The 72,089-nt window shown below is 33.4% G+C and overlaps 2 protein-coding genes, 4 non-coding genes and 1 pseudogene across 6 annotated transcripts; 5 read left to right on the top strand and 2 right to left on the bottom strand.

Annotated features, from left to right (window-relative positions):
- The first annotated feature begins 8,130 nt into the window (after nucleotides 1-8,130).
- Nucleotides 8,131-11,492, top strand: LOC105801443 (amino acid transporter AVT6A). Its single transcript, XM_012632750.2, has 6 exons — nucleotides 8,131-8,517; nucleotides 8,609-9,112; nucleotides 9,283-9,435; nucleotides 9,825-10,028; nucleotides 10,140-10,605; nucleotides 11,030-11,492. Exons 2-6 carry the CDS (start codon nucleotides 8,686-8,688, stop codon nucleotides 11,172-11,174), a joined length of 1,395 nt encoding a protein of 464 aa, XP_012488204.1. The 5' UTR covers nucleotides 8,131-8,517; nucleotides 8,609-8,685; the 3' UTR covers nucleotides 11,175-11,492.
- A 14,822-nt stretch (nucleotides 11,493-26,314) lies between these two features.
- Nucleotides 26,315-39,931, bottom strand: LOC105764012 (transcriptional repressor ILP1-like; annotated as a pseudogene).
- Nucleotides 39,932-43,631: 3,700 nt separating this feature from the next.
- TRNAV-AAC (transfer RNA valine (anticodon AAC)) lies at nucleotides 43,632-43,705 on the top strand. Its single transcript has one exon. It is a non-coding gene; the product is annotated as a tRNA-Val (tRNA).
- Nucleotides 43,706-43,789: 84 nt separating this feature from the next.
- TRNAV-AAC (transfer RNA valine (anticodon AAC)) lies at nucleotides 43,790-43,863 on the top strand. Its single transcript has one exon. It is a non-coding gene; the product is annotated as a tRNA-Val (tRNA).
- An 84-nt stretch (nucleotides 43,864-43,947) lies between these two features.
- Nucleotides 43,948-44,021, top strand: TRNAV-AAC (transfer RNA valine (anticodon AAC)). The gene has a single exon. It is a non-coding gene; the product is annotated as a tRNA-Val (tRNA).
- Nucleotides 44,022-44,262: 241 nt separating this feature from the next.
- Nucleotides 44,263-44,336, top strand: TRNAV-AAC (transfer RNA valine (anticodon AAC)). The gene has a single exon. It is a non-coding gene; the product is annotated as a tRNA-Val (tRNA).
- Nucleotides 44,337-66,855: 22,519 nt separating this feature from the next.
- On the bottom strand, nucleotides 66,856-69,003 carry LOC105764016 (polygalacturonase). The gene is made up of 9 exons (XM_012582462.2): nucleotides 68,680-69,003; nucleotides 68,471-68,599; nucleotides 68,228-68,395; nucleotides 68,104-68,124; nucleotides 67,801-68,008; nucleotides 67,614-67,695; nucleotides 67,421-67,529; nucleotides 67,175-67,291; nucleotides 66,856-67,090 (listed from the first exon to the last, which is right to left on the bottom strand). Exons 1-9 carry the CDS (start codon nucleotides 68,947-68,949, stop codon nucleotides 66,860-66,862), a joined length of 1,335 nt encoding a protein of 444 aa, XP_012437916.2. The 5' UTR covers nucleotides 68,950-69,003; the 3' UTR covers nucleotides 66,856-66,859.
- Nucleotides 69,004-72,089: the final 3,086 nt, after the last annotated feature.

The following is a 72,089-nucleotide window of genomic DNA, read 5'->3' as shown; positions in this document are numbered from 1 at the left end:
ATAGAAAATCCTGTCAGAGCCAACCATTACTTTCTTTTTACGTTTCAAATGAATAGTCACATTTAATTGAACTCGAATACGCATAAAAGAATAGGAATTTACCAACCGAACAGACGTATCATATTCCAAAAACTAACCCAAAAACTTCCCAAACTGTTTAGCCAGCGACTCCAACATCAACCCTGGAGGGAGATCATGGACTTGGGCCCAAAACTCAGTGAAAGTTAAAGGAACAAGTGGAGGATTTTCACTGGACTGGATCTTGTGAAGTAATAACAGGTGATTGTTAAAAAACCATGGCGTTCCCGCAAGAACTCTTTGGATATCCACCTCATGAAAAAATTGAAAAAGAAAACATCTTTCACCCAGATCTGAAATGCAGATGCCTCTAATCAGATGCCATAAATCAGCCATAGTATTATGAAGCGAAGGAAAATGAACAATACTATTCGTCAAACAGCGTCCTACCAGACAGAGTTGTAGATTCTGATGAATCATTGTCGCATCCTCCTGGAAAGCCTCTTCTTCCTCATCTGCCAAAGTTAGATTCACTAAATCGTCCTCCATAAAACCAGAAAACAAAACAAAGCAGACCCCCTAACAGCCCCATGAAAAGAAAACACTGTAAAACCCCTCAAAACCAAAAGAAGATAAACATGCCAAATGGCAGACGAAGACCGTGTCAAACGACATACTCCTACTTCTCTATTCTTTTTCTAATCTGAGAATTTTAAATTTTTTAACCATTGACAATATATTTTTTAACCATTTTAAATTTAAAATGCACACCACTTTTACTTAAATTAAATTTTAACTTGTATTACAGTTTGGAATTTTAACTCAATTGCTAAATTCCTAAAAATTATATTTTATTATTTAATTGAATAAATTAATTTAATTATAATTAGAAAATTATTGATAAAAATTATTTATAATATGGTGATAATACCAATAAAGGTCCATTTTCAACTTTATTTACGGAAATGGGTCACTTTTTTCATTATTTACCGGAAAGGGCCAAAAATTAGAAAACGCGTCCACATAGGAGCATTTTAAGGGGAAATTTCAACAAATCGTGTCCCTGAGGGAGCGATTTTGCCATGTCAGCACAAACGCGCTGACGTGGACGCACTTTGCTGAAGTGACAAAATCGCTCCCTCAGGGACGTGTTTTAGCTTGTGTTTTTTTCCCAATGGTAAAAAAAACTATAAAACCCCCTCCTATTTTTTTCACACATTTCTTTCAAATTTCTCAAAAAATCTCTCAAATTTCTCCCTAAATTTCTCAAAGCTCTCTTTAATTAAATTATTTTCTTTAATTTTTTTCTAAATTAGTATTATTTTTTTATAATTTCAAAAATATTTGATCGTATTAGCAGTGGCCGGAGAATTAATTTGTCTCGATCATAAACATATCTCCGTTGAACAAGTGAAAATGGTAAGGGTTAATTTTAATATTTGAATATTATTTAATATTTTTTATTTATGTAATTTTAATTAATTTTTATTTTATAATTTTTTATAACAGTTTATAGATCGGGTGTTACAATGTTATATTCATAATATGTCTGGTCCTTCATCACTGTTGATAGAAAATTACTTGAGGGAAGTGAGTTTTTGGCATGTGGTCAATATAGGCCGAGGTTGCAAGTTGCACCCGAAACTTATTAGTGCGTTAATAGAGAGGTGGAGACCCGATACGCACACATTTCATCTTTTATGCTGAGAGTGTACCATCACTTTAGAGGATGTGCAGTTACAATTGGGATTACTGGTGGATGGGTCCATACTCATCAGGTCTGTTCAATCTGCTGATTGGGGAGCCATATGCTACGATCTTTTAGGTGCGATTCCAGATAATATTTACGGAGGTCGGATCGAGATGGGCTGGTTACGAGACACATTCTCGGAGCTGAGGAATGATTCAATTGAAGTAGAAAGAATATGATATGCTCGGGCATATATATTTGAGATGATTGGAGGTTATCTGACGCCGGACTTGTCACGAAACCTCGTACATCTGAGGTGGCTGCTGAAACTCGTTGATTTTAGAGCAGTTGGCGAACTTAGTTAGGGCTCTGCCGTGTTGGCAACATTGTATCGGGAGATGTGCGGGGTGAGGCCACCAAATAAAGCCAAAATCGAAGGTTGCCTATCACTACTGCAATCATGGGCTCAGTTTCGCTTTCTATTTTTTCGTCCTCGAGTGAACCACCCATATACATTCCCACTTATAATGAGGTAAAATTTATATTAGATTTTACAATTATTACATAGATTTAAAATATAATTTTATGCTAAAAATTTATTTAATTAGGTGGAACCATTTGGCGAGTTATGTTAGAATGCCTACCGCTTTTGAAGATATACAGCTTCTATTAGACCAAAGGTCGGAAGCGCATGTAAGTATTAAATAATATATATACATAACATAGTCGTTTAATATTTAGTATTTAGTATTATGTATATAACTAATATTTTTATCACGTTCATATAGTCTCAATGGACACCATACGAGGATCCGGCAATTTGGGCAGTAATTTTGGATGAATTCTTTCAAAATCCGAACATTTGGCATGTTAAGGTCCTATTAGTCAATTATGCTACTGTCAAGATACACCAGACATATAGAGTGTTACAGCAATTTGGATTCTGACAACCGATTTTCGTAACACCTGAAGTGCTCGATGATGAGCACAAAATCAACTTACGATAATTAAATACGAATTGGCCAGTATTCTTCTCGAAATATATCGAAATTTGGGAAAATTGGTATGATCATATACCTACTTACGAACCAATTATCATTCTAGAGTTAGCGTGCGCGCTAGATTACATGCCATGGTTTAGGATCTATGACAAGCCATATTTACTGTCGGAAGAGCAGAGGCGTCGGCAAATCCGTGTCGAAAGGGAATGATGGGGCCTTTTAAATCTAATGAGAAGGGATAACGGCATGGGCCTATCAACAGCGCCTACACAATCACCAGGCTCAACGCCTCAAGCGACGACACCCACACCACAGCCCCTTCAGATTATGCCAGGTGCATATCCTAGCCCTTATATGTATCCTAACCCTTATATGTTTTCTTTTCTCAGCTCTATGCCAGGTTAGAATGCATGGCCAGGTGTATCTCATTTCCTGATGACTCAGACTCAATCAACGATATATAGGGCATCGTCACAGGAAGGATCGCACGAGGCACCGTTGGGGAACTCATCTCATTACCAATCCCTATCGCCTTATAGGATTCAAACACCTCCGCTGTGGGTGATGCAAACACCTCCGCATTCTTTATTTTATCAAGGTGGGTCATCCTCCCAACAACCATAACCAGAACAACCACAACCCCCTCCGGAGTAACCACAACTCCTGCCGAAAGCTGAACCAAGGAGGAATCTAGCGCATAACCGTTAACCACCCGATGTGGCACTGATTTCGATCGGCACATACATTGATTTTTTTAATATATTTATACAAACTATTTTTATATTGTTTCATTGAATAAAATAAAATTTGTTTTGAATATTTTAATAGTAAATTATTTTTATATTTTTTCCTATTTAATAAAATAGAAGTTCTTTTGAATAAGGTAATAGAATAATGCAACATAGTTTCATTTAAGCAATTATCAACTATTTCGATTTGGACATGCTCAAATTGTATGACCTGGGTTCCTACACCATCCGCATAACTTCTGTTGGTTCGTTTTTCTCAAATATCCATATTATTACGTATTCTACTCGAGCAAGGTCGACATTTTGATTTGCGATGCAATTCTCTATCTGGTAACAACTTAAACGAAGAAAGTGATACAGACGAATACTTACGTTCATCTCAGACCGGTGAGAATACATGTCTCCACACATTGTACATGTATTCTATTTTGTACACTTTGTCGACATAGCTTATGGGCTCCAAACAGAGATCCTAACAAGCTGTATTTGTATGAGTGCATGGATAACAAAGTGCATCAAACGTTCTCCAATCGCAAGTCCTATTTTTCAGGTGTACACGATATTGCCCACCGGTAATACCTTGGTTCAGTCTACCGAACTCCGTCACACGAAACCATTGGTTGTCGCGATCGTGACACACTGTGTGCATGGTGTTGCCCCGCGGCTTCGCCTTGTTAATTTCTTGCAATACCTTCCGGTACCATACATGGCCTCTCTATATTTGGCCTTTATAACTCGCTGCTCGCTTTTGAAATAGTGCCACCAAACGAAAATATGTCTCTCACACAATTGAGGTTATCGGCAAATGGCGTGTTTCTTTTAGAACAGAATTTATCATTCAGTCATGTTTGAGGTCATATGACCATATCGTAGGCCGTCGTCGTATGCTTGTGTCCACTGATCGAAAGGTATGTTACAGAGGTAGTCTGTGCCTTATTCGTTAACTGACCGCAAAATCGCCAACATTTCATAAAAACGGTCCTTATTGATATTGTACCCTGCCAATATAAGTTGATAGCGAAAATTACATACCATTCTTCCATTCAAAATAAATTGAATATTACAAATGAAATTATATTAATAGAGATTAAATACCCATGTTGGTCACTTACCGTCGTTCAGTGGTAGATCGATATTGCCTGTAATAGTTGGACGCAACTAGTCTTAGACAATACCGATGGTGTGTGCGATCCCATAGGCTTCCTTGTCGCTCAATTACGGCTAGTATTCCAGTACCCCAATTTGATATAATGCATATATTAGGTTAAGGCAGGCATGCCTCCTTAACCTAGAAAGAAAAAAATCTCAATCATCACCTGACTCCCCTGGTGTTCTTACAAACGCAATTGGAAGGATTCTCCCACCACCATCCTATGCCACAGCTAGCAATAGCTGATGGGTATATCTACCATACATAAAGGTACCGTAAATTTGTACCAATGGCTTCCAGTACACAAATACGTCCCGGCATTACTTAAAGCTCCAGAACAGACGCTTGAACACTTGGCATCCACGAAACAAATGGTCGTTGTAGTACGCAGGGCCCGTTTTAAGGTCTGTTATGCAACCTGAGACGTACCTCTCTAGCTTTTGACACCACTACCACACCTCATTATATGAAGCGTCCCACTTACTATGCATCTTTTCTAACGCCTTCTGCTTAGCTATCAAAGCCTTGCGATAAGAGGGCGTGTACCTCAATTGGTTACGAATATTAACAATTAAGACCGACACAGAAGTCCTGGGATCCGCCTTCACCATTAGTAGTATTAAGCTCGCTATCATATCTGAATTCATCTTGGGATGATCTTGTAAAACACTTGTCAACGAAGTACGTTAAATAATGCAACATTAAGTAATAACATTATTATTTAAAAACCCTAAACACCTAGTGATACTGTACCGGCAATACATGTATGTGGACCTTTGTACTTTTTTATCTCCCATAAGCCTGTCTTTTTCCTAACCGAAACCATGATTTTCCATGAACATCTATCATTACACTGTATACTTAGCCTCAAACTTCTCTAATTTAGATTTAACCACGTGGTAGTTAACCCCGTTCATGATGCTATGTTGTTTCAATGCACCAAGAAAGCTATCTTTACTGGAAAACTCCTTACCAACTTCCAATTCACCCAAATCTAGTGACAAACTTGTACGATCACACCTTCTGTGTGGTAGATCTGGAAACTCCAATGCATCATCTGCTGATAAATCGACATTATGCATGTGGACTGGAGGCAAGTACGCCCTGAATCGTGGATCTTTTTCTTCTTCATTTGAACCCCTTTCAACGTCTTCAGATTCGGTTGGAATAGGCTCTGGTTCAGAAAATAATGTAACTTCTGTACCATCGAGGCCGGGCTCTCGAGATGGATCCACATCGAACTCATCATCCAACCCACCATCATCTACAATATACGAGGTCCCTTCGCCGGTGGACGTCGTAGGGAATACATCATCCTTTCTTGTGGATGTTTCGTAATGTCCCCAATCAAATGTGGATTGTCAACTACTAGAAGTTGATGTCATTTTCTAGTACGTATTTCTTGCATCGAATATTGACCCATCGGGGTGCATGTCCTATCCACTAACCAAGTGTCGTGCAGGAGTTGTGTATTCCATATTGCCACTAAACACGGGTGCTTCCGTGTTCTATCTCCCACTAACGGAGTGTTAGGTAGGGGTCGTGTATTCTTCTCGAACAGCAGTATATGTTGAATTCATAAATGTTTCATTTTGGCGATAAAATTATACATATAACTCAAGATAGGGTGATCCACTAGCGAGATGAGTTTGCACCATTGCCTTCAAGATACGACCACTTTTGATATCAAATGAGTCATATGTCACAAGATCAACTGAAGCATAAAATCAATATTTAATAGACGAAACTCTCATTGGCGTCGTTCCAGGGATTTTGTGCCTAACTCTTTTACAAAGTTCTGTCAAATCTATGTTCTGATTAAAAACCAGTCGTGTTGTGTTCTCCGATAAAAAACAACACCATTCTCGGTGTCACGGACCTCACCATCATAGTAAAAAAACAACACTAATACGATCACTCATCTTCAATTTCTATTTTGCTTAGCCTCTCTAATTTTTCTTGCTGTAACTTATGCAATCTGAGAATGAAATTTGGCTCATTTATAGCCTAAGGCCAAACATGAACTACTGTAGAAAAAGAGCATCCACGTGGGAGCTTTTTTAAGTAATTTTCCTGACAGTGCATCCTGCTTGAAGCGTTTTTGACACTATTTTTTTCAGAATCGTCTTCTCAAAATTATTTTTTCTGAAACTATTGTAGAAAAAGAGCGTCCACATGGGAGCTTTTTTCAGTAATTTTGCTGATAGTGCATCCTGTTTGAAGTGTTTTTGACACTATTTTTTCAGAACTGTCTTCTCAAAATTATTTTTCAGGAACTATTGTAGAAAAAGAGTGTCTACGTGGGAGCTTTTTTCAGTAATTTTGCTGATAGTGCATCCTGCTTGAAGTGTTTTTGAAACTATTTTTTCAGAACCGTCTTCTCAAAATTATTTTTTCAAGAACTACTGTAGAAAAGGAACGTCCACTTGGGAGCTTTTTTCAGTAATTTTGCTAACAGTGCATCCTGGTTGAAGCGTTTTTGGCATTATCTTTTCAGAACCGTCTTCTCAAAATTAATTTTTCTAAAACTACTGTAGAAAAAAATAAAATCCTTTTTGTCAGTATAATTTTTTCTAAACCCTTAACCTAAACACAAAATTATTTTAAAAAACTAAACCCTAATTTAATTAATTTTCTTAAACACTCTAAACCCTAATTTAATTAATTTATTTAAAACTCTAAAATCTAATTTAATTTATTTAAAACCCTAAAACCTAATTTAATTATTTTTTAAAAAACTCTAAACCTTGATTTATTTTTTAAAATTCTTAAACCCTAAATAAATAAAACCCTAAATTATTTTAACAAAACACTAACACTACAACCTTAAAACCCTAAACCCACAGACCCTAGGGACTAAACATGTAAATAGCCCTAACCTTAGAAAAACACGGGCTAAATCGCGTCCCTGAGGGATCGATTTTGCCACATCAGCAAAGTGCATCCACGTCAGCGCGTTTTGCGCTGACATGGCAAAATCGCTCCCTCAGGGACGCGATTTGCTAAAATTTCCCCCTAAAAGGCTCCTACGTGGACGCATTTTGTAGTTTTCGACCCTTTCCGATAAATAATAAAAAAAGTGGCCCATTTCTATAAATAAAGTTAGAAATGAACTTTTATTGGTAAAATGGTCTAAATTTTGAAATTCTCCAATATATTTATTCTAACAAGTAAGTTCATTTTTAGAATTTTAAAAATCTTTATACAAATAAAATCTCAACTATAAATCTCTCACCCAACCACATTCTTTGAATTTTAAAAATTTTCTTTTAAATGTAGATATAATATCTGATTAAACAAAATAATATCTTGTTTTATTTTTTTTAATAATTTACAATAGAAGAGCAAAATCCTAATAAAATGGTGGCTGATTTTTTAGACGGTTGGTAATTTTTATTTAAATTATTTACTGTTGATTTTAATTATTTATTTGTCATCATAACATACAGCTTTTTTGCCGTGAAGTTTTTCGCTTCTTTGCCTGCCTTGTCACTATAAATCAAAGCAACACGCACCCCCAGTAAGAACTGAGAGGATTGGTACAAAGAGCCATCACTTCTGTTTTTAACTTTTATTTCTCTTTATTGGGTCTTCCTCATTTCTTCATTTCAAAGCTCATTTTTTTCTATCGTTTCTCTTCCTGGGCTTGGTCAAGATTTTTTCTTTTCTGGGTTTGGCTTCAAGTTTTCCTTTCCTGCTTTAAATAGAAACTGTAAATTGGGTTCCTAAGGTTTTTTTGATTGGATGTCTGGGTTGGTTTCATTTCCTGGACTTTTTATATCAAAGATTCAACCTTTTGTAATTGCAGATTGTAGAATGTCTGTTTATTAAATTAGTGGGATTTCTACCCTTTGTTTGGAGAAGATTTACAAATTTCCCAAAGGCTGCAAGGTTTAGATTTTATTACAGGTTAGGACTATTCAATTGGAGCGGTTTTATTTTTCTTGTACTTTTACTTTAATTGGTTTTGATTTCGAGGATCTTATCTATGTCTGGACAGAATTGCAGTGTGCTCTAAGGTGGTTTAGATTTTCTTAAAAAAAGTTGAATATCTGAGAGTTTTAGGTGATTTAAAAGATGACAATTGGGGATATATCACCAAAGAAGGAGAGGAAGTCAAGGAGGAGCAAACATGTTGTTGATGAGAAAGCTCCCTTGTTGCCTAAACGACAAGATGAGGCTGGTGGTTATGATGAATTCAATGGAGCTTCATTTACTGGTGCAGTGTTCAACTTGTCAACAACAATTGTTGGTGCTGGCATCATGGCCTTGCCTGCTACAATGAAAGTTCTGGGATTGATTCTTGGGATTGCCATGATAGTCTTCATGGCATTCTTAACTGATGCCTCCATTGAATTCTTGCTTAGGTTCAGTAGGGCTGGAAAATCAACTTCTTATGGAGGTCTTATGGGAGATGCATTTGGAAAGTATGGGAGAATCTTTTTGCAAGTCTGTGTTCTGGTCAACAACATTGGTGTACTCATTGTATACATGATTATTATTGGTAAAAGCTTCATTTCCTTCAACTTAAAATTTGCATATTTAGTCGCTCTGTGATATTGATTTGTGTTTTGAGAGCATGTGATCCGTTTAAATACTTGGTTCCCCTTGCCTGATCTTGTGAAAATGTGTGAATTTGCTTACCAACTTATGATGGTTTGTTGTTTTATGTAGGTGATGTGCTTTCTGGAACATCATCAAGTGGGGTGCACCATGCTGGTGTCCTTGAAGGGTGGTTGGGAGAACACTGGTGGAATGGCCGCACCTTTGTTCTTATCGTCACAACACTCGGCATCTTCTCTCCATTGGCATGTTTCAAGCGGATCGGTTAGTGTTCCACTTGTGCTAGCTTTACTGAATTTTAGTGAATTGTCTTGTTTGTTCTTGGTAGATCATTAGATAGATCTTCATATGTTGACTCCATTTATACATGATTGAAACTATTTCATTAATTTACAGTTGCTCTATTAAAACTCAATTACCTTGTTTTATATAATCAAACTTTTATTTTTTACTTTCAAGGTTTCTGAATCGGATTTTGCATATTTGTATCGGTTTTTGAAAATATCCAATAACTTTCAGATTTACACCTTGCCTTTGTTTGTTAGCTCCCAGAATCTCATACTTACCCGGAATGAATCTAAGTTGGATGGTTTGTAATTGTTTATTTGTATGTGACTAACAAGCAGTTGTGCCTTCTCATTTGCCATTTGCAGATTCCTTAAGATTTACATCCGCCTTATCCGTTGCTCTAGCAGTTGTGTTTCTTGTCATTACTGTTGGAATAGCAATTATCAAGTTGATTAGCGGAACTGTAATGATGCCTAGATTGCTTCCCGATGTCACTGATTTGACCTCATTCTGGAAACTCTTCACCACAGTCCCCGTTTTAGTCACTGCGTATATCTGCCATTACAATGGTATGCAAGCTGATTCATCAATTAGACTCTTTATTTGAGCAAAGTATATTTCATCTTTTACATTGGTGTAAGATAAGAGTTGCTGATATTCTTGTGTGTTTAAATTTGCAGTCCACAGCATAGATAACGAACTGGAAGATTCAACCCAGATAAGACCGGTTGTGCGAACAGCTCTGGCTTTATGCTCAACTGTTTACATAATGACAAGCTTTTTCGGATTCCTTCTATTTGGTGACGCCACAATGGATGATGTGCTTGCCAACTTTGATACCAACCTTGGCATCCCCTATAGCTCCCTGCTTAATGATGCTGTCCGTGTCAGCTATGCTGCTCACCTCATGCTCGTATTTCCCATTGTCTTCTATCCATTGCGACTAAACATGGATGGCCTCCTCTTCCCTTATTCAAGTCCTCTAGCTCAGTCTAATATAAGGTTTGCTTGTATTACTGCCGGACTCATAGCAGTTATCTTCTTGGGTGCGAATTTCATACCCAGCATCTGGGATGCTTTCCAGTTCACTGGAGCAACTGCTGCTGTTTGCCTTGGCTTCATTTTTCCTGCTGCGGTTACTCTTAGGTGAGCTTTTGGTCTTTTGATTCGATTAGATATCAACTCCCCTTTTTCTCTCATCAGTGATCAACTTTCTTATGTCATACATTAGAGTGGGAGAAAAAAAAAACTGAAACACGGTCGGCACTGGCTTGGAAATGTTAATAAACAAGGATGAACTGCATATGGAACTTGATTTGCATTTAAAACTGATGAGACATGTTTTTAGTATCCGATATCGTGAAAAGCTTGGCATGTTGCCAGAATCATGAGATTTCAATTCTCTTTATCGGTATTGCTAATTGCGAGTACCTTTCTGAGGTTCATCTTTGATTTTTTGTGGATGTTATTGAGACCTGTTTCTTGGGCCTCATCTGCCTAATGTTCGGTTTAAGTTGGTATTTGTGTTGATTGTATTCAGTTAACTTATGAGCTGCCTCTGGTGTTTCAGGAATCACCACTTCATAGCAACAAAGAAGGACAAGATGTTAGCTCTTTTCATGATTGTCCTTGCCGTATTCTCAAATGCTGTAGCCATATACAGCGATGCATATGCCCTATTTAAGAAGAATTCCGGAGCAGGACCCAGGGCATGATCCATCTAGCAGATCCCTTGGTTGCACAAAATGAGATTTTATGTCACCAAATCCTTGAAGACACCTGGTTTTTATAGTTATCTTTCGATATCCAATTTGAAAATCCAGGTGTTCGGAGGAGGTTTGATAAGCTATATAATAAGATGTAACTTTGCTTCCAATGTATGAAAGTTAGATTGTGTAGGGAAGTGTATGAAGTTCATACGTCATACCCCCTCCCCCCTCCTCTACTTAGGTCATGTAAGACATTAAAACAAGTTGTAAAATAGCAAATATAGCATATTTCAGATTTGTAGAAAAATAATGATTTTGCTTGCATTTTAGCCTTTTTGGATCTGTTCTAAAAATATCTGAAACTGAGCTAGCCATATCTCTTTAACATGTGTATTTATGTGGGATACGTATGCGATTCTGAGCTAAAGTTATTTTGGATTTAATTCGTTTCAAGCTTAATTGGTTTTAGATTAATTTTCATTTCAATCTATTTTAATTTAGATTGACCTGATGAAGGTTTTCTGGAACAAAAACAATGTCCGACTCAAAATATTTAGTCATTATTGGACAATCGTCCATATTTTGGTTATCCAACTATCTCAAAATTTCGATTTAGTCATTAATTGAAGGTAAACGTGATCTTTTTAATAACAAATTTAGTCCTCTCATGTTTACACACTTTAAGGAAAATTAAATTTAGCCTTCAACTTTTACATATTTTGTCATTATAGTTCGGTTATAAAAATAATAAAATAAATTATTTAAAAATTAGTTTTAATAAAAATTCTAAAGTTTTATAAAAATATCTGTAATATTAATTCTAAATATATTTAATGTTATGAAATAATAAAAGGAAAGACAAAACTAAAGAGAAAATATCAATACAATAGAAAGATAAACAAGAGAACTTTTATTTCATTCATTGTGTATATCTACAAGCCTTGAACATGCCTCTATTTATGAATCTTCTAACATAATATGTTTCAAAGAATAAATAGAGATTAAATTACAATACAAAACCCTCATAATTTTATTGGGTTTGCTACAACTTTGAGAGTTATGAACATCCATAATAAAGTAATATTTATAACATTTAATAATTATTTTAATAAAATATAAACTTTTTCTTTTTTCTTTTTAGTTTTTGGTTGATTTTGTGATTCTTTTTTTCATTTTCATTTTATTTTTAGAGAACTTAATTTTCTGATTATATTTCTAAAAAAAGGATGCGTTGAGATGAGTAAAAGAAAATAAATTTATCTTTATTTTTATCATATATAAATATCTTATTATTGATTAATTGGATTGTATTACTTTATAAAAAAATTATTGAGACTTTTAGAGTTACAAAATTGTAGAAGTAATTGAGACTTGTGGAGCCTGCCTGACTTGGCTATTTTCATTCATTCCTTGGAATGTAGTTCTAATAAGGAAATTCCAAATGATTGATTTGAGGAGCAACGAGCAGAGAAGATTAATAAGCTATAGGGCAATTTTTGTTTTCTTTGGTGAAGAGATTGTTGTGGTTCTTTTTTGCAACAATAGAACTTTCCTACTGTTAGGTTATTAAAGTAATATTTGTAATTTTGTTATTGTTCTTATCAATCAAAAATCAAAATTAGGTTAGTAAAGTAACTTTCTAAGGAGTCTTTTTGTCTTCCCCTTTTTTTCTCGTGTCATGAAGATGTGTCAATATTCTAAGACTAGCTTAGGTTTTGCGTCAACATTCTAAGGCTTCACCATTTTCTCTAGCAATTCTTGCATAAGGTAAGCTCTTTTCGAGGATAGAAGAGTGGGGAAGATATGTCACCTTTACTTTTTCAATTGTTTTCTTGCTTCCACCCAGGTGGCCTTCCTTGCATCATTACAATAGGAGATGGTAGGGTACAATGCTAGTCATACCTTCACTTAGCAATGGAACCACCTTTTCACTTAGAGGGAATCATTATTACTCTCATGTCAAATCCCATTAACGGAAGGACCTTGCCTGTAGACACCCTAGAGTTTGGCTTCGTAGTAGCCCTCTAGTTGTTAATGGCAAATGCTGTGCAATAATTTCTTCAACTACTTTGAAAGAGGGTGCACTTAGCTTCCTTTTTCTTCCTACAAAACATGCTTCTCTTACCCAGGCCAAGCTGTCGCTTAATTACTATTTGATAGTAATTGATTTTTCATGAAAGAAGATGTAATGGTTATCACGAGATAAAGTAAGATTATATTGGGAGAACAAATATTATCCCAAAGAGATTAATGATATCTTATGAGGGTAACACATTTATGACAAAGTCATTGGATTAGCACATATCGAGTTGCTTTCGTAATGGTATGCCATTGTGGAGAACTCAATCACGATACTATAGCAGAATGACTTCGTGACTAAATGAGTTTATAATTAATAGGAAAAAATCTGGAACTTAATTATAAATCATTTGAGCCCAAATTGCATATGCCCAATCGGTCCCTCTGCTAACTCGTTGAAACAAGAAATGAATTGCATGTTGAATCAAATGAATAGAAATGGTGAAAATGAAGAAATAAGAAATATTTGGAAATGATTATGGTTTTCTCCAAAATGAAAATGGAGAAATGAAACCATTTGGAAATGAATATGGTTTTCTCCAAAATGAAAATGAATATGACACGGAAATGAATTTATATTTTTTGAATTTCAAAAATGGAAGCAAATCATTTGGTCATAGTGAACTGTTGAATAAAGAAATATTAAATATTTTTTTATCATTGATTCTCTTACGATAAATTCGTCATGATTTTAACGGAATTAGAATTGGGTTGAGAAAATTATTTAATTGGAAATATATTGAAGTTTATTTTGGGAAATAGAAAAATAAACTATCGAGTTGGATCAAATTATAAGTATTGAGTTAAAAGCCTAAGAAGTATTTGTAATTGGACTCGATATGGAAGAGGCCCAAAATCCTCTTATGTAAAAGGGTGGGATGACAAACCTTACTATTATTAACTAGGGTTGTTGCCCCTTATACTCCTAATTAGACTAGGAGTTCATTTTTCTAGTTAGAATAAACTTTTACAATTCAACAAGGGTTTTACCTTCTCTTTCTATAAATAGATGACATCGGTAGAGCTATAAACAAAATTTTCAGATATCATTATTTTGCCCGAAAATAGAAAGACTTTTATTCTCTAAGAATTAAATATATTTTTCGAAATAATGGTTCTACCGGTTTCTATTTTAGAAGAGATTTTCGTTTTCACCTTATAAAAAATAAAAAAATTTCTAATTCCGTGTTTGATTCAAATCCTTCAAGACCACACTTGAAGAAGTTTGTGGTACGTGAATAGTGAAAAAGATCATTTGGTTGAAAGTCGGGAACAACAAGGATCCGTCTACTCAAAAACACATGTACGAATTTGGCATAGGGTTAGTTGCTATAAATATCACAAAATGGTAGGGGTGTGCATTCGGTTAACCGACCCGATATAGCTATAACCGAATTAACCGACCTTCAAAAATTTTTAACCGTTAACTGAACCAAATTTTAAAAAAAAAATATTAACCGAATCAAAATTTTTTCGGTTAAACCGGTCGGTTAACCGAATTAACCGAAAATCGTATGATTTTTTTGGTTAAAAATTAAACCACTTAACCGACTTAACCGATTAAACCGATTTAACTGATTTAACCGATTTAACCGACTTAACCGATTTAACCGATTTAACCGATTTAACCGAATTGAATCACTACATAATTAAAAGAATTACATAAATCTTTGAATCAATACATAATTAAAAACATTACATAAGTCTTTGAATCACTACATAATTAAAAACATTAGATAAGTCTTGAAATTAACACAATTGAAATTTAAGTCTTTAATATTCTCCATTTATATCCATTTCATCTCTCCAAAAAATCTCCATTTGCATTAAACCTACAAAAAAAACATGTGCAAAAATTTAGCATATAATAGAAATATACGCATTTTAAAAAAATTAAATAATATAAACAAACGAATAGATTATAAGTTAACAAGAATAAGATAGTAAGCATACCCTTCAACTCACGAAAGCTCATGAATTTAGGGTAGGCTCTGATGCATTCCAAGAAATGTCTAAACATTGAATCAATTAAATAAGTAGGAGTGATATGGTAAAAAAATTGAAACTATTAAAATAAAACAATAAATATACCATTTTCGATCTTGTCAAGATCTTGGATTTGTTCTTCAATCTTTTTGATATCTTCTTGTGATGATGATTTTCGAATCCAATCTTGAGTACACACAAGAGCTTGTACAATTTTAGGAGTTAAAGAACTCCTATATTGATCAAGCACACGTCCTCCGGTGCTAAATGCAGACTCTGAAGCAACCTTAGAAACCGGTATAGCTAACACATCTCTGGCCATTTTTGAAAGAGTGGGAAATCTAGGGCTGTTCACTTTCCACCACAATAAAATCACAAAATCTTAAACAAATTCCTCATTAGCCTTAACTAGATAGTTATCCAACTCAGATGTTTTATCCTCACCACAAATTTCCAACTCACGCTTTTTATACAAAGCTTGCATTCGCCTTTTCATTTTTTGTTGTGGTTCACCAAGAGAAACATGTGTTGGCACACTCAATTGGCTACAAGTACTATGAAGTGGAGGCTTATACTCATCAAACAATTCATACAAAGATTCCTTCAATTTTTGCATCATTTCACAAGCTTTTTTAGAACTAGACATTTCAGTAAGTGCAAATTCAAGATACTTTAGTTTTTGTCTAGGATCTAAAATACAAGCAACAAACATAAGCAAATTCATCTTATCAATATCACCCCAATACTTATCATACTTGTCTTTCATCTTGATGGCCATAACACTGAAATCAACATTACTTTTTAACTGAGCATCTCGTAAAAGAATATCAATTTCAGAAAGCTCATCAAAAAAATTATTGGACGTGACATATGAAGTGCCAGATATACGCAAAGTGACTTCATAAAAGTGTTCCAAGAAATCCCTCAAGTTTCTAACATTATCCCAATCATCCACACTAGGCCAACCCTCTCCCCTTTCAAGTTCAGCCCTAAAGTTTGTATCTTGCTCCTCAAATCTCTCAAAAGCTCTCTCAAAGTTCTGAGCAGTGTCTAACATTAAGTAGGTCGAGTTCCACCTAGTACAAACATCAAGACACAACATCTTCTTGCACTCTATCTTTTCCACCGCAACACACTCCTTAAACTTTTGTATTCTAGTGGAGATTGTCTCACATATCTAATGACCCCTAACACGTTCAATGATTTATTCATTTCCTTTAAGCCTTCAATAACAATCAAATTCACAATGTGTGCCATGCATCTCATATGAAGATATTTACCATTTTGAACTAAACCCCTCGAGGGTTAAATTTCTTTCTCAAATAACCAATAGCAACATCATTTGAACTTGCATTATCAACAAGAATAAAGAAACAACTTATCAATCCCCCAATTCAACAAGCATTTCTCAATCACCATCCTAATGGACTCACCCTTATGACTAGAAATTGGGCAAAAGTTTAAAATCTTTTTATTCAATCAATAAAGTGAGTAGTGATGCACAAATAATTAACTCTTTGCAAAGAAGTCCATGTGTCAGTAGTTAAGCAAACTCTAGAACAAGAACTTCTCAAAAGTTGTTTTATCTTGATCCTTTCATCTAAATACAATTGATAAACATCCTTAGTCATAGTAGTTCATGAAGGAATATGAAACCTAGGACATGCCACAAACATAAATTTCTTAAAACCTTCACTTTCAACAAAGTTGAAAGGTAATTCATCAATCACAATCATTTGTGCTAGTCCTTTCCTACATGCTTCTTGATCAAATCTCCAAGTTGAAAGATTCCCTTCCCCCCCTTCAACTCCATTTCTAGGTAAAACTAGTTGTCCTTAAGAATTGTCAACAACATTACTATGATTTTTCTTACATGAACCAATATGATATTTCAATGACCCTGTACCATTTTTTTTTCATATCACAACAAAATTCCTTTTGACAATAATTACATTTAGCCTTAATTGCACCCTCACTATTAATAATCTTAGTGAAGTGAGACCAAACTTCTGACCTTTGCATGACTTTTCTTTTCCTGGTAGTCCCCTTTGTTTGGCTTGAAGCTCTAAATTTTCAGAATCTATCGAAGTAGGAGGTGTAACACTACCCTCAATAGATGTTGGTTCAGTTGACATTCTGCAAGAAAAAAAATATAATAAATTAAAATACATTTATAATATTAAACATGTTAGTGAAGTACGCAACATCTTTTTTTATATTGTGAAATTGTTATTGATGTAAACAAGCAATTATCTATGTGCAGTGAGTCAACAGAAACTAGAAAGCCATAATTTCATAAAGTAAATTAAAGGGAATTACTACTTTTTTCCCTTCTGGTTTTAAAAAGAAGACAACTTGGTCTTTTCTACAAATTGCAGCTGTGGTATTTGTAATATTATAACTTTATATTTTATGTTTCTAATAATTCACTCTTAATACACCAATTACTCGGGTCTTCTTATTAAAGAAGTTTTTCATATGCCTTAATCTTTTCTTTTAAATGGTTATCTATGTTTTTCATTCGGATACATAGAAATAAAAGATATTTGTCGATGAGGAATTCTCATACACGGTTTCTTTGGATTTTATATTATAAGTAATACTATTCTGTAATAGTGGTGCTTTAAAAACATAGAGATATTTATAAAAATAAAGTACAAATATTGCAAATGACATGATGACAGACATGAGGTGAGAGCACGTAGGTAGGATCCATGATGAAACAAGACTTTCATTGCTATATAATGTTATTTTATTTTTATAAGTCTAACATTTGCACCCCAAACTTCATATCCTCCAAGTAGAATAGGGAATATTAACAATAGCACAAAACTTAAAAGTGTACAGGAAACAAGATTCTTTAGAGAAAACAAAAAAATCCGAAGCATGATGTTCAAAAAACATAAAAGCAGTTTCAGATTTCGAAAAAATATATATATTACAAGATGAGTGGAACCAATCAATCTTGAAAACCAAAAAAACATGTAAAGAAGTGTGTACATAATACAAGTAGAATCATAGATATGAAACAAAAAAAGACATGAAAAGGCAAAGACAGAGGAGAACTAAAGATTCATAGAGAAAATTTAAGGGATGAAAATGGAGATTTATTATCTTTTTGGAAAGTTACAAGGAGTTGAGGGTTGACAAAGTTGCAGAGAAGAACAAGAAAAATTAGAGAAAAAGAAGAACAATATGGAATGGAATGGCAGCCGAATGGCAGGTCAGCAGCAGCAGGGAGCACCGGAGCAGGCTATTAGTTCTGTTTTAGTTTTAGGGTTTTAGTAATTTTTAGCTGTTTGTTAGAGACTTAGACTTTATTTTTAGACTTTAGTTTTATTGGGTTGGTAAATGGTAGTTGGGTTTGGGTAGACTTTAGTTTATTGGGTTGGTAAATGGTAATTAAGTTTGGGTAGACAAGGGTTTTAGTTTTATTGGGTTTGGTAGCTGGGTTTATTAATTTTTTCGGTTTAACTGAAAAAAATCGATTAACTGACCGGTTTCGAACCGAATTAACTGTTAACCAAAAATATAAAAAAATTAACCGACCCCCGATCGAAAAAATTCGGTTAACCGATCGGTTAACTGAATTTGATCGGTTAACTGAATTTTTTCGGTTTTACCCGAATTATGCACACCCCTACAAAACGGGTTGGTTTTCAAAATTTTTATTTTCTACTGTGCAAGAAAAAAAATTTCAAACTGGATTTTTCCAACATGGTGCGACACCAATAGGAAAGTGTCGCAACTCTAAGAGCGATTTCCCCAAATTTTGATTGATTCATCTTTAATCTACCAAGCATCATTACCCAAATGGTCAAAGTGACCCAAAACTTATCACTTAACTATTTTAGGCATTAATTAAAATGTCAATATATCATTCACAACATATCAACATCTAACTATACGAAATAAGAAACACATATACATATTTGTTTACTTGACAAACAAGAAACAACTCAATCATTAGCATAACATGGCTTATTGGCAAATAAACATTAACTCATTAGATGTTCATACATACTTGTTATCTAACACATATGGTCAAGCTCAAAATATAAACCTTTTTATCATATATACTATTTGACAACTTGAACTTAGAATCTAACCAAAAACCTTAGGTACATGCCACCTACAATTAACATAACAAAACTGTACAAACTTGTTGAGTCAAGAGGGTTGAATCTGGATCAACCAATTAACTTTGCAACTTCAAAATCTACAATAATTGTGTATAAAAATAAACAAACCATATGTTGAGCAAGAAGGCTCAGTGGTACTTTCATGATTTAAATAAAAAATATAAATAGAATAAGATGTCAAATACAATAAAAATGTGAACTAAATATCAACTAATTCAATTTGCAACTTATGTCTCATGTATCAACCCTCATGCCATATTTCATTTGGTCTATAATATAAGAACATATAACATTATCTATCATCATATCACATTTACTTATAATTCATAACATACCATTGGCTCATTTCATTTTCTCAATTGTATCTCAAACCTATTGAATAGTTCCATATCCATATGAGCCTTCTGGGCTCGTTTTAACTACTTGACATGATCTTTCACATGCCATCTTTTGTTAATGTAACATTAATATACAAGATACACCATTCAATATTAACATATTATATAAAAATTCATATAGTATGGTATATGTTTAATAATCCCTATTCACCAAATATGAATTTAAGACGGATACATGAATCATCCATCCACCACACCAACATATTTGTCACCTAGTGCCTCATCAGAACGTCTGAAGTATAATTTGAGCTCCGTGCCTTATCGGTATAAATCAAAGTAATTTGTGCTCTGCACCTCATCAATATCACACCCCAAGTCTGGCGAATCCAAGATTTAAGCTAGAAACTATGGTAACTCTTTAATTCTTTTTCTTTAATCCAATGGTAACTCTTCCTCATTAAGCTAGAAACTATGGTTCTGGATCTAATTAGAGGTTATTTTATCTCTTAGTAAAGTATTACAACTTTGCATGTTAAGTTCTTATAGCGTGGTCATTAAGCTAGAAACTATGGTTCTGGATCTAATTAGAGGTTATTTTATCTCTTAGTAAAGTATTATAACTTTGCATGTTAAGTTCTTATAGCGTGGGTCTATATGGGCTATATGAATAGTAAGGCTGTAAGTACAAGGTTTTGCATGAGGTTGTCATCGATTGAGATAATAAGTAAATTGTATGTATAAGAGTTGTAATAGTGAATTTATGTTTTGTAAGCAGTTGTTGCTGCTGGTTTGATAAGAATGCCTAAGATGGAGTTTCAAACTATAGTAAGTGAGTACCAAGTGAGTGTTTACCTTGACTCTTAAATGTGAAATGTTTAAGTAGAAGTATATATATACTTATATAAAGGATGATGATACCTTTAGTAATCGGTAAACTTATGAGCATAGTAAAGATGAGATATGTGATATGATGATATGTATAAGATTCTGTTAAAAGAGTCATGTTGGTAAGCATGCATGTAAAGTCTGATATACGAGAGGTATGAACCAGTAAAAAGATGAATATCTGGGTAAATGAATGCTGAGCAAATGTTCCTCTGTGATGCCTATGGTAGGGCAGTTATGCTAGTCAGATTGGTAGATCACGATATAGAAACAAGTGTAAGAGCATTAGGTTGGGACCCATGACATCTTAATATGATTCAGAAAAATTCATGGTGTAGCCTCTAGTAGATGAAGACTGGATTGGCAGATCATGATACATGAATGTGTGTGTAAGTCGATGTGATTGAGACCTATGACAAGATATGTCTTTATGTATGTTCATGGTGTAGCTTTCGATAATGTGTAAATTGAATTGGTAGATCACAATACATGAAATTTTGTATATGTTCATGAGGGAGAAACCTTTGACATTTTTAATGAAAGTCCGCCGGGACAGTAAATATATGATTTTGTTTGATGCCTTTATGGCATATTCTGTTTTGCCCTTGTGGCGCACTTTGCTAAGTTTGTATGGTAAGATGTGATTGTCCGCCCTTATGATGTGGTTATCCACCCTTATGGTAAGTTTTGGTTAAATTCTAATTGTTCTGTGATAGGTATTGCTAAGATAAGGTTATGATATGTTTTAAGTTAAATTGGTTGAATTAGATCTGTGAAGTAATCGAATAATTATTTCAAGGAAGTTCTTTAAAATAAGTGTGTATTTGTATGTGTGAAAAGGGTATCTGCCATGGTAATCTGCTAAAGTTGAATATCAGCATATTTGTAAGACATAAGAAATTGTCAATTTGAATTCATCTGCATTATGTAGTGCTGAAATATAAGTATCCGGGAGCCATCAAGTTTGAATAATGTCATGTTTTCTTTGGAGATCTAATAGAATATGAGTTATCTTGAATATTTGATGTTGGAATATAGTTGTGTGGAATTCAGCTGAATGATTTGTGAAGTACATTACTATAGTGGGGTTTGTATGGTATTGAATCAAGTTATGATTAGATCTGTAATCTGATAATATTCAAATCTGCATGAGTATCTGCCAAGCGTGTATGTATCCTCCATTAATTAGTATCAGTGAAAAACTGTTTTGGAACAAGTGTATGCGTGAAGAAATGGTCCATGTGAGTTGGGCTCTGAAGGTTTAATATTTTGAGTAGTATTTTTGTGGTTAAGTGATAGAAGAGATTAATGTAATGTCTGGAAGGTTCCTAAGTTAGTTAGTTAAGAGAAAATTGACATGTTAAGAATATGATAGTTGGCGTGTAAGTATATGCCGAAATTGTAATAGAATCCGCCAAGGTAATTGGCGTATAGATGTTATTCAAATATTATGAAATATTCGCCAAGGTAATTTTTAGGTTAAAGCTCACTAAGTTCTCTTGAACTTACAATGTTTGTTGTTGTTCCAAGTGTATGGTAAGAGTATGTGTCAGGAGGGACAATGCTAGAAGTTTGCAAAGGTAGCGACAAAGTGGGTCATTATGCACACAGTAGAAAAGTGGCATATTGTAGGGTTGCACCCTATGCGTCTGCCTTAAGCCAACTTTTGTACTGTAATGAGTTATATCAAATCTGATGTAATAATCTTATTTTTATATATTTTCCTTTGTTATTAAGATATTAAGACTTTTAATAAAAATAAAAGAAAAATGTTTTTAGTAAAGAGTGTCTGTCATCTGTTGTTTTTGAAAAATTTGTTAAGTAGTATGTGTAGTAACACCCAAGATTTGGGCCCCGTGAATCAGATCTGGTTGAGGGTGTTACCAGTTGGTATCAAAGCTATCGGTTTAGTCAGTCCTTTGGCAAATAAGTGAATCAAACCTGTATGCATAATATGTCGATCCTGGCTTAGTCCCTCAGGTATGTGAAATCTATGTTTGCATGAAAAATAGTTGTTTTTGTAATATTGAGATAAGTAAGACAATGGGGGGAAAGAAAAGATATATTCATTGATGAAGTCTGCAAAAAATATTTCATTGTAACAAAAAAAAAAGTACAAGACAAAATAAAAAGAAATTTTAGTTCCCCTTCTCAGCTTGATGATCAGTGGGTTCAGCAGAGACCTCTTCTGCTTGTTCCAAGTCCTCTGGAGCCTTTTCTTAATCAATAGAATCTTTTGAGTTTTCTTCTTTACCCTCTACTTCAAGCGTATTGGGGGAGAAGAAATAAGCAGTCTGTTTCCAGTTCTCTTGAAAGTCTTCCCAATCCTTACCTTCATGATGGTAGACATTAAAGCTCATAGAATCAATTGAGATATCCTTAAAAAAAATTGAAGTCTACCTGACTTAGATTCATTGGGCCAACGACCACTTGAGTGTGAAGAACCAAGTTGGAACTTAACTCGGGCAGTACTTTAGGCAAGTTCTATGTGGTATCTTCCTGATATTTTCTAAGGGCTTCTTCACTGGATTGGCATAGACCATCCAACTCAGCCTTATGGCGTAGCTCCTGAGCCTTAAGTTGCTCCTTTAGAGAAGACTCGCTCTCCTCTAGTGATTCGAGTTTCTCTTCCAGTTGGGTGCATTTAGCTTGTGTATCCTTGAACTTAGTCTTACCAGTCGTGACATAGGAATTAAGTTGTTTGATCTTGTTCCTATAATTATGACTAGATTGGCGTAGTTCAACTATAGTCTGATCATCAGTTTTGATTGCCTCCTCTAAACTAGAAACATTAGCATTATGAAAATAATTGAATTCTTGGAAGAGACTACTCCAAAGCCCATATTCTACAGAAAGGGCTTGTGAGGACTTCACCAATAAGGAAAGAGGAGACAATCCTGGATTTGGAGAAAGATAAGAGCTGAAAGACTCTTACATCTGAAGTGGTATAATGTTATTCTATCTCGAAAAGATAAAACTAAGATAAACAAAAGATAACCTTGATGTACATAAGCCATGCCATGGAAAGAATTCATTTGTTTCTTTAGAAGATGTCTTTTGGGGCTGAGAACTGATGGGAACCACTAGCTATTCTGAAGGTAATGTTTCTGCTAAAACCTTAGCTAGAGAAGGATCAACATTCTGAACTAGGGAGTCTACAGAATGGGTTAAATCCTAAGGGTCCTAGGTTCAAGTCTCCTCACTCCCATATTTTTTATTTAAATTTTTGATCAACTAAATCATGCTACACCTTATTGCCATCCATCACCTCTTCCCATGCTTAAGGGAGATTATTTCCCATCTTTTCAAGTCAACATACCATATTTACTCCCACATGATCCCCTTTTTACTCCATTGTTTTCTCTACATGCCTTTTTTTTTCTATATCTTTGCCATATGAAGTGGTTCATTGTACCTAGACAACCTAATTCACTATTGAACCAATTTTCTCATCACACTCCCCCTCTATTGCCGTCCCTCTCTCTAGCTCCTCCCTTTCTCTCTATTTTTTTCTTTCTTTTGTTTTATCCATTAATCACCTTTGCATTTTTCATCCTCTCGTCCACCACTACCTTGTCAAGCAAACCACTACTGGACCTCCACATTGCCGCCACACATCTCATACATTTTTACCCCTCTGCACTACAGCACCACCATTCACCACATTTGCGCACCACTATATAAAATAACCACTTTTTCTTATTCTCTTTTTCTTATTCTTATTTTCGTTCACACCTTCTTTTCCTATTATCGTATCACTCCTCCTTAGTCTTTTTTGTATAACTTAAAATATCTTTTAAAGTATTAAAAGTTGCATAAGTTAATTTTAAATAAAAGCTTAACACTAAACAATACAAACTTCATTTCTATAAGACCATAAAATGCAAACATCGGGTACAACATTTAATTTCGTCCAGACCGTGAAGATTGGCCAGTATAAACGTTTCATGGGGACACTTGCTCCAATTGTGGCCGACTGTTCTACATATGGTCCAACACTTTGGACCGACCTCTTCTCGGATGTCCATGTCATTTTGAATCCTCGTCGTTGTTGGTCAAACTTTGACTTTCCTACGTAGTGACCTATTTGGCAACATCTCGAACATAGGCAGTTGCACTTCCCATGTTGATACATCCCTTAATATGGAGAACTCGTTACCTTAAATAGGCAATGTACATTCAAGCGTGTACACATCATCGATATATTGTTTGACATTCAAATTGAAAGTAGTACACACTGCAACTACATGCGCACGTGGGTACCATAGTGTTTCGGATATCAACTTCGTAGGACCATGGCGAGATCCCCGGCTAACGACTGATGTACTCTGTCACTCAAAAAATTTCCAAGTTCCAGGAATATAGTTTTGCATTCATGGACCTCACCCTCTAAGCTTTCTTTTCATGGAATTCCTAACATCTTCGACGTGCGGGTCTCCTACCTCGAACTATTTTGCTTGTCTCAACCCCATTTTTGACATCAAGGTTGCCAGCCTATAAAACGTGGCTAAAAAATCGCTAAAATTGGCAAGTGACATGTACGCCTCAAGACGAAATTAATGGCCTCAACAAAGTTGGTCGTCATATAACCATATTGGTACCCCGCATCCAAATATTGAACCTATTGCCACAGCTCCATTCTACCCAACCACTATCTAAGAGAAAGATCGGACACCGCTATATCAGTCTCCAATCTCGATAGCTTATGTCCAAATTGATGTGGTTCTAGCTCGTACCCTAAGTATGTATTCTGATAAAACACATTACCATCCCTTTTAGTAAATGGACTTGAGATATTTACAGATACAACTTTAAATATGATATTTTTACCCATGTTTACGATTCATTTGCGCCAGTCTTTGTTCTTGTACTCATTGTGGAAGTTAACAGCGATGTGGCGAATAAAGTAGACAGACCTCCACGGAACCTTGGATTGCTGAATCGCAACAACAAGACCCTTTGATCTGTCGGAGACAATGCAAATATTGTCTTGCCTAACAACATGCCTCCGCAAGTTCTACATGAAAAATGCCCACGATTCAGAGTTCTTTGACTCCACGATAGCGAAAGTGATCTATAGTACATTTCATTACCGTCTTTTGCAACTACAATAAGAAGTATATAAGTGTATTTTCCATAAAGTCACATTCCATCAACCTGCACTAGAGATTTGTAGTGGGAGAAGACCCTAAGACATGAATAAAAAATCCAGAAAAATCGAAGAAAAACTCTTTTCCCCAATTCCAACTGTCTATTTAGGTCTTTATAAGGCAACGTTTGCAAGTCCATGATAGTTCTTGGGACATACTCTACCATCGTTGAAATCCAACCCTGAAGTTTATTGCATGACTCATCCCATTCGCCGTACAATTGTTGCATGGCCATTTGTTTCGCCCACCATGCTTTCCTGTACGACACTCTGTACTGAATCGGGCTTGCATGTCCGCAATCAATGTCGACATAGGAATGGTTGGGCTATCTTTCACTAGTGGCATGATGTAGTTGCAGATACTTTGGGTATCCAATTTCTGGTTGTCTTGAGTCATATGTGCGACAATGCATGTATGACTCCCTTCTAATTTTTGTATTTGCCACTATTGAGTCCTCTGCATAAATGCAACCTGAACCCACCAGCTACACCCATCGTCGTCTCTTCAACATTCCCCAACATATAATATCGGTGTAGACTTGACAACCTTGTAATCATTCAACACCTTCATGTTGTACTGTTTGATGGAAAACACACAGTCTGCCTTGTTCTCAAATCATGGGCAACGAATAACTCTTCCAGCTGCAAATTTGACCTCAATTTGTGAGCAGGTATTATATTAGTGTACTCAGGGAACTTGGGTGTATGCATTGCATCAGATGAATGCGTTGCATTTGAAGCTATGCTCAACATGCCACCTCCAGGGTCATTTCGTAAAACAATGCCACAATTCGAGTTACTGAATGAAGGGTTGTGAGCATCTTCAACCTCCTTTAGGACTTCATCATCGATATCGTCCAGAAGCTCATCAATATCTGTGTCACTAAAATCTTCAACATCCTAATAAAAATCTTCACCATTATTGGTCCCTTCTCCAACGTCTTCCTCGGTGCCTATAACCTTCGGATGTATTTGTAGACTGGGACTCGGTGTAGGGTTGTTACACAAATTCTCAGCATAACTTGGATTTTCAAGCATATGCTGTGTCCCTCCACATTCTAACTAAATTTTCCATTCAACATTAAGATCAAAGTTAAATCCATGATGTTGACTTATTGGACTAACATTCTCAATAGGCTCTAAGTCCGCTAACTCAACAAATAACTCAACTAGTTGGGGGTTCTCATTCCCAGTCGACTACTATATTTCCATCATAGTGCCCAAGTCATCATCATCTAATAGTTGCATCTCACAAAATTTCAATGGATCTGTAGAGATTGAAAACTTGTAAAATAATCTGGACAACACCTTTCCACAATGGATAGCTATCTTTGCATTGATCTTCCTTTTCATTTCTTCCAACTTCACAGTTTTATTAAATCGCAACCCTACTCTCTGCAGACCTTGAAGTACACAACTAACAAGACCTTCTACAATTTCACCATAAAAAAAGAACATACACCTAAAACACTTCGTTATTTATCTTCAACAAATTTTTGAGCTCTCCTACTAAACACAACAATTTCTTTTTTTTTTCTTCTCTTCTAGTTCATCTATTACAAAAATGCTTCAATATATCTATATATGTAGGACAACCAAGGTGTTGGAGCCATAAAGAATTTTGAGCGTACACAACTAACAAGACCTTCTACAATTTCACCATAAAAAAAGAACGTACACCTAAAACACTACGTTATTTATCTTCAAAAATTTTTTTAGCTCTCCTACTAAACACAACAATTTCTTTTTTTTTTTCTTCTCTTCTAGTTCATCTATTACAAAAATGCTTCAATATATCTATATATGTAGGACAACCAAGGTGGTGGAGCCATAAAGAATGGCTCTACCAAAATAAAATATCATTTTTTAATAAAGTGGTGGCGCCATTTAGAATGACTCCACAAAATAAAATATTATTTTTTAAAAATTTTAAATTAAAAAAACACTGGAAATGCACTGGTGGCGTCATTTAGAATGGCTCCACCAAAAAGACACTAACAATAAAAAACAAAAAAAAGGACACTGGCATTAAAAATAGAGACGTTGGCATTGAAAACTAGTGGTGTCAAATTATTTGGCTCCACGAAAAAAGGAATATTTTTAAAGCCCCCCAATTTTTCAAAAATAACAATATTTTCCTAGTATTTATACAGGTGACGCCATTCTACATGACTCTACAAAAAAATGAATTTTTTATCCCGGTTACTGACATGGCATGTTGGTGGTGACAAACTCTTTGGCTCCACCAACTTTCATTATAGATTTTAGGTCATTTACATGTTTAATTAGAAAAATGGGTCATTTGCATAATTAATCAATTTTTTGGGTTATTTTTGTAAAAAGGCCAAATTAAATCACTTTGGTTTCTATTTCATAATCCATAAAGACAAGTAGAGAACATAGGGATACCTTAGGCCTCCTCAAATTCTTTTGCAAATCTTTTTTAGCAATCTCAGCTTGTTGAGATATCAATGCAACATCTAAACCTTGAGAAGCCCAGTTGCTCCAATAATGGTTGAAAATGGAGTAGGTGGCACACTTGGAATCAACAAACCATATTAAGCCATTTTTGAATACCCAAGCCTTTTATGGTGTTCTTGAGGCATATTAAGAACCACAACAACTCCTACAATGGTATTACTACTAATTACAACTCGACTTGAAGCGTCATCCAACTCTTCCCCAGTCCTTTCTGGAATTGCTCTTCTTCCCACAACTTCTCCTCATCATCATCATTTTCCTCATCATGAATCTTCTATTTCCTTGAAACTACACCAATTGCTCTCTCATCAACAATATTAAACACACCCTCTTTTTCCACTTTTACCGAACAACCGCCCTCAGAACTCTGGTTCCTCCTCATCATTACCACCACGATTACTCCTACTATCCAATGATATATAATCAGGAGCAAGCCTTACAAAAGACTTTCGATCCCAATCCTTCTTTACCTTGATAGAATCAATAGTTGTCTGGCTAGGAAAGACCAAAGAATCTATATCTACTTCTTTACCAATCGATATCGTTGCCAACCTAGACCATGCTTTGTCTTTATCAAGTTTATGTTGGGGGACATTCTCTTTATGGGAGTTCAAATTCTGGGATTGGGGTTTGAGAAGGTCTTTGAGAACAATTTTAGGCTCAGATGACATGAAGAAAGCCCGTGAAGAAGGGGTAGTAAGGGTGTACGTGTTTTTTTAGAGCTCAAGTAATGCTTCTTTTGCGTAAGCATCGACTTAGGATTGTACATTGGAATGTAAAGAGGAAGAGCTTTTGCGGTCTTTCATGAATGTAATCTTGTAGGCAGATGAGGGTTTGGAAAAATGAGTGATTTTTTTTTCTTTTTTTATCTCTGTTTCTATTTGAAGATAATTTGGTTATTTCTTCTTCATTTTCATCATAAGAAAAACTGAGGAGTTTTGGAGGTTTCTTCATGGTGGGTTTTGAAGATGAGGGTTTTGTGGTGGCAGTGGCAGTGGCAGTGTTAGTGGTGGGGTTGTTTTTTTATTATCATTATTGTTGTCATCGTTGTCAATGTCAAGACCACAATGATGGAAGTTTTTGGCTCTAGTACTGCTGCTAATGGTTAATGAAAATTTCTATAACACGGTATAGAAATAGAATTAAATGGTTTTTTCCCCTATGTCTAAAGCTTCAAAGGCACTATGAAAAAAATCACTTTTAAAGGGAAGAACAAAAATACATGAATAAAGGAAATAAATGACAATGCGTTGGAATTTTAGAAGTGATCATGGGCCGGACTGATGTCACTAAGTAATTGGTAACTCATGGTTGAATACATGTAATTTTATAGAGAAAATATTCAGTCACATAGACAAACAAACTGAAACTTATTGGAAAAGACCCAATTATACTCAATAAAACAACAATAGGGAACACATCAATAGTAATTCTAATGAAGTGAAAACAATTTATTCACTCGACAAACATACATTAATATTAATGCATTCATGAGTGAATCTAATATATAGATGCTAAAATTATGCTTTAATGCGATGTAATAGAGAGGAACTCAAAGCTACATGGACATCTATAGATCCTAGAAATACTCAAAGACTCCTCTTAAATTAGACTTCTAATAAACTATGGAAATAAGGAGTAAAAAAGATCAATGGAATATGGAAAAGAAAAAAGTAGATATTGAAATTAAAAACTAAGACATTGAAAAATATACTAAAAGGAAAAACATAAACATATCATCTAAAAGAATAAAATAAAATGAAATGAAATATCTTGAGTTATCTGAAATTCATATAAGCATTAATCTGACACTTAATGTGCATTACCTAAACCGAGATAACTCACGTAAAAAGAATGAGTGCCAAATAAATTGAAGAATAAAAGGAACTGAAAAAAAAGTTTTCATTAAACAAAAGAATAAAAATTAACAAATTGGAATGATATTGTAGGGAATTAACTCGTTTATACAACAAATAAGTAAATAAAGTAGAAAATTGAAAAGATCGAACATATAAATTTTACGTGAAAAAACTCCTCAAATGAGGACAAATAACCACGAGCAAAAGGAGATTTCACTAAATAGAAAAAAAGTTTACAAGAGATGGAGAGAATCAAAAGAAAAAATTGAAGCCCCAATAGAAAATCCCTTCAAACTCAAAGAAAAGAATTCTCTCAATCTTAATATTTTCTTTATGTAAAACCTGGAGTAACTAAGGTCTATTTATATGCTAAAATTAGTAGCATTTATGACTAGAATATCTTTAAGTTAATCAAACTTTAAGTGAGAAACTAAAATAGAGTTTAATCAAGAGAAGAAAATTGAGAAACTTGAGGAGTATGTCGCCACGTGGTGATGTGGTGTTTGGTCATCGGGACGAGGGATGATCACGTTGTCAAGGCAAGGGATTTCTTCTCGTCATGACATCAACTTCTCATCGGGACGAATAACTTCTTCTCGTTGTGAAGAACTTCTCATCGTGATGTCACACACTGTTTTGGTCAAAATGCGATGCATACTTCTACAAATCCTTACCTTGACTTGTATTTGACTTAACTCATTTACCAAGCCTTATTATGGGCGTAGTTTGATTTTTTTTAATACTTACCAAGTCCAAGCAATGTTTGAACTTTGAAACTGGAAGAATTTTTCTCAACATGTCGACTGGATTGTGTTCTGTACCAATTTTATGAATCCGAACATCCCCTTGAATGATCACCTCTCAAACAAAGTGATAACAATTTCATGATGTACCTGGTCTTTGGTGAGATGTATGACACTTTGACTATCACAATATACGACAATTTTCCCTTTCTCATTAACTAGTTCACTAAACAGACCTCTTAACCAAATTGCTTCTTTTACAGCTTCAGTGATTGCCATGTATTCTACTTCAGTAGTCGATAAGGCCATTGTAGCTTGAAATCTAGCTTTCCAGCTAATGGCACAATTTTCGAAAGCAAATAGATAACATGTGAGAAACCTCCTTTGATCTAAGTCTCCTACACAATTTGAATCAACATATCCAAGTAAACCCTTTTGGCTTCTTCCGAACTCTAAGCACATGTTAGAAGTACCTCGTAAATATTTGAATATCCACTTAACTGCATGCTAGTGTAACCTACCTGGTCGGGACGAGTGCATACCATTGCATACATCAAACTTTTGACTGCCTCGAGTAAGATACTTTTGACATGTACCTTTTTTCTTCTTTATTTTGGGGAGAATCAGAAACTGAAAGTTTAAAGTGTATAGCTAAGGGAGTACTTACCAATTTTGAGTCTTGCATCTCAAATAGCTCAAGGATCTTCTTGTTATACCTTTGTTGCGAAAAAAAACACTATCCTGATATGTCTATCTCTTGAGATTTCCATCCCCAAAATTTTCTTTGCTGCACCTAAATTATTCATCTCAAGCTTATAGTTAAGCATGGTTTTAAGTCGTTCAGTTTCAGATGGATCCGTAGCCACAATTAACATATCATCAACATAAAGTAAAAAATATATGAATGAACCATCACCAAAACATTGTAAATATACACAACTGTCATACTTACTTCGTGAAAAACCAATACTTAACATGAATGAGTCAAACATTTTATACCACTGCCGAGGAGACTGTTTTAGATCGTATAATAATTTTTAAAAAAGGCAAACATGATCTTTCTTACATTCAATTCTGAAGCCTTCTAGTTGTTGCATGTATATGTCCTACTCAAGATCACCATGAAGGAAATCAATCTTCACATCTAACTGCTTTAACTCAAAATTGTTTGATGCAACAAGAGCTAAAAGCTCCCGAATGGACATATATTTCATAACGGGAGAGAAAACATCATGGAAATCAACTCCCTCCACTTGACTGTAGCCCTTGGCGATCAATCTTGCCTTGTACCGAATGTCGTTTGAACCCGAACCCTTCTTCTTAAACACCCATTTGTAACCAACTATTTTCTTACCGATAGGTGGTTTAACTAACTATCAAGTCTCATTCTTTTAAAATGATTCCATCTCTTCTTCCATAGCAAAGAGCCATTTTCCAAATTCAGAGGCCTAAACTACTTTCGAATAGCATAAAAGTGTTGGATTTAGTGCCCTAAGTGTAGTATTTTCGTCAATATACATTTGTAATTTTTTCTTACAGATTGTTTAATATAAATTTTCATTGACTACGATTAATATAATTTGTATTATTTTTCTCAAATGGTTTTTGCACGCAAAATAAAATGGAAGCAAATGTTGCTCATTGGTTATCTAAATTTTTAACTAATACTAAGTTGTATTACGTGGTCAAATCGTAGTACGAAAAGATAAATTCTATTAGTAGACGAACCTAAACATGTCTTTAGTCTAATAAAAAATTAGCAAATCGATTGAAAGACTAATATGTCGTCTATCAAGTCCAATTGGGGAGATGTCTTATCTTAGGCATCGGAGCGGATGACTCTTAAAAGATAGAGACATAGATGTAACTGACTAGACTGACAAGACATCGGATAAAACTCAAACAAAATAGATCATGAATCTATTTATGGACTTATTCACTTGTGACATTCATAGTGTGGCATACCTAAATCCTAAGTGGATGACAACTATGTGTAACAACCCGTTTTCAGTGAAATCGAAACAGTAGTTTCAAGAACACAAATATGAGTCCGGAAGGAAAATTTTATTTTAATATTATTACATGGTCTGTATCATGATAGGAATCTCGTATGGAAATTTCGTTAAGAAAATTTTACTGATTACATGTTTAATTAGATGGGAAGGACTAAATTGTATAAAATGAAAAAGTTGAATTCTATTAGCTATAAGTATCAAATAACTATGGAATTCAAAATTGGAGGTCTTTATATGGTAAATAAACCATTTAGAGGAGTTAGTAGATAAGTATGCTTAGTCATCAATGAAAAATTAAATAAAGAAAATGATTAAATTGGAAAGATGAAATAATAAAAGATGATATTTTAATTAAATAAGAAATATCATCATTTTATATCATCTTTCCCCAAATTAAATACAGGTAAACCCTAGTTAGAAGAGCTTGAAGATAGCAAACTTATTTGGCTTAATTGGGTAAGTAATCTTGTCCCGTTTTTAGTAATTTTTATATTTCCGGGATCGTAATAGCTTAATCTAGCTATCTCGGGGATTAATTTGTAAAGTTACCAAAGTAATAGGGTTTTTCCATTAATGAGCATGCATGAATTATGAAGTTTTATGGTAGAAATTGAAAGGTTGTTGATAGATAAACAACTTTTGTAAAGGAAATTTTGATGAAATTATGATTCAGGGACTAAATTGAAAAGATGTAAAATTCATGAAAAAATTCTAAATTTTATGAAATACATGGGTTGCTATTGTTATACATGAAAATCGGTTAGGCTTGGAATAAGGATTAAATTGCATGAATTTCATTTTCCGAGCCTAAGGATGAAATCGAAATTAATTAAAAGTATAGAGGCAAACGGTGATTTTTCCTAAGATGTGAATTGGATTGAATTGAATTTGAATTTTATTAAATTAATTTTAAATTCATTCATATATATCTGGATAGACCAAATACGGAGTTAGATCGAGGAAAAGAAAAAGTGTCGGATTAGTAGATTTTGCATACACGAACACTTATCGAGGTAAGTTCGTGTAAATAAATTGAGAATTTATATGTGTTAATTGAATTATATGTATGTTATTGTATTATTACCATGTATATGAAATTAATCGCATATCTGACGATGACCGAAAAGTATTAAGTCCCGTTTGAATAAATAAAATTCGATGGATACAGGGTTCCCGAATTGGTTGTGATCCTGCATGTGTTGCGGACACATTGCAGCTCGCAAGAGCATCCCGATAATAGCTCTCATGAGCATCTCGATATTTGGCTCTCACGAGCTTCCCGTTATATGGTTCTTACGAGCTTCCTGTTAATAGCTCTTGAGAGCATCCCGATTGGTTATGATCCTGCATGTGTTGTGGACACACCGCAGCTCTTATGAGCATCCCAAAATATGGCTCTTCGGAGCTTCTCAATAACTAGATCTTATGAGCTTCCCGATTAATGGCTCTTAGGACTTACTAATATTGGCTCGTATGAGCTTCCCGTTAATGGCTCTCCGGAGCTTTCCGTTTCATGGCTCACATGAGCTTTCCATTTATGTACATGTATGAGCATTCCTGAATATGAATTGACGGATGTCATATTTGTGTACTTCGTGTGTACTATCCGTGTATCTATCGATATTTTAAATAATTCAACAGGCCAAATCTTGACATGAGAAAACAAGATTTGGAAATGAATCATTGCCCGTATATGTATGATATACATGGAATTGATATATGAACACAAGAAGTGGAAATTGTGAACATGGAATTTGATATTTGACGAGCTCATATATGATTCTTGGTAATCATGTAAAACACATGACTAACATATTTGGTGAGATTATGTGTTTAGGTTATTAGCCAAATTGCTTTGGTTGTACTATGTATGCTTACCTTGAATACAAATGTATGGTAAGTTAATTTCCCGTTATACGAATTTACTAAGCATTAAATGCTTACTCTGTTTTATTTTTCCCTATCTTATAGTACTCTAAAGATCGTAAAGGTTGGAAGCTAGTCAGGGCTACGCCACACTATCCATCGGCCCATTTCACTATATATAGAAAACTAATTTTCGTTATAATGGCATGTATAGGGTAATTTAGCCAATGTTGGCTTAAAAATATTTTGATGTAAATAGCCATTGGAATGGCTTGAGTTGGACATATTTTTATATGTATATGTATGTGTGGCTTAATATGTTTGTTTTGTTTAATATGGTTGAATAATGAATAATTTATGAGTATAATAATGTATGGTTTGAGATAATATATGATTAGAGAAATATGCATATAGGTTTATATGATCAATTAAGTAAGATAGAAAACTTAGACATATGGGGTGGTATGATATGTGTTAAAATTGGTTTTGACTTGATTTAAATGTCTTGTATTGGTTGGTGAAAGTGTCGAAGTGTTGATGTAGGTGGAAGACAAATTGGGTGAGAAAAGTGGTATTAGAATTGGCCTATTTTCGTCCATACGGGCAGAGACACGGGCATGTGTCTCAGCCGTGTGTGACACACGGCCTAGCACACGGGCGTGTGATCTGGCCATGTGTCCCCTGCATCTTAAAAATTGAGAAACAGAATGCTTAAAATATCCACACAGCCTAGCACACGAGCATGTGGCTTGGCCGTATGAGCCAAGTCAGTAATCACCCTAAATTGGACACAGGCTGAGACACGACCGTGTGCCCCTATTTCGAATGTCCACGTGGCATGAGACACAGGCGTGTCTCTTGATCGTGTGAGCCACATAGCCTGGCCACACGGGTGTGTGTCCCCTGCACCTAGAAAAAGAAATTTAGAAGTTATGCGAAAAATTTTCTGAGTACCCGGTTTAGTCCTGACTTGTTTTTAATGTACATTTTGGATCTCGAGAGCTCATATAAGGGACAATATGATTGGATATGATCGACTTCTGATATGAATATTAAATTATATGAATTATTTGTATTTGATTTGTAAATTTTGGTAATGCTCCGTAACCCTGTTTCGACGATGGATATGGGTTAGGGGTGTTACATTATGTATGTGTGACTTGTACACTTTGATGTAAGTAAAAGTTTGAGTTCAAATAGATAAGGAATCAAAATTTGGTGCATTAGGTGTACGAATTCTGTAGTATGTATCATCATTCACAATAGTGGAAGTCATAACCCAAAACATGGGTAAATGATATCCTTTCACTGGCATTACATAGTTGATGAAAAGTAAACATGGCCACAGGTCGTCCGTTTCTGCGATGGATGACTCTATTACTATTTGATAGTGATTGAATTTTCATGAAGAAAGATGTAATGATTACCACAAGATAAAATAGGATCATATTGAGAGAACGAATATTATCCCAAAGAGATCAAGGATATCCTATGAGGGTAACACATTTATGACAAGGTCATTGGACAAGCATTGAGTAGTTGCTTTGGTAATGGTATGTTGTTTGGGAGAACTTAATCACGATACTATAGTGGAATGAATTTGTAACTATATAAGTTTATAAATAATAGGCGAAAAGTCAGAACCTAATTATAAATCATTCGAGCCTCAACTACATATGTCTAATCGATCCCTCTACTAGCTCGTTGAAACTAGAAATGAATTGCATGTTTGAATAAAATTGAACAGAATGAATAGAAAAAGAGAAATGGAAAACATTCAAAAATGATTATGATTTTTTTCAAAATGGAGAAATTGAATTATTTGGAAATGAATGTAGGTTTTCAAAAATGAAAATGAAAATGAAAATTTGCAATCCTATATAGAATTACTTATAAAACGATGGAAGAATGAGTTTATATTTTTGGACTATTTTGAAGCTCGAAAATGAAAATAAACCATTCGGTCATAGTGAACCTGTTGAGTTGTGACATATTGAATGAATTTTCTTGAAATTTTACCAGGATTAAAATCATCAAAATTTTACCGGGGGTAAAATTGTCAAAAATTTTACTAGGGTAAAACTAGGATGAGAAAATTATTTAATATGTAAATATTAAATTTTATTTTGAAAAAAAGAAAAATTGAATCAGGTTGGATCATATTACAAATTATTGGGTCAAAAAGGCCTAGAAGTACTCGTATTGGGCTCGATGTGAGAAAGACCCAAAACCCCTCATGTAAGGAGATGGGACGGTTGTCGCCCCATATATCTTATTTAAACTAGGATTTTTTTTGTGGAAATAAACTTCTACAACTCTACAATGGTTCTACCTTCTTTTCCTATAAATAGATGGCACCGGTAGAGCTATTTACACAACTTTGAGAGATTATTATTCTGCCGAAAAATAGAAAGAATTTATTCTCAACTTATAAACATATTTTTCAAAATAACAATTTTATCTGTTTCTATTAAAGAAGATAGAATTTTTGTTTTCACCCTAAAACGAAATAACTTTTTCTAGTTCTGTGTTTCGATTCAATTGGTTCGAGCCCACACTTGAAGCAGCTCGTGGTACGAGAATAGTGACGAAAATCGTTTGGATTAAAGTCGAGAACAACAAACGTCTTCTAAGTTGAAAACACAAGTATAATTCAGTTAAGATTCATTGCTATAAAAATCACAAATCGCGTCGATTTTCAAAATTTTATTTTTTCGTTGTGCAAGTAAACCGTTTTCAAATTGGTTTTTTTTCCAACAGAAAGGTCAGTTGAATCAATGCTCTTTGCAACACTTAGAGCGTATGCTACTAGGTTTCCTTCATAGTATTTCTATGGTGGTTGAATTTCTCGCATTTTCCTGTCACTAGCCAATTTGTAATTAGTTAATTGATATGGTAAGGGTACCTAAGAGTCGGATGAAGTCCCAAACTGATCCGGAACAGCTTCAACTTCGCAATTTTTAATTAGTTGCATCTTTTGCGACGTCGTGTGTTTGTCCATCGGGACAACAACCTTGTTCGTCATGACATTGCGATGTGGCTTTTTGTGTCATTGTGACGTCACCCCTATTTCTTCTGTCGACTCCATCTTGCTTGAGACACTCTAATATGTTGTGTCTTTAATTATATGTGACCCATTTTCTAACCGAAATATAGTAGATTCATCAAACGTAACATCTTTACTAACAATAGTTTTTTTTGGTTTTGGGACACTGCAATTTGAAACTTTCGTACCAGCAGAGTAACCCAAAAAGATGCACTTTACGGCCCTTGGTTTGAGCTTTCCCTAGCTAACTTTAGCATAAGCAGGATAACCAAAAATTCTGAGGTTAGAATAATTTGGAGGATTACCTGACCATATATCATCTGGGACTTTACTGTTCAATGCTCAATAAAGAGATCGATTCATTAAATAGCTTGCCAAAATGACAGGTTTAGCCCAAAATTCCTTCTCTAACCCTGCATTTGAAAGTATACAACGAACCTTTTCGAGTAAGGTTCTGTTCATCCTTTTAGTAACTCCATTCTATTGTGGAGTACTTACAACAGTGCAATGTCTCTCTATCCATTCTCGTTTACGATAATCATTAAACTCTAATGAACAAAACTCGAGACCATTATCCGTTCTCAACCGCTTCACAGACTTTTCGGTCTATTTCTCTAGCAACATTTTTCATTTTCTTGAAGATTTTGAAAACTTTGTTTTCCTGTTTCAAAAAATAAACTCAAACTTTCCTGGAGTGGTCATCAATAAAAGTTAGGAAATATTTATTACCTCCTTTTGAGATGTCAGGAGTTGAACCCCAGAAATTATAATGAATATAGTCGAGAGTCTCTTTTGTTCTATACATTGCTAAATCAAAACTTACCCGTGTCTGCTTCTCGTAAGTACAGTGCTCGCAGAAACCTAACTTACCAACTCCAGTGTCTTAAAAAAAACCTTGTTTACACAATGTTGTCATACCTCTCTCACTTATATGATCGAGTTGCATGTGCCAATGTTTGGTTGAATCGAAATCTATGGAGGAAAAATCATGTTGCATTATCGTGACGTCATAGTGGTCTTCGTCGCGACATGGCAACATTTTCAGCTCCTCTTCAGTAATTGCAATCGCACCAGTTACCATTGACTCTTGCAGAACGTATAAGTTGCCCTTTTCTGTCCTCTCATCACAACAAGAGATCTACGAGAAATTTTTAAGTCATTTGACTCAATAACAATCCTACAACCGTTAGAGTTTAAATTTCCCAATGAGATGAGATTTTTCATAAAGTGAAGTACATACCTGACATCTAACAGGGTCTGAATAATTCTATCATGCATCCTAATTTGTACTGTTCCTATTCCGGTTATCTTACATGGAGAATTATTCCCCATTAGCACAACTCCACCTTCAACTGAACTATACGTAGAGAACCAGTCCCTATTAGGACACATGTGATGGGAGCATCCTGAGTCTAAGATCCATTCGGAAGTAAGTTTGGAGTTTTCCCTTATCAACACCAACAAGAAATCATCACCTCTGTTTTCGACTACACTAGCATTAGCAACATTCTGACTTAATGTGGCCTATCTTCTTGCAATAGCCACATTTTTGTCTCGGTTTCTGGATTTTGATCTTGCCCTAAACCCGCTTTTATCTAACTTTTTGAATTGTAGTCCACATTAAATTAGGCCACATTTGATTTCTTATTTAGGCCTAACTCATTATTGAGTTTATCCTTACTGAGTAGATTTCTCTTCATGTATTCGAACGAGAGATTATCTCTCTCATAAATTAGAGTTCCCCTGAACGTTCTATAAAAAGAAGGCAAAAAACACAACAACAACATAGTCTGATCCTCATTCTTAATATCTATTTCAAGGTTCTCTAAATCATTTAGAAGGATAACAAACTCACTAAATGAGATTTAATGGACTCACCTTCGGACATTTTGAATGTTTAGAGATGTTGTTTTAACACTAACTTGTTGGCCAGAGATTTTCTCATATATAAGGCTTCTAGTTTCCTCCACAACATAAACATTTTCTCCATCAGAATCTCCTGCAACACATTATTCGTGAGGCATAGTTGAATAGCAGATAGAGCTTTCTCATCAAGCTCTTCCCGTTCTGACTGATCCATATTTGCGAGTTTCTTTCCTGTAACGACCTTTTCCAGACCGTTCTGAACCAGTATTGTTGTTGAACTTGCCAAAGACTGAAATTTGTGATTCCATCAAACTTCTCAATATCGAACCTTGTTGCTTCCATCTTAAACGGATTGGATGCGAAAATCGAACTAGTTCTAATACTAGTTTGTAGAGAATTAACCCATTTATGCAACAAACAAGTAAATAAAGTAGAAAATCGAAAAGATTGAACACACAAATTTTACGTGAAAAAACTCCTCAAATGAGGATAAAAAACCTCGGGAAAAAGAAGATTTCACTAAATAGAAAAAGAGTACAAGAGATGGAGAGAATGAAAAGAAAAACCAGATGCCCCAAAAGTAAATCCCTTCAAACTTAAAGAATAGAATTCTCTCAATCTTAATATTTTTTGTTATGAAAAACCTAGAATAACTAAGGCCTATTTATAGGCTGAAATTCGTAACATTTATTACTAGAATATCCCTAGGTTAATTAGAGTTTAAGTTGGAAACTAAAACAGAGTTTAACTGAGAGAAGAAAAATGATAAAATTGAGGAGCACATTGCCAAGTCATGACATGGCGTTTGATCACCGTGACGTCGAGACGAAGAACTTCTTCTCGTCGTGACATCACACACTCTTTTGGTCAAAATACAAAACATACTTCTACAATATTTAACCAATTTTTTTATTATAACTTAAACTTAGTTTCAATTGTAAGATGCATCGAAAATTTAAAAAGTCAGTTATGATTTAATAAGAAGTCGGACATTTGCTCCTAGAACACAAAAAGAATAGAAAGAAGGAAATAAAAAAGAAGAAAATGAGTAGATTAATTACAATTTTAAAGTACAATTCAGAAAAGAACCCTTTCAATACTATTTACCACAAACTAAACATTGAAACAATGAAAATGTTTCTGATCATCATGTGACGTCCATTATCAAAGAATTAAAGCAATAAAGAGACATGGAGAAAGGTAAAATAAGAAGAAATTGACACTACCCATAAGAAATTATTATAAAAATAATTGAACCTAATAAAACAATTAATCAATTGTAAAAACCACAAAATAAAAACAAAATCCTAAAAAGGAAAACTGAAGAGAGGTATGGAGAAAGGTAAAATAAAAACAAATTGATATTTCACATTACATATTATCACAAAAAATAACTGAACCTAGTAAAGTAATTAATCAATTGCAAAGAAGCATACAACTTGTTAAACAAAGCAAGCTAGAACAAGGTACTACCAAGAAAGTATCTCAAAATGGGAGAAAACAGAGAAAAGGGAAATTGAACAAAATATATTAATACAAGAGATCAAACTTTGCAAGGTGTCAGTAGAGAAACCTAAAACTTCCCATGTTTGAGGGAGTTTCCACCGCCTCATGAGAAGTTCGGTATGTCTCCACCGCCTTAAGAGAAACTCTTGATGTGTATAGGAAAGCGTTTTCTAGCCCCACTTACACTTAATTTGGATGGACGGTGTGTTTATTTCCAATGAGATTAAAAATAATGGTGATGGTGAAATTAGTTACTCTAGTGATGAGATTGGATATTGTAACAGTAAGATTAGAAACAATGGTGGAGTGCGTGTTTGGATTCAAACGCAATTATAGCGGTGAGGTAAAAATAGAAAATGACTATTAAGTACATTAGATTAGAAATGATATATAATAGAAATTTTTAAATTCAATCGTAGTGATGAAAGTAAGGTGAAAGTATAAAATAATTATTAAGAAGACTAGATTAAAATAAGAATACTTTTAAAAAAATTCAAAATGATTGAAATTATATTTATATTAAATAATATATTATAAATTAAAATAATTAAAAAAATATTAAAATTGTATTTATATTAAGAAATGGTTAAAAATTATATTTATATTGATTAATAAAACATATATAATTTTTTTAAAAGGATTGTAGGGGCAAAAAGGGGATTACCCCTTCCACTGGTTGCCCAGTTCACCCACTGCTCTAGTTCACTCCAGTTGAAAATTGAGGAGACAGTGTGGTGAGATGGTGGAGATGCACCTCACCATTAATAATCCAAACAACAAAAATGGTACAGTGAAAAGGCATATGCTTTAAGATTCCATATCACTGATGGTAGTTGTAAATCCAAATGGAGCCTTAGAAGACAATAAAAAGAGTACTTGTGATGATACCAATTAATAGAGGGGAAAATAACCTATCCATGTGTCAGAGAATAAAAGCCCCTAGACACTACTTCTATATAAAGAGGTATTGACTAGAATTGTTCATATATAGGTTAAGCCAGGACGGGTTCGGGTTGGACCAAGTAAAAAAACTAGACTTGTTTTCTAGGCTCAGGCCCGCTCGAACAATGGGTCTAAAATTTTGCCCAAGCTCAGCCCGAATAAAAATACTAAAATTTGAGCTCGACCCGGTCCGGCCCACCCATATTAAAATTTTTTATATTATTATTTTTATATAAAAGTATAATACATTAAATACACTAAAAATATTAAAATAAATATTTCTCAATAAATGGAAAAAAATAAAAAATATATATACTTAAATAACACTGAGATAAGTGCAACTCAGCAAACAAATACCTCTAAAATTGTAGCAAAATTAATAATAAAACAAAAGTTATACAATATCCAAACAATAACAACAAAATAATAGCAATATAATAACGAAATATTAACAAAACAATAAAAAAAAGCAAAAAAAATAGTAAAAAAATAGCAGCAGTATTTTTTTCTACAAATTCAGGCCTAGTCAAGACCGGGCCAAAAAAGCTTATTCGAGGCCCAACCCGTTTAGAAAACGGGTCTTATTTTTTATCTAAACTCATTTTTCGGGCCTATATTTTTACCTAACCCCTTCTTTTCGAGTGGACCTTTGCGGCCCAGTCCATGAACAAGTCTAGTATTGACATGGAGTTGTTATAATATAGTCTATTAATAAAATTCCTAATATCGAAAAATTACAATAATATTTTTTTATTCAAAATTAATTATTTTAGTGTATTTTAGTTTTTTTAATTAAAACAATAATAATAAATATGCATATAGTGTGTTTTGATCTAATGTCAATTATAATAGGAAACTTTAAAATTACCATTCAACTAAAATTTTTTATGCATTTTAATTTTATTATGCGAGACTTCATTATCTACATCAATTATATATTTATATTATTATTCAAATTCTGACTAAATTGGTGCCACAAGCCAACAAAACCAACTCGATTAGAAAAATTATTGAACTATCTTTTCGTATTTAAAATAAATTATATTATTTAAGGGTATTTGAATCTTTTAATTAAAAAAATAAAACTTATGGATATAGTGGGATTTGAACCCAAGCAAATTACATTGATAAAATTTCAAATTTACCCTTAACCAAAACCTTATTTTGATTTTTAATAATTTTAATTTTATTATGCACACTTTAATAATGATGTTTATTGAGTTTGTGTTACAAATTAACTCGATACCATCTTAAAATTGATGATAACATGATAAACAATTGTATTCATTTAATATTTTTAATATGATGTGTTTAAAGTTTGATTTACTCATAATTTAATATTTTTAATTTTAAAATTGTACATAATTTATGTATTAATTATATGTTATTTTTAAATACGTAAATACGTAGTTACTTCTAATATGATTAAAATTCTTATAGAATACAAGATCCTCTCAAATTTATCCTGATAATATCTAAAATTTGGGTTTCTGCACATTTTACTTTTTAGGCTAAACAAAAATAGAGATATAAAGAAAAATTTGAGACGTTTATCGATGTGGTTTCGTGGTGTAGTTGGTTATCACGTCAGTCTAACACACTGAAGGTCTCCGGTTCGAGTCCGGGCGAAGCCATTGCTTCAAACATATTTTTAGTCTTTTTAGTTTCTGCACATTTTAGTTTTTTGACTAAAATAAATGTCAAAAGCTAGTGAGCGTGGTTTCGTGGTGTAGTTGATTATCACGTCAGTCTAACACACTGAAGGTCTCCGGTTCGAGTCCGGGCGAAGCCATTGTTTTAAACATGTTTTTAGTCTTTTAGTTTCTGCACATTTTAGTTTTTTGACTAAAATTAAATGTCAAAAGGCATCGACTCTGGTTTCGTGGTGTAGTTGGTTATCACGTCAGTCTAACACACTGAAGGTCTCCGGTTCGAGTCCGGGCGAAGCCATTGTTTTAAACATATTTTTAGTCTTTTAGTTTCTGCACATTTTAGTTTTTTGACTAAAATTAAATGTCAAAAGGCATCGACTCTGGTTTCGTGGTGTAGTTGGTTATCACGTCAATCTAACACACTGAAGGTCTCCGGTTCGAGTCCGGCGAAGCCATTTCTTTAAACATATTTTTAGTCTTTTAGTGTCTGCACATTTTATTTTTTTGATTAAAGTTAAATGTCAAAATCTATTGACTCTGGTTTCGTGGTGTAGTTGGTTATCACGTCAGTCTAACACACTGAAGGTCTCCGGTTCGAGTCCGGGCGAAGCCATTGCTTTTAAATTTATAAAAAAACCAAAAATTACCTTACGCTGCTGCTGGAGATCGAACCATTGTCGTCCGCGTGACAGGGTTCTAACCACTACACTATAATAATCTTAATTTTTAATTAATGTATTAAAAAATATTTAACTTAATAATTGGCTCACAACCGATATCAACTCCTGTTGTCAGTCCTACCTTTTGAAAGTAGGTTCTAACCATTGGTTTATCCGTGTTGTATTTGTACAATTTCTTATTTTATGACCAATTAATAATTTGTTTAGGCAATAATTATACGATATAAGAAAATTTTATAACTGATAAAATTACCGAATAAGATCAATGTAGAGAGAATTCAACAATTTTGGGATTTTTTCAAGAGATTGCTTGTGCCTGTTTCATGGCTAAGAGGAAGTTTGTTTCAAGGCACAACTGTAATAAGTAGGCATGGAGTTTATTGTTCAATGGAAAGAGGGACATTGTTTAGAGACAAAGAAGCTAGGAAAAGCCTTTGTTTTTTTAATGCCAAATTTGGTGAAGTTATATAGCAGATTATGATGCTCGACGTTTAATTTAGTATGATGCAAACAAACAAACAACAAAAAATATTTATAATCCATGTAGTATTTGAAGGTTGCTCTCAACAAGTTATTTAAACTAAAATTGTGATTTCATCATATTGTTTATGATGAATTGCATAGCTTACTCTTATTGAATAAGCCATCAAAGAGATACGATTTTGGTTAAGACGTGCTTTGAATTCTTAAAAAAAATAGTTCAAGCTCCATTTCATGTGAAATAGTTAGATTCCCATGCTTCGCAACAGGCAGTCCAACCATTTTTTATTTGCTTAAAGGTAGGTTTGGATGGGCGATAGGGGTGCAGTACGGTGCGTTTAGCTTACTTTTTGTCTCACGCTACAATATCGCTATAATATCTAATTTCACTGCTGCCGTTGTTTTCACACTGACCGCATATAAACGCACCATCCATCCACACCCACCCTAAATCTTTTTATCGGGGCATGATTTCCCATCTTTACTACAGTATCTCTATCAACACAAATTTGAAAATTGAATAGGTACTCAATCCTCACATTTTTCCTATTGAGACGATGATAACAAAAGAATATAAACAAGCAATTAAAAATGTTACCTTTAATGGTTGCTAGCAAACAAACTATCAGAGTGAAGGAGTGGCAAAAGAGTGGGCTTTCCTTCACCACTGTTATGGAAAACAGATAAACAAATAGAGCACACAAGAATTGTTTATGCAGTTCAATTTCCCTATTTCTGTGAAGCCTAACTCAGTAAGAAATATTCACTTTCTTTAACAATTGCAATAAGTGATCCTAACTTATCACACCCCGTGACAATTTTTCTCACTTTTGTACCTTGAAAACTCGATACTCTTACCACTAAGTTCATTCTTGTGAATTCAGAAAGTAAACCACAGCACAAAGGGTTTTACTCTAAAAATGCACTCATGCAATTTAGTCCCTCACAAGAACATAATAAGTGCTTAATTATTTCATACGTTAACTTATACAAGTTTCTCCATTAAATAGATTTTTTCGAGACTTGCTAACATAAGAAGATTGATCACAATCCCACTAAAACATCAATAAGATAAGTTGGATACAATATAATAACAAGTAACATAAATATGGAATTAGAGTTTCAATCCAATCCAATATCCACGATCCAAGTGATTAGATGAGATGATTTGATCCAATCCAATCTCCAAAATATATTTCCTTAAGTGACATGATCTTCATTGATGTACTAAATATTTTCCATATACTCACCACAACTTATATATCTTGCTCATTAGAATTGAGTGACTCGAATCCTTGTTAAAATAAAATATAGTGGTAAAATAAAATAAAAGTAAATTCATATAAAACTACACTTCTTTTATTTTATTTTAGAATAAGGTTTTCAAACTTATTACACTTCATCTATTTGATATTGATTAGAATAAGGTGTTTTAACCTTACTACACTCATTCTATTAGAATATGGTTTTACAAATCTATAAATAGACATAGTATACTCCTTTTGTAATCGTTCGAATTCGACATAGTGAATTATCTTTTCCTCCGCCCGTGGTTTTTTTCCCAAAAGGGTTTCCACATAAAATCTGTATGTTCTTTATTTTTCTTTCTATTTTATTTGTAATATATTGTCATTATCGACATTCTATTTTTTCACAAATTCATATCAAAGCTTCTGGGTTCATTTCAATCACGGTAATGGCGTCTTTGAAGTATGAAATTTCGCTATTGGACTGCAACACTAGATTCGCATTGTGGCAAATGAAGATGCAGACAGTTCTTGCATAGATGGACTTAGAGGATATCCTACTAGGGATAGATAAGATGCCTTCGACATTGACAGAGGAAGAAAAGAGGCGTAAAGATCGAAAGGCATTAACACAGTTACATCTGTATTTGTCTAATGAAATTTTGCAGGATGTAATGAAGAAGAAGACTGCCACTGCATTATGGAAGAGGCTGGAACAAATATGCATGTCAGAAATTCCAACCAACAAGTTGCATATGAAGCAACATCTTCATGCTCATCGTTTGGAGGAAGGTGCGTCTGTGCACGAACACTTAATAGTGTTAAAGAAATTCTCTCAAACTTGGAGGTCATGGAGGTTCAGTATGATAAGGACGCTCTAGGGTTGATTCTACTTTTTTTGTTACCCCTATCTTATTCAGCCTTTAGAGACACGATTTTATATAGCATCAAGTCTCTCACAGTTGATGAGGTTTATGATTCTTTGACCTCGTATGATAAGATGAAGCATCTTGTGGTTAAACTCGACTCTCAAGGAAAGGGTCTCATTATTCGTGAGAGATAAGATCGGAATGCTGATGATGATCGTAGAAGGACATAGGAACGAAATCCTTGTGGTAAATCTAAGGGTAGATCGAAGTCTTCAAACAGAGGTACACATTAAATCTGAGTGCTATAAACTACAAAACAAGATCAAAAGTGAGGTTGCAAATTAAAAGGGAAAACAACCAGAAAAATCTAATGAAGCTGATGTTGTAAAAAACTACAGCGATGGTGAATTTCTAGTCATTTTTGTCAACAATTCTAAAGTGAGCGAGGAGTGGATCCTTGATTTGAGTTGCACCTTCTACATGAGTCCCAATCGGGATTAGTTTATAACTTACGAAACAGTGTCTGAAGGTGTTGTTTTGATAGGAAATAATGCTTTGTGTAAAATCACATGTGTTGGAACGATTAAAGTTAAGATGTTTGACGAAGTTGTCAGAACACTTAGTGATGTGCGACATGTTCCAGAATTGAAGAGAAATTTAATTTCATTGAGTACTCTTGATTCGAAAGGGTACAAATATATAGCTGAAAGTGGGATTTTGAAGATTTCTAAAGGTTCCCTCGTAGTGATGAAAGTGCAGAGAAAGGCTGCCAAGTTATATGTTTTGCAAGGTTCTACTATTATTGGTGATGTAGTTGTCGCTTCCTCTTTCTTGTCAGATGATGATATTACTAGACTTTGGCATATGCGCCTAAGGCATATAAGTGAGAATGGCATGGCAAAATTGAGTAAAAGTGGACTTCTTGAAGGGCAAAGAATTTACAAACTGAAGTTTTCTGAGTGCTGTATTTTTGGGTAGCAAAAGAGAGTTTGATTCATCTCCGCACAGACAATGGCTTAGAGTTCTGTTCTGATGAGTTTAATGAACTATACAAGTCAAAAAGGATCGTGAGACACTTAACAGTTTGTCATATTGCACAACAAAACGGCGTTGTAGAACGAATGAACAGAACGATCATGGATAAAGTTCAATGTATGTTGTCGAATGTTAATTTACCAAAGTCCTTTTGGGTCGAAGCAGCCTCTACTGCATGTTTTCTATTATCATTAAGAAAAAATCCAAAAGAGGTATGGTCTAGTAATCGTGCTAATTATTCTGATTTAAAGATATTTGGATGTCCTACGTATGCTCATGTTGATAATGAAAAATTGGAACCGAGATCCATGAAATGTGTTTTTCTTGGTTATAAATTTGGTGTAAAAGGGTATAAGTTATGGTGTCCTAAAAATAGAAAAATTTGTGATTAGTAGAGATGTTGTTTTTTGATGGAAATGTTATGCTACCTAACTTAGCTCTTAAAGATCTTCCAATAAAGAACAGCAAAAGCAGGTGGAGCATCAGGTTAATCCAGAATCTACAACAGTCGACTTCTCAAGCCAATATAGAAATTTAGAATAGAGTTGCTTTTTCACCACAATACTCTATCGCCAAAAACATAACTAGAAGAGAGATTAAACCTCCAAAGAAGTATGTTGAGGTTGATCTAGTTGCTTATGCTTTAAATGTGGCTGAAGATATAGATGCAAACAAAGAGCCATGACTGTTAGCTATGAAGACTCTGAAAAGTGGATGTTTGCTATGCAAGAGAAGATAGAATCACTCCATAAAAACATAACATAGGATCTTGTGAAACTTCTTAAAGGCAAAAAGGATGTTCGTTGTAAATGGGTGTTTAAAAAGAAAGAAGGGACTCTAGGAGTTGAAAAACCCAGATAAAAAGTAAGGCTTGTTGCAAATGGTTATAGTCAAATTCCAAGAGTGGACTTTACAGATGTGTTCTCCCCAGTTGTGAAGTATAGTTCGATTCGAGCTTTGCTTGGTATTGTGACCATGCATGATTTGGAGCTTGAGCAATTAGATGTAAAAATTGTATTTTTGCATGGAAAACTTGAGGAAGATATTTACATGCAACAACTAGAGGGTTCTACAGTCTCAAAAAAAAGAGGACTATGTTTGCTTGCTGAAAAAGTCCCTTTACGGTTTGAAACAGTCACCAAAACAGTGGTACAAAAGGTTTGATTCCTTTATGACTTCTCATGATTTCAAAAGAAGTAGCTTTTACAGTTGTATTTACTTTAAGAAAAACAATGATGGTTCTTTTGTGTATCTACTCCTCTATGTTGATGACATATTGATAGCAGCGAAAGATAAATGAGAGATAAGAAAGTTCAAAGCCCAACTTAGTAAAGAATTTGAGATGAAAGATTTAGGACCAGTAAAGAAAATACTTGGTATGGAGATTCTCAGAGATAGAAAAACAAGTAAATTGTACCTAAGTCAGAAGGGGTACATTGAGAAAGTTCTTTGCAGGTTCAATATACAGAGTGCTAAGCCTATTAGTACTCCTTTAGCAACCCATTTCAGACTTTCATCGGCTTTGTCTTCACAATCAGATGATGAGATTGAGTACGTGTCACATGTTTCATATTCTAGTGTAGTGGGATCTCTCAAGTATGCTATGGTTTGTTCACCTCCAGATTTATCATATGCAGCTAGTGCAATTAGCAGATACATGGCGAATCCCAGTAAAAAAACTGAAAAGTAGTTCAGTGGATTTTAATAAACTTACGAGGTATTACTGATGTTTGCTTACAGTTTGGAAGAATTAGAGATGAAGTCATTGGGTATGTTGATCCTAATTTTGCTAGAGACCTTGATAGAAGAAGATCTCACAGGTTATGTCTTTACAATTAGAGGTTGTGCAATCAATTGGAAAGCCACTTTGTAAACTACAGTCGCTTTGTCTACCACTGAAGCTGAGTACATGGCGATTACTGAGGCTTGTAAAGAAGCCATTTGGTTGAAGAGACTCTTTAGTGAACTCAATGAAGACCTTCAAATCAATATAGTATTTTGTGACAGTCAAAGTGTCATCTTCCTTACAAAAGATCAAATGTTTCATGATAGAACAAAGCACATTAATGTTCAATATCATTTTGTTCTTGATATTATTGTTCGTGGTGATATTGTTGTGAGCAAAATTAGTACTCATGAAAATCCTATAGATATGATGACTAAGTCACTTCCCATAACCAAGTTTGAATGTTGCTTAGACTTGGTTAGTGTTCATTGTTGAAAAATACCTCTTAAGGGGTTTCATGGAAGAGGTGGAGAACTTGTTCGTTGAGAGTTCATAGTGAAGAACTTATTTATTGAGAATTCGTGTCAAGGTGGAGATTGTTAGAATTGAGTGACCCGAATCCTTGTTAAAATAAAATACAGTGGTAAAATAAAATAAAAGTAAAATCTATATAGAACTAAACTTCTTTTATTTTATTTTAGAATAAGATTTTTCAACCTTATTACACTTCATCTATTTGATATTGATTAGAATAAGGTGTTTCAACCTTACTAACTCATTCTATTAGAATATGGTTTTACAAGCTGATAAATAGAAATAGTCTACTCCTCTTGTAATCATTCAAATTCGACATAGTGAATTATCTTCTCCTCTGTCCGTGGTTTTTTCCTGAAAGGGTTTCCACATAAAATTTGTGTGTTTTTAATTTTTCTTTCTCTTTTATTTGCGATACATTGTTCAATATATATATATATATATAAAGAAAACCGTTTACACATATGTTGCATACTCTACCCAAATAAAGCTTGCCCAAGATTATCTTTAGAACAAAACTGATTGTCAAAAATAAAGAAATTAAAGCTAAAAAACCTTATAGAAAAACTAAAAAAGAAAATTAATATTTCTATTCGTTTCCAAGTTCCAACCAAATAAATGTTCTTCATCTCAAGAACAAAGTCCAATTTATTGAAATGAGTTGTTGCTTAAAGCTTAATTTTGCTATAAAAACTAGTGATATTTATTGAGACGGGTCCTTGCTCACTACTCAATTTTGCTTATTGTCCTAAACTCAAAATCAATTAAAGTTAGATATTTTCTAAATTTATGATATTTTTTTTTCTAATTTAGAGAAAAAAAATTCATGAATATTTTGCTTGTTAATTTTTAAAAATAATTTTATATTTTCCATATTGTAAAGTTTACTTTAGCCTTAGGAAAAAAAATAAATATTACATCCAACTTAATGAAATAAATTATGCTAACAATTTTTTTTAGGGTTCATGTCAATTATAATTAAGGCCAACAATAAGATATGTCAATAACAGCAGTCACTTGTGCCATCCTAAGAGCTTTCACTACACCAAAACAGGCTTTTCGCGGCATTTTTAGCGGCGTTTGAACAAAAAACGCCGCTAAAAATCGAGCATAAGCGGCGCATTATGTAAAACGCCGCTAAAGATCGAGCATTAGCAGCGCTTCAAAAAATCGCCACTAAAAATGTGCATTAGCGGCATTTTTGAAAAATCGCCGCAAAAATATTTTATCTGTCTATTTGCTATGTAATTTGTTTATTTATATTAATTAAAATCCAATTTATTTTAATTGAATATTTGTTAAAATGGATAAATTTGAAATAATGACACGTAGAAATAATTTGAAATAAAAAACATAGAAAAATATTTGTTAAAAATGGAGAAATAAAAATACTATTGTTTAAAATAATTTTAAAATTTTTTGGGTATATAATTGATTGATTTTTAATTTATATATTAAATAATTTTAAATATAATTGTAAAAGATACGATAGTATTAATTTTAAAATATTTCATTTAATTATCATTATAGTTTAGGGTATATATATGGTTAATTTAGGATTTAGGGCCAGTTTAAGAGTTACAATTTTAATGTTTATAGATTATGGAATTAGGGATTATGGATTAGGGATTCTGATTTAAGGGTTGTGATTTAAGGTTTACGGGTTAGTGGTTATGGGTTAGAGGTTAAAAGTTAGGAGTTTAGGATTTATGGATTTGGTGTTAGGTTAGAGTTTAGGGTTTAGATTAATTAGTGTATTTTAATTTATATATTAAATAATGTTTAGGGGTTAGGGGTTAAGGTTTAGGATTTAGATTAATTAGTGTTTTTTAATTTATATATTAAATAATGTTTAGGGGTTAGTGGTTAGGGGTTTGGGGTTAAAAGTTAGTGATTTAGGGTTTAGAGATTCGAGATCAGATTAGGGTTTAGATTAATTAGTATTTTATGATTATTAAAGTTTTAGGGAATTTTTTGGATGCATGGTATTTTAAGGAGTAGGGGGTATATATGGATTAGGGTTTGGAATTGAGGTTTAAGGGTTAAGGGTTAGGATTTAGGGGTTAGGGATTTAGGATTTAGTGTGTCAAGGGTACTCAAGTTAGGGTTTAAGCTTAGATTAATTAGTTTTATTAATTAATTTATATATTAAATATGTTCTTAATAATAAAATAAATATATTTAAATTATGAGTATATATTACGCCTTATCAGCCTTGAGTATGTGCTATACCTGTAACACTCCTTACCCGTATTCCTTAACGGAACAGAGTATGAGGTATTACTAATTTTTTATTTTAAAAAAAATTTCGACAGCATTTCTGCTTGTTTTTACATACAACCCCCTGTAAGTTTTCAATCACACTTTCAAACAGATCCAATAATCCAACCAAAAACAGTTGTATGACCAAACACAATTTATTTAATAATGAATACCAACATTTTAAACCGAAACATATATATATTAGTTTACGCCACGATACATAAAGTCGTCTATACATGCCATGTTTCCAAAATATGAGTTGCAAAATACCCAAGCGTTGATGATAGTGTGGATGATTATCTGACTTCGTCCAAATTCCGAGCTGGCTGATGTCACTATAATCAAGGGAAAATAAAAAAGAGTAAGCATATAGCTTAGTAAGTAAACATATGACAAATAAATAAATTTCCCACATGATTTCATAGCAACATAATTTTAGTCACACATAAATTTCAAGGTTCGTTTAATTTCCAGCAAACTGTCTTTCTGCATCATAGACGCTAATTTATTTTTATCTGGAGCTACAGGACTCCAAATTAAGTTCCGTAAATTTTCCCCAAAACTAGACTCATATAAATTTCCACCATAAAATTTTAATAATTTTTGATTTAGCCAATTAGTACAGTTTATTCTTTAAATATTCCCCTGTTTCACTGCCCGACGGTTCTGACCTCCCTTTACTAAAATTTACTTAACTCTCTGTACAAAATTCAAAAAATGGTATCGTTTGTTTCTATTAAAAATATACTCAATAAGGAATCCAGGAATATAAATTTCAGGCCATAATTATTTTTTCAAAATTTTTGGTGATTTTCCAAAGTTGGAACAGGGGATTTCAAAATCAATCCAGCCCTGTCTCAAATAAATTCAAATATCCCAAAATATACAACTCTTTTGCTTGCTCTGTTTCTTTCATATGAAAATAGACTCACTCAGATTTAATTTCATATATTATTCAACCTCCAATTAAATTTCCACCATTTATGGTGATTTTTCAAAGTTGCCCAACTGCTGTTGTTCAAAACAGTTTTATATTTAATTTGCTCTTTTGTAGTTTTTGATACTTCCTCTTACCTTATACATGAGTTGACTATATATCAAACCCAATATTCCTCCCATAAATTTGTCCACCATACATAAATATTCACCTTCCCAATTTCCTCGTTGAACACTCGGAATGTTAACCATTATCGGTGGATTCAGCATTTAGCAACCACCAGTGATTCGGGGAATCAGCACTTAGCAACCCCTTTCACATTCAAAGATATGGTGGAATCAGCACTTAGCAACCACCAATCATTCGGGGAATCAGCACTTAGCAACCCCTTGGGGGAATCAGTACTTAGCAACCCCCTTCACATTTAAAGATACGGTGGAATCAGCACTTAGCAACCACCAATGAATCGGGGAATCAGCACTTAGCAGCCCCTTGGGGGAATTAGCACTTAGCAACCCCTTGGGGGAATCAGCACTTAGCAACCCCCTTTATATTTAAAGATACGGTGGAATCAGCACTTAGCAACCACCAATGAGTCGGGGAATCAGCACTTAGCAACCCCTTCATATTCAATGTACTCCGGCTTATTCCGAGTGTTCAACCGAAACCCATATTTTCAACACTTTACCACATTTCCCAACTTAACCACATTTTTAGGATCTTGCCAAATATTTATTCTATATTCTATTAAATACTAACATATATTGAATAATATCAAAATAATGCATTAAATCACATGTTTACTTACCTCGGTGCAAAATATCGAAATTTTGCAATTTACTCCACTACCTTCTCTTTTCCCCGTTTGAGGTAGTCTTCTCGTCTTTCTTGATCTATAATGGCAAATTTAACTCATTTAATGTCCACATTTATTAAAATAATCCACCACCCAACTTTTTAAAAAATTACAATATTGCCCCCAAACTTTTGCGTAATTACACTTTTGTCCCCAAGCTCGAAAATTAAACTTCATCACTTATTCTTATGTTTTATGACATGCTGAACATTTTTCCCTTCTATGGCAACATCAAATTCTCACTCTAACACATACTTTTGAACATTAACTATTTTTACCGATTATGTCAATTTACCCGTTTTCGTTTAAAATCGCTTAGCAAAAGTTGTTTAACATAATTTCTAGCTTCATATTCCACCATAAAACAGAAAAATAAACACTTTTCACCTATGGGTATTTTTCCAAATATAAACCCTAACATGAATTAACATAAAATAAGCTAAACCGAAGCTACGAGGATTTCAAAATGCAAAGAACATTAAAAACGGGGCTAGGATGCACTTACTATGAGCTTGAGAAAGCAAAGAAACCCTAGCTATGGTGTCTTCCAAATTTTGCAGCAACTTAATGAAGATGGACACCATTTTTCCATCTTTTTCCCATTTTAATTCTATTTATTTACTAATGACCAAAATGCCCCCCATTTAAAAAAATCTATTTCACCCATTTCTTATGTCTATTTTTGTCCATCAATTAACTAATGGTCTAATTACCACATAAGGACCCCCAATTTATAATTTTATATCAATTAGACACTTCTAACATATAGAACTCAACTTTTGCACTTTTTACAATTTAGTCCTTTTGACTAAATTGAGTGCCCAAACGTCGAAATTTTTGAACGAAATTTTTACGAAATTTTTTTGTGAAATTGTAGACCATGAAAATATAATAATAACCGTATTTTTCCTCGTCGGATTTGTGGTCCCAAAACCTTTATTACGATTAGGCCTGAAGTCGGTATTACAATACCAAGGGTAAGTAGTGACCGCCACCAAGACTGGTTTTGTTTCCCCAATTTTTCGTTACTACCCTACAAAATCCGGTTCAGCCTTCTTTAAAGTAGAAAGGATCGTTCTAAAAATATTTATTGATGAACGACGGGATTTGGATTGTTGGAAGCTACAAGCCCCTTTCGATTTTTTGGCTATGTTCCTAGGGCACCGGAAGGTTACATGTCAAGAATCCTACAATTGGTGGAGGTTCAGTGATCATTTAATATATTTCAAAGATGTATAGTTTATATTATTTAAGAGATATATAATAGATATATATATATATATATATATATATAGATCACTTTATGCATGTATATTGAATGGTTAAATTAGGGTATTAAGGTTTATTTGAGACTTGTTAAATGATACAATTAATTAATACTAAATTGTCTAAAAAATATTTAACCTTAACAATTCGATATTTTTATATGGATATATATATATATATATAGGTAATTAATTATTTAATTTGGACAGGACCAAAATATAAGAAAAATAAAAAAATATAAAAGGAAATAAAAACTAAAATTTATAATTTTATCAAAAACTTTTAAATATTACTTAAAACTTTAATAATTATTTACTTAAAATTTTAATGAAACATACCATAAATAAATAAAATGTGAAATTTAGCGGCGTTTTTAGAAAAAAACGTCGTTACTATATATACAAATTTCCCAAAACGGCACCGTTTTGGTAGAAGAATTTAAATTTATTAGTGGCGTTTTTTGCCAAAAACGCCGCTAAAGGTAGACATTACTGGTGTTTTTTATAAAAAACGCCACAAAAGATTTCCAAGCTTTTTTGATACGACGTCGTTTCAGTTTAAGGATAAAATTTAAAATCTGGAAAAACGGCGCCGTTTTAGTGGAATAATAGAATCTTTTACTGGCGTTTTATTGAAAACGCCGCAAGGATGTATAAGTGTTTGTGAAAACGGCGCCGGTTCTATTCAGGTAATTAATTTTTGTGGCGTTTTTTGGGAAAACGCCACAACATTGCACTCTAATTTATTAAAACGACGCCGTTTCTTTACGTTCTTTGAAATATTAGTGGCTTTTTTTTTAAAACGCCGCAAGTTTGAATAAAATAGCGGAGTTTGTTTTAAAAACGCCGCAAACGTGACTTAAAATTACCTTAAACGGTGCCGTTTCCTAGGAGGACATTTTTACTTAATCCCTCCGTCTCCTTTACCAAAATTTGAAGAAACTTAAGCAGGGTAATAGCGATTCGATAGGGAAGGAAAAAAAAAGTGCAAGAAAAAAAAAAGGAGCCGACATCTCAGGAATCAACAGAAGGCATTGGAAGGTTGGAATCGATCTTTACACCATTGTTGGGCAAAGCTACGAGATTTGTATCCCAGGTAAGCCGTTTCTGTCGATGACCGATTAAAATTTTAGGGTTTTGTTTATTTGGGATTTAGGGTTTGATTAAAGCGATTACGTCATAAAATAAACCTACTCCGTTTGGAATGAATCGATTGGGAATGGACAATTTGAATGAAATTATTTTCGACAGAAGGAATAAATTATTGATGGGTTCTAATATTTGTTCATCTGAAATTTTTTGCGCATGTTAATTACAAATTTGTTGAATATTTTTTTGAGTTGAAATCATTACGGATTTCATCTATTCAAGTTTAAAGCTGAAGCTTTTGAACTTAGATAATCTTGTCATTTTGTATTGTTTGTTTGAATAATTTCAACTTCCAGTCATGTCGGAATTACTTTTTTTTTACTCCCGATAAGTATTAGGTTTAATCCATTTCAGTTGAAATGAATTGAAGTTATGCTTAAATGGATTTGAGTTGTTAACTTATCAAGTCAGATTGGTTTGGCTTTAAATTTGGGTTAATATAGGTGAGGTAAATTTGGAATATTCCTAGTAACCTAGATGCAGAAGTCCTCCATTGGGAAATATCGGTTCCAACATCTGTATGTACAATATAGAAACGTGATGATGGGTCAGCCAACCCACAAAGGCTAATTGATTCAAAGGCAAAAATAAAAAATAAAAAACAGATTGCTGCTGGATCTTTAAGTGGTGGGAAGGATAAATTGATAGTATTTGATAAATTGATATGCGAATGTCAACAATTTCTAAATCGAGACATCTATTTTAAGCATAGAGGGAGACATCTAATATCATCTAATTCACTGTCATGTACCTTTTTACAGTAGCAAGCTGATCAGTTTTGATGATAGGTTATAAGCTGATAAATAATGTAATAGTTTTGATGATAGGTTTGCACATGGATGCATTTAGGCTTATTTAAAAGAAACAATGTATATGATATGCTTTAAATCATTTATGCATTTAGGTTTTTTTTAGTTTTTTTTAGTTTAGCTAAATTCGTGAATATAAACTTTTGTTTTTTCTAGTTTTTAGTTTATTACTACATTTTTTCGGTACTAATGTATTTACGTCTTTTTTCCGAGATTTGCTTGAAATTGAGGAAATTTAAGGTATTTATTCCTATGTTTCTCTATTTAGTTTTCTTATAAAAAAGTCAAATTGTTTAAATTTTTTTGTTATATTTTAGTTGTATAGTTTAATTATTATTTTCATTTTAGAAGAGAGTTTTAATTACCATTTTAGCTAAATTTGCACTTGACTTTGCGACTTATTACATTATTTGATGTTTAAATTTAAGAATTGCTATTCGGCAAAGGCAATTGTTTTAAACTATTAAAATTGAATATAATTGTCAAATAACTTTATATATTTGAGTAATTGAATAAATTATGGGCTAATCGTTTAATCGGTTTAGCGTTTATAAATCATCGATTTTCGATATTATGTGTTGCAATTATCAATTTTACTTCAAATTTATAAAATTATCGATCTTATATTTGCAACTTGGTTTTATGTTAATGATTAATAATCTTTTACATACAAATAAATTTGTTTATTTATTGTATATATGCTATTAAAATAAAAATATACTTTTTGAAATATATTTATTTTGTAATGGCAACTCAAAGTATTATTTCTTTAATAACAAAAGTTGTTTTGATAACTATAAACAAATTAATTATATCTTGTAATGCTGAAGTCAATGTTTTTTTTCTTGACATAATTTGTTCTTTGAATTAATAAAAGCTACAAAATATATATCATATCATAACGATCTTTGAATTATCCGGAAATTAAAGCTACAAAATTATATTTTAAATGAAATGTATTCAAAGTTATATTTTAAAACATCTTTGATATATATATTTATATACAGTTTTAATATATATATTAAAATTTTATATATATTTGAAAAGTTTATCAATCATATCATAATTTACATACATAACATATATAAATTTATATATAAACTTACACAACACATAACTTACATAATAACTTACATAACTTATATATAAACTTATATATAACTTACATACATAACTTAAATAAAATTTATATATAAACTTACACAACACATAACTTACACAATAACACATAACTTATATATAAACTTATATATAACTTTCATAACTTACTTATAATAACTTACATAACACATAGCCTACATGACTTACATAATACACAACTTAAATAACTTAAACAACTTACATAATGCATAACTTACATTACACACAACTTACATTACTTACATTCATAACTTGAATAAAATTTATATATAAACTTACACAACACATAACTTACATATATAACTTACATAACTTATATATAAACTTATATATAACTTTCATAACTTACTTATTATAACTTACATAATACATAGCCTACATGACTTACATAATACACAACTTAAATAACTTACATAATACATAACTTTCATAACTTACATTATACACAACTTATATAACTTACATAACTTACATAGCTTAACTATACTTATTCCTAAATCCTAAACCCGTGCGATTTATTGTCAAGATCAGGCTTCAAGAATTAAGAAATGGACCGGTCTTGGATGAATTTGTCAAGGGTAAGCAACGGTTATCGAAATGGAGTACAGAGTTTTCTAAATTTTGCATTTCAATATACAAGCCAAGAGAACATGATACTTTTCCCGTGTAACAAGTGTGTCAACACAAACTGGCATTATCGTGAAGTTGTATACGAGTATCTAATTGTTGATGGGTTTGTTCGGGGTTATAAACAATGGTTTTTTCATGGAGAATGTCCGCCTAGTACTTCTTCTTCAACGATGGATGTATCTTATCCTGGTCATGCTTACCATCAGCCCGTTGGAGGGGATGACATTGAAGGTATGTTAGGGGATGCATTTAATATGCACAGTCATGGTTTTTAGTCGTTCCCAGCCGACTTTGTGACATCTGATGATTGTAATGTTGGTGCAAATGCTTTTACCGAACCGGGAACAAGTGTACCTCATGAAGAGCCGAATGGAGAAGCGGCGAAGTTCTACGCGCTACTTAATGAGATGAACGAAGAACTATATGAGGGATCAAAATTCTCAAAAATGTCTTTTTGTATTCGTCTTTTCCAGTTAAAATGTTTGGGAGGGTGGACCGGGAACTCTTTGACAATGCTGTTAGAGTTTTTAAGAGAGATGTTTTCATTTGCAAAAATCCCTCAATCATGCAAAGATATGAAGAAAATGATAAAAGATTTAGGTCTTGGGTACAACAAAATCCATAGTTGCCCGAATGACTGCATGTTGTATTGGGGCGATCGGAGAAACCAACAGTGCTTTCATGTATGCGACCAATCACGTTGGATAAATAAAAACACAAAAGATGATGCACAGCCAATAAACAAGCCGGTCAAGATTTTACAGTATTTTCCACTGATACCAAGGCTTCAAAGGCTTTTCATGTCGTCGAAGACAGCGGAGTCAATGACATGGCACCATGATGGACAAACCAATGATGGATTATTAAGGCATCCGGCAGATTCTTTAGCTTGGAAATCATTTGACAATAAATTTCCAAACTTTGCAAGCGATCCTAGGAGTGTGGCTTGGCCTAGCATCTGATGGATTTAATCCTTACAAGATCATGAGTACTGCGTACAGTACTTGGCCAGTAGTGTTTATTCCTTAAAATCTACCTCCGTGGATTTGCATGAAGCAATCTTCCCTTATCTTATCTATGATTATCCCTGGAGAGAAAGGGCCTAGGAATGATATCGACATTTATTTACAGCCACTTATTAAAGAGTTAAAATAATTATGGGCTGGTGTCGAGACATACGATGTGATGAAAAAGGAGAACTTTAATTTACGTGTAGCTTTGATGTGGACCATTAATGACTTTCCCGCTTATGCCAATTTATCCGGTTGGAGTACCAAGGGTCGTTATGCGTGTCCTTGTTGTGTTGCACAAACATGTTCGCAATGGTTATACAATGGGAAGAAGTTCTCTTACATGAGGCACCATCGGTGGTTACCGGAAAATCATAGATTTAGATTTCAGAGTTCAGCATTTGACGGTACTGGAGAGTTCAGAGAAGCTCCTTCGCAGACAAGTGGATCTAAAATCTTGTTAATGTTGGAAGATATGAATTTCAGTTATGGGAAGATGAACCAACCGGCAAACACGCAAAGAAATAGAAGATCAAATGATGAAGCTGATGATGACTCCGATGAAGAGGATGATCCTAATGAGGCGGACTTGTGGAAAAAAAGAAGTATTTTTTTGAGTTGCCTTATTGGGAGCACCACCTTTTACGACACAATCTTGATGTTATGCATATTGAGAAAAATGTCTGCGAGAACATTGTCGGTACAATTATGGTATGTTTGCTTAATACAATTTGACTTGTTTTAATTATTTATAGTGTTTATTTTCTAATGGTTTATTTCATTTCTTGTAATGTAAATATTGTTAAGTTATGTTGCATTTGTTTTTTTAATATATATTGCGTTCCTAACTATGTGATTTATTTTTTAGGAAAAACTAAGGGATAAAAAGGCGGAGTACGAAGCGATTGCTTCCAGTGATAGTTCTGTTCATATTGACAACATTGATAACCGGATTATCATTGAAGTTTTGGGTCCTGAAAGGTATGGTCGGGTTCGATTTCAAGGATCTTTTGTTAACCCATCCCAATATTTTGGATCCAGCTCGCAACAATACATGCCTTCGGGGAGCCAGGCTCAAGCTGAAGTTCAGTGGTTAAGAGACCAGATGGCTCAGATGCAAGTGACAACAATTGAGCATATTACACAACTTAAAGCGGAGGCAACATCGAGAGAAGCTAAGGTTCAACGAAAGTATGAAGAACTCCAAAAAGACTTAAAGCGAATCTGACGGAGAGAAGCAGAGGCTGCAATGCGAGGAAGCGAGTAGCGTAAAAGTACGATAAACTCAAAGAAGACTTGAGTATGATGAAAATGTTTCAGTAGTTGCAACAGCCGCCGTCTTAGACTATCGTGTAAATATACTTCAATTTTGACTTTTAATTATCATTTTAACTTTTAACATTTTTGTAAGAATAATACAAATGTTATTTTATTTATTGATATTTATTATATATTATTCGTTTAATTTTAAATATTATATATATTTATTGCTTTCGGTTGGTTTAGATTTGGTTTCTTCTAATTTGTTTTTACAGGAGTGATGAAAATATAAAAAAATTTCTTTTACAAATCTGCCAAAATTAGTGGCGTTTTTAAAAAAAACGCCACTAAATGTCATAGTCTTTAGTGGCGTTTGTGGGAAAAGCGCCGCTAAAGATCATGGTCTTCAGCGGCGTTTGTTGGAAAGGCGCCGCTAACGATCAGGGTCTTTAGCGGTGTTTTCTGGAGAAGCGCAACTAAAGATCAGGGTCTTTAGCGGCGTTTGTTGGAGAAGCGCCGCTAAAGACCATGACCTTTAGCGGCGTTTGTGGTGAAAGCGCCGCTAAAGGTCTTGGTCTTTAGCGGCATTTATTTCTAAAAACGCCGCTAAAGTTAGCGACGCAGTCATTAGCGGCATTTTTTATTTGCGGCGCTAAAAAGCGCCGCTAAAGGCCTAAAAAAGTGCTGCTAAAAGCCTGTTTTGGTGTAGTGTTTTCAATGCTTGGGGTGCTCCTTTTGAGTTGTTGAAGCTTCCAATGACTTACTGTTCTCATTTTCAGAATATTAGTCCAATTTTTCCAAAGAAAAAATTTCTTTGGCATAATGATAAATTAACCTTTAACTACTGATTTTATATATATATATATATAAAAAAAAAGAAGAAGTAGCAAATCCGAGGTATTAGAGAGCAAACATGCAATACATATACATATTACTAATTTGAAATATAGAAATTCGGAACCCTTTTAACCTGCCTTCAGCATCTTCTTTAATTAATTGTATCATATGTTTTGATTAACTATACAACCTATCAACTGCAAGATTCTCCATTTGAGTAAATTCTTATGCTTCTTTCTGGCCACATTTGGTATATAGATGTAGCCATGCAATTCTCAAAAGAAGAAATTCCATGTTGCTTAAGCTTAAGGAAAAAATATATAAGAAGCAGTCGACCGTGAAATTTTAAGACGTCCGCAATGTCTTGTAAATAACAACGTGATTTCCTGACCAAAAGAGTCGGTTTCTCTTTTACGCTTGATTGCTGCCACCACAGTCCAAGCAGACAAACATAAGTTTTTAACAGTAGAATTATAAATTTATCATCTCAATATATCAATAAAACATAATAAAACTAACTAAATAAGTGTTAAAGAAAGATAAGTCATAAGTCAATTTCTGATAACAATTTATGTTAAAAGCGTGAAGTAAGGAATTAATAAATTCAGTAAAAATACTGAATAACCTCTTGATTTAAATGATTTGTTCATGAAATAATATTAGTAATATTGTTACTGTAATGGCTTAGTTTCCAATGTTACGGAAAATGCTATTTTGAGACTTCGTTTTTGTAAACCGGGTTCGTAAATATTAAATAGAGATGTTTACGAACTATTGTATTGATGAATTGAATTTTAAATAAATAATTTAATCGAACTAGTGAATGATTAAGGTTCAATGACTAAATTATAAAATTTTAATTACTATAATTTTTTATTAGAAAATTGCTTTCAGGATAAAAGTCTAAAACAACAATTACACCATGAAAAATCAATAGATAGTTAACGGTCATGCATGTGGTTTAATTTAAGTAATTTAAGAATTTATTTAGTTAAAATATTATTAATTAAAACTAATTAAACATTAATTTATGTATAATATAATGAAATGGGTGGAAAGAAAGAGAAGACATATCCTCTCTTCTTCCTTACCAAAACCGTCCACCATTTTTGAGCTAATCGGCCTTCAAGCTTGAAGTTTCGGCTATAAATTGGTATGTTCATTTAAGTTTTTTTTTTTTTTTTTTATAGATTTGAGATCATGGGAGCTTGATCTAACTAGTTCATATACTAATTTGTAAAACTATCAAGATTTAGAAAGTTTTCAGAATTGAATGAATTTGGTGTGAAAATGATAGATTTTAAGCTTAAATTATGAAAATGACTAAATTGTAAAACTTGATTATGAGTTTTGTATATTAATGGTCGAATTGAATAAAATACAGAAATGTTAAGAAATTTCTGTAGGAATAGAAAATAGAAGGTCCCTAATGAGTAAATGTGAAATCGGATTTTAATTCGAAGGTTTGGATCAAAAGTTATGCTTGTCCCGGTTTTAGGGACTAAATTGAATAAATTGAAAAACTTGTATAAATTGATAATTGATTATGAGTTGCTTGATAATTGATAGTGTTATATGTTTTATGTCAATCCATATCTAAGGTCGACCTGGATTCGTCGAGAGGGAAAGGAAGATCCAAAGTCGTAACGAGTAGCTCGTAATTTCGATTTGTATTTCTATGATTCAGGAACCATTTATTTTCTGCATGTTCATTTCATTCTACAATTATATGGAGTTGAGGTTAGCCATTGATGGTTATTTGAGTTGAATTGATATATTTGAGATTGATTATTAATACAAGGACTAAATTGAATAGAATAGAAATTTCTTGATTCGATTAATATTTGATAGTTGACATGAAATTGAATTGAAACATTTAGAGAGTTGATCATGGCCCGAACGTAAAGAAAGCATCACTCAGAATGGGGGTATCGCGATACTGAAGCATGGAAGTTGTGATACCCCTGACAATGTTAAAATGAAGAGAATTAAGACAAGCTCTAGTGATATCGCGATACCAAGGATGGGCATCTCTATATCGAGACACCTTAGGACCCCCCATTGCAAGACTGTCGTGGACATCTCGATACCATTATCATGCAGAGACAAAAGATTACTGCAAAAGAAGTTCTTATCCAACCTCAACACCAATCAAAATTAGACATTTAGGGGAATTTTAGTCACAAAAATTGGGTCTGTAATTTGTTGAAAATGCCAAATTTTGGCTGGATAAAAAGGAGAACGCTCACATTTTTTTACATTTCCTTTCATCTTTTAGGGTTGTAGTTGTCTTCTAAAAGTTCCTAGGGTTTAGTTTTGAAACTTTTTTGGTTTTCTTTAGTGTTAACGATAGTTACTTAAGTTAGTTGTTATTGTAGCTTAGTTTTATTTATTTGTTTAGTGCTTCAAACTCTTTTGTATTTTCAGTTTAATCCTTAGCTTTAATATAACTCAGCTTTGATTTAATATAAAATCCCATCTTTTGTGTTTTTCTTTACCATTATTGTTGTCATTGTTATTTTCTTTAAGCTTTTTCCAAGGAAAGCCTAAGCTTTTCTCAACTCTCTATTGTGTTTACTTTGATGCACATTTTTCTTGAATGTTGGGTAATGTTTGCTTGAAGATGCTGATGAGTAACTAAAATCTAAGGTGGTTGGTTGATAAAAATGTTGGCTAGTTAATTTTTGGTTTAGGGTCTAAATCGCAAAACTAGATTAAATTAAATAAACTTCAAAACTTAGAATTGACGCCCCTTCTTATCTTCACATGTTGCTCTACATGCAAAACTTTCACTCGTATGGAGGAGTTGATGCATCAGCTTCATAGAGTGATGCTCTTGCAGGGAACCTAGTTGCTTTTTTTCCCTCTCAATTTTTGTTCTCTTAAGGGGTCGACCATTACATGTCTAGGTTTTAAGATTGCATCTTCTTTTGCATCAATACTCTAAGACTTCTAAGATATCCTTTGTCGAGACCCTCTTTTTCATGCCCCTCCCAATAGGGAACGCCATGCCTTTTCTACAAATTTTTCCAGTTACCCTTTCTTTATAGCCTCCTAGATGGCATCCCTTAAGCTAAAGCAACCATCAGTAGCATGACCTATATCGTTGTGATATAGGCATTCTATTATAGATTAACTCTTTCAAGGATCAAACTACACAGATGACAAAGTTCCTAATATTTCCATGTTTTTGCTAAGAATTTCTCATTTTTAGGTGTTTAGAGGGGTATAATGGCAAAAAGGAATGGGTACGCCTTTTAGATGTTTTAGGCGATAATAGTTGCGATGCCCCATCATGACTTTGTCCTTTCTCCACTAGGCAAAGCGATGGTTAAAGTGTTCATTTAGATCAATGTTGCATTGCTGCCTTAGGGACTGTCTTTCGTCCTCTGACCTATTTTCTTCTTCTTCTTCTTCCCTGGACTACTTATTCCTTCAAGTCTCTTCTTGGGTGTATTCCTAGAGCTAAGACCAACAAAACTAGTTTTGCGCTTTATACTTCCGATATTGTTTTACAGTCGATCAATAGTCATCTTCCTCTTCGAGACTATGCCCATATTTTTTCTTTTTGTTGGATCGAAAGACCAAATAAAAAAGGATGAGAAAATCCCTCATTCCTCAAACCTATTTCAGTATGGGTTATGGGGAGTGCTCTGACCTTCTTGCTCCTAATGGTTATAGCCTTTAGAGGGTAGAGGCATAACTTTTTGCTAGGTTCTCAAAAATGACACCAATTGTTACAACACAAAGGTTGGCTTTGACTTGTTACGGAGGTTCACACTGTACGGGGCGTGGAGAGCCGTTAAACTTAGAGGTTTTAAGAGAAAAAATGGGTTGGATTTTTTGCAGAGTAAGGATTATCTAGATTTCTTCTTTTTCTACCCAAGTGGTGGAGGATATTTATAAAGGAAGAGAGGTTAGGCGTGAGCTCCAGCCATTGAATTCCCTACCCCATGAGTGTTATAATAGGGTGGAAGAGATTAGCTTAGGGCATTGTTGGAGTTGACCTAAAGAAATTATATGAAGTTGTGTGCTGCCTTGTTTCTATAATGGTCAATTGTTCTAGCGAGGGGGGTCTAAGTCAAGGTACTATATTTCGTGCATATTCCCTATCTATTTATTATTATTTTTGGTACATATGCATATTTGTTATTGAAGAGTAGATATTTGTGATAATTGTAATTTGTAAAAGTCAAACTTCTAATGGAACATTGTTTCAACACCAAACTCATGATTGATCTTTATTCGACTTGCATAAAATAAATAAGAAGGCATAAAGAACATCAACTAAATTAAGTTAAACATGTAGGTGTAAATGTAATAAAACATTGCATATATATATTTGATAGTGTTTATTTACAAAAGTAAAATGAACCAAAACCAAAACCATAATTATCCTCCTGAATTTTATTAAGATGAGCAAGGTGGAGAAACATTCCCTCGATAAGATAATCTAACATTAGCACATGAAGCTTTCGCAATATCTTCTTGTTCTTCTTCTTGGGGTCTTAAAGCTACATCTTGCAAGAAAATTCCTCGACAAGGAAAGCTTTTGCTACAATCAAACTTCATGGCTACTCTAGACGCACTTGTTCCTCTTATGTTTTTGTAAAGCACATTGCTCACTCGCACCGCAGACACCTGATCAGCATTTATATAATATATATAAATCTGATCGAAGGTGAAAGAAAGGAGTTAACTGATAATGAAGGCCTCGGTTTTTACCTGTTTGGGGCATGGTTTTTGTTGATCACAATAGTTCTGATCAATAATTATGGGATTGCTGACGTTGTACATCACAATATTTTGGAATCTGATGTTTCTGGCATACCCTGATCCTCCCTAACAACAACACAAGTCACACCTAGTGATCACTACTGTCATCTGAAATTTGAAACCATATATAACATATACTAATGCAATTTAATTTACGACAACAAAGATGGTACGCACTTAAAAGAAAGCTGTTACCTGCCAAGTTTTTATTCTCACTCCGTTGGTGGTTCCTGAGAGTATTGTATTATTCACTAATACATTGGACACATAAGCTGCAGATTTTCTAGCTCCTAAGCTCCCAATGCTGCAAACAGTAACAAATTATTGGTAAATTTACTCATGGAAGTAGAATGAGTTAATTAGGTTAAAGTTTGCGTTGATTTTCCACCTGATTCCATGGCCTGGTCCACAAGTTATACCGGTGGCGCGAACGTTTTTGGAGCCGCTAACTATAGAGATGCAATCATCACCTTCAATGCAATTGAATGGAGTAGTTAGATAAATTGAGCAGCATAGCATGGACATTGGGATATTCAGATGTCCCGGATTGTTTAAATTAACTAGTGTTTGATTACCTGTTCCGATGACACAGTTGTTTATGTTAATATTCTGGGTTTCAGTCACATGAATTCCATCAGTGTTGGGGCTGTGTCCAGGTGCCTTCACCAAAAGATTAAAGGCTTTTACATTCACACATTTTCTAAATGAAAGATGCATTTGTTGTGCATTTTTTATCAGTAGGCTTGCCACTAAGAGGTTATTGCATTCATTGAAGGTCACAGCCTGCAAATACAAGTCATAAATCATAATACATACAATCAGATAGTTGAGGCAAAAAAAAAAAAGCCTAAGAAAGGAGAAAGGATGTGTCAACTCACTGTTGGCGCTTCCTTGCAGGGCTGCAAAATGATGAAACAGATGAATAGCATAGAATTAGCCTTTATTTACTTTTTATTATTAATGCCAAAAGATAAAAAAGCTAATTCGAAATTCATGTCATACGAGGGCTTTGTTGATTTTGCAGGAGTTTTCCCACCATGTTCTGCCATTTCCATTGATAATGCCTCCACCTTCGACTCTTAAATTTTGAACTTTATCAAAGTAAAGCCATCGTCCATCATATCTTTCGTAATCCGAGTGATTCACGGTGGCTTTAATAGTTCCCTGGATCTACCATATTAAATAAAATAACAATTAACTTGATTTATTCCAATAAACAATTCAGCATAATGTGCAAATACTCACATTCAATGAAATGGCAGATTTGCAGGGTCCAGAGAAATCAATTGGCTTAAGATGATAAACTTTCTTCTTAGGGACAACCAGAGTGGCTCCTTGAGAAGAACAAGCATACTTCCAAGCTTTCTTAAATGCCTAAACAAATGTCAACCAACACAATATTAAAAACAGAAATTGGAGTAATATAATCCTTTTTTTTCTTATGAACAGGGCACCTGAGAATCGTCTCTTCCATTAGCTTTAGCTCCAAAAGCATCTACATTCACTATTTTGGGCGCACTCGTTCGAATTTCAATGTTATAGTTGAACAGGTCTCCAGAGTTTAGAGTAGGGTAGTTTGGTTTGTTAGAAACGCCAAAGGTGTGAAAATATGGATGATAGGGTTTCGGGTGTAATGGATGCTCTTTGTAACTGCCTAGACAGGAGGACAAAGACAAAGAGAATAATGTAATGAAGAGTGGGAGACAATGGAGTTTAAGGAACATTCTGAGCTTTATTTTTAGCAAAGACACTGTTGGATTGAATATGCTTTAATGGTGGAGTGCATATATATTTCTAGTAAAGCGTGGGGGAAATGATATGGATGTTCAAACATATATAAACTAGAGATAGACAGCTCTGACTCTGGAACTGATTGTGGAGAAGCAATGGCAATTTAGGCCTTAGCCGGAGAACGGTGATGAAGTCAAAGAAGGTATGGGAATTCAACAAAGTTGATATTTCCACTTTCTTCATTCACATTTCTTCCATTAAGTTGCAGGCGGAGCTACTTACTTTGTGCTTGCTTGCCAACCTACACTATACCATACATTTCTTCAACTCAATTTCAGGGAAGGTCAAACGTTTGATTTTACCACAATGCGTTTCAATAATCAATGTGGTTTCAAATCACGGTTTTAAGTCAATTTTCTTTAGTATATATGGTTTTTTTTATTATAAATTAATAGTTTTCATTTAACAATTTTAATAGATTTAAATATGAGGTTTTTTATGATAAACTGAAAATAAGTGGCGAAAAATCAGTAGCTCTTACCTACTTTTTATAGAAAAATTCTATTAGATTATTTTTATTTTTAATTATCAAATATCATAAAAATTAAAGTATTGAAAATATTAATTTTCAATTGATTTAAATTTTCAATGGATTGTAAAAGTGATAATAAATTTAAATTTAAGTGTTGTTTAGTAAACTAAAAATTTAAGTATTGAATTTAAATCTTAAAAGTATTTGATATATCACTTAAAATTAATTATGGAATATAATTAAATTGTTTGATAAATATAAATTTTAAATTTAAAAAATTATATTATACATTTTATCTTTAATTTTAAACATTTCATATTACTTAATTTGCCTTTTCACTTTCATTCACTGTACCAGAAGCTTTGATTATTGATATTTTTATAATAAAAATTTGTTGACTATGTTATCTTTAAATAAATTTTAAAATATCTCTTTAAAACATTTAAATTTATTTTATTTATAATTTTGAATATATCTATATATGAGAAAATATTTAGTACATTATCGGTAAAAATAAGAGGTTGACAAATATTCTATAAAGATATAATAAAATATTAAAATGATATATGTGACAATACTCAACGAATATATCACAAACTAATCCATAATATATACTCTCAATGTACTGTGAATGAGAATAACTTGTAGCAGCTACATCATTGAGTAAAATTAATCATAATTTATTTTAACCAAATCTAAATGAAATTTAAGATAATCCTGAATAAAATTAATATATATTAACTAGTATGGTCTTTGGCTATGTTAAGAGAATTGGGTGTAGATTTTAAATTAATAGATGAGTTAAGATCTAGATTAATGGATAAATAAAAATTAACATTCTTAATCAACCCATTTTAATCATCTAATTTTTATTGTTGAACTTTTTCTTTTTAGAAGCAATACACCAAATCATAACCCTTAATTAAAGATGGAACAAAATTCCAAAGGTTGAGATTTTGTTGTTGTAATTGGGGTCCAACTTTTTAACACTACTTTCTTTAATTGTTAGGTGTTTGACTTGGAAAAACTTTCTTAATGGAAATTAATTAGAGATTGAATAATGATTCTTTTGAAGAAGTAATACATTTGTAGAAGGTAGTTGTAACTTTCCTAACACAAAGAGTTAGAAACTATGAAATAAATAAAATAGGAATTATGTGTGATTAGTAGAGAAGGTAGTTGGATGCCATAGAAAATTAAAAAGAATTTAATTTGAGGTATTGACTAAATTGTAATAGTGTGAAAAATGTTGGGGCAAAAGTGTGAGAATTAAAAATAAGAATGATTAAATTGAAGTGAAGTGATAAAGAGGAAGGACTAGAAGTGTAACTATACCATTAAGAGTGTCATGAAGCAAAGATGGAATTGTAGAGATTGATGAAGGGTAAAATAGTCTTTTCCAAAATTTTAAAAACAAACTTATATATTTGTTGGAAAGTTGTGAACTGTTGGAAATTGGGAATAAAATTGTGGCTATTAAACTTGAAATGATGATGGATAGATTTTATTTCTTTATTTATTAAGTAGAAGGATGTAGAAATATACTTCTTTTTTTATTCTCTCCATCTTTACGTCACTCTCATTTCTTTTTGAAGCCAATTTTTTTTTTCATTCTAGTCCTTTCCATCATTTCTAGCCTTCTCAAGCTCAAAAAGTTCAAATTATTTCATGGTTTTTTAGTGAAATCAATAGAGCAATCTCATAGAAAGCTATGTTTCTTGTAAAGTTAATTGGTGTTCACATTGAAGGAAAGAGAAAAGTGAAGTTAGGGATTTGGGTAATAGTTCAAGGTAAGGACGATGAGTTTCTTTAAGGATTTCATGTTTATTTCATTAAAAGTGCATGGAAATTATATTTGATTATTGTTTTGATATTAAATCTTGTGTATATGTATGATATGTTAATAAAGAGAGAGAAGAGATGTGATCGACAAGGTCTTGATAATGGAAAAGAAGTAGCAAAAGAGTGCAGAAAGAAGAAAGAGCTCATCCAAACACTTGATTGTAACTACTTCAAGAATTTTATTTTACCTAACTTAACCTAAGTGTAAGTCATATTAAAATGGTTATATGATTTTTTGTATGTGAATATGCTAATTTAATATATATATATATATATATATATGTAAGTTGATGAATGAGTAGTGAAAATATGAATTGGATTTTAATTACAAAATGAATAGATTTGGTGTATTGAAATTATAATAAGAAGGGACGAGATTGTATAGGTGTGAAGTTTAAATTATTTTTAATTATTGAGTAAATGTAGTGAATTTAACGTATGAATGCCCATTTTGACAAGATATGAACTAGTAGGATATAGATGACATGTCATTAGGAAATTTCTATGCGCGCTAGTGATAATGGCACTTCAGTGCAATTCAGTAATTTCACACTTCGGTTCTAGTGACAATGACACTTCGATGCAGTTCTTTAATTTTTACACTTTGGTGTAAGATAGTGTATGCACATTTGTGCAATTGATTCAATGTTCAATTTGCATATCCTATGTGTTCTATTGAATCTACAATTGGGATAATAATTTAAATGGTAAATGGTCATAGCAATGAATTGGTAAGTGATTTATAGAATATTAATTTAA

This window comes from Gossypium raimondii, chromosome 7 (genome assembly GCF_025698545.1).
Source record: "Gossypium raimondii isolate GPD5lz chromosome 7, ASM2569854v1, whole genome shotgun sequence".
Lineage (NCBI taxonomy): Eukaryota > Viridiplantae > Streptophyta > Magnoliopsida > Malvales > Malvaceae > Gossypium > Gossypium raimondii.
Note: the sequence above shows the minus strand (reverse complement) of the source record. Positions and strands in the feature narration are given on the sequence as shown.

Bases quoted from the DNA above. Each gene is read 5' to 3' on its own strand.
- LOC105764016 (XM_012582462.2), bottom strand. From the start codon at position 68,949: ATGTTCCTTAAACTCCATTGTCTCCCACTCTTCATTACATTATTCTCT. The intron at 68,396-68,470 runs GTGAGTATTTGC...TTAATATGGTAG, and splicing joins AATCTGCCATTTCATTGAAT to ATCCAGGGAACTATTAAAGC. The intron at 68,125-68,227 runs GTATGACATGAA...ATCATTTTGCAG, and splicing joins GCAAAATCAACAAAGCCCTC to CCCTGCAAGGAAGCGCCAAC.
- LOC105801443 (XM_012632750.2), top strand. From the start codon at position 8,686: ATGACAATTGGGGATATATCACCAAAGAAGGAGAGGAAGTCAAGGAGG. The intron at 10,029-10,139 runs GTATGCAAGCTG...TTAAATTTGCAG, and splicing joins GTATATCTGCCATTACAATG to TCCACAGCATAGATAACGAA. The intron at 10,606-11,029 runs GTGAGCTTTTGG...CTGGTGTTTCAG, and splicing joins CCTGCTGCGGTTACTCTTAG to GAATCACCACTTCATAGCAA.